Source organism: Drosophila guanche, unplaced genomic scaffold, assembly GCF_900245975.1.
Source record: "Drosophila guanche unplaced genomic scaffold, DGUA_6, whole genome shotgun sequence".
Classification (NCBI taxonomy): domain Eukaryota; kingdom Metazoa; phylum Arthropoda; class Insecta; order Diptera; family Drosophilidae; genus Drosophila; species Drosophila guanche.
In genome coordinates this window covers 21,227-79,824 of record NW_022995747.1, presented here as the reverse complement: position 1 = coordinate 79,824, position 58,598 = coordinate 21,227, and the positions used below count along the sequence as shown (strand labels likewise).

The 58,598-nt window shown below is 44.7% G+C and overlaps 5 protein-coding genes, 2 non-coding genes and 1 pseudogene across 7 annotated transcripts; 4 read left to right on the top strand and 4 right to left on the bottom strand.

Annotated features, from left to right (window-relative positions):
* Positions 1–21,583: 21,583 nt before the first annotated feature.
* Positions 21,584–22,544, bottom strand: LOC117582966. Its single transcript, XM_034271082.1, has 6 exons — positions 22,275–22,544; positions 22,110–22,217; positions 21,994–22,053; positions 21,891–21,923; positions 21,745–21,831; positions 21,584–21,673 (listed from the first exon to the last, which is right to left on the bottom strand). Exons 1-6 carry the CDS (start codon positions 22,509–22,511, stop codon positions 21,653–21,655), a joined length of 546 nt encoding a protein of 181 aa, XP_034126973.1. The 5' UTR covers positions 22,512–22,544; the 3' UTR covers positions 21,584–21,652.
* Positions 22,545–23,950: 1,406 nt separating this feature from the next.
* LOC117582972 lies at positions 23,951–24,607 on the bottom strand. Its single transcript, XM_034271092.1, has 2 exons — positions 24,428–24,607; positions 23,951–24,375 (listed from the first exon to the last, which is right to left on the bottom strand). The coding sequence occupies exons 1-2, from the start codon at positions 24,581–24,583 to the stop codon at positions 24,049–24,051; spliced, it is 483 nt and encodes a 160-aa protein (XP_034126983.1). The 5' UTR covers positions 24,584–24,607; the 3' UTR covers positions 23,951–24,048.
* A 149-nt stretch (positions 24,608–24,756) lies between these two features.
* LOC117582973 lies at positions 24,757–25,240 on the bottom strand. The gene is made up of 2 exons (XM_034271093.1): positions 25,023–25,240; positions 24,757–24,975 (listed from the first exon to the last, which is right to left on the bottom strand). Exons 1-2 carry the CDS (start codon positions 25,227–25,229, stop codon positions 24,838–24,840), a joined length of 345 nt encoding a protein of 114 aa, XP_034126984.1. The 5' UTR covers positions 25,230–25,240; the 3' UTR covers positions 24,757–24,837.
* A 1,284-nt stretch (positions 25,241–26,524) lies between these two features.
* Positions 26,525–26,604, top strand: Trnal-uag. Its single transcript has one exon. It is a non-coding gene; the product is annotated as a tRNA-Leu (tRNA).
* Positions 26,605–26,916: 312 nt separating this feature from the next.
* On the top strand, positions 26,917–26,996 carry Trnal-uag. The gene has a single exon. It is a non-coding gene; the product is annotated as a tRNA-Leu (tRNA).
* Positions 26,997–28,360: 1,364 nt separating this feature from the next.
* Positions 28,361–31,008, top strand: LOC117583393 (serine protease 7). The gene is made up of 3 exons (XM_034271677.1): positions 28,361–28,472; positions 28,834–29,449; positions 30,280–31,008. The coding sequence occupies exons 1-3, from the start codon at positions 28,412–28,414 to the stop codon at positions 30,872–30,874; spliced, it is 1,272 nt and encodes a 423-aa protein (XP_034127568.1). The 5' UTR covers positions 28,361–28,411; the 3' UTR covers positions 30,875–31,008.
* A 533-nt stretch (positions 31,009–31,541) lies between these two features.
* On the top strand, positions 31,542–33,592 carry LOC117583392 (phenoloxidase-activating factor 1). Its single transcript, XM_034271676.1, has 4 exons — positions 31,542–32,380; positions 32,439–32,535; positions 32,598–32,896; positions 32,969–33,592. Exons 1-4 carry the CDS (start codon positions 31,882–31,884, stop codon positions 33,352–33,354), a joined length of 1,281 nt encoding a protein of 426 aa, XP_034127567.1. The 5' UTR covers positions 31,542–31,881; the 3' UTR covers positions 33,355–33,592.
* Positions 33,593–56,975: 23,383 nt separating this feature from the next.
* On the bottom strand, positions 56,976–58,524 carry LOC117583125 (annotated as a pseudogene).
* Between the last annotated feature and the right edge of the window lie 74 nt (positions 58,525–58,598).

Here is a 58,598-nt window from a genome sequence, read left to right as displayed (position 1 = left end):
AGCCGAACACTCACACCAAACATGTTTCATGTTGCTAATAAGAGTTGCGTCGGTCACAAATGTTGCTGTGCGCAAAAATGTTTGCACGGCAACACTGAGTGTTGCTATAGGGGTAAAAACGGGTATGGACAACAGGCAAACTGGTCCCACCTTAATTTTCTCAATTTTAGCCGTTAAAAATAAAAATCAGAAAGATCATCCCTAAAAAATAAAATATTAATAAGAAACAGTATTTATATAAATAAGGTTAATGAGACAGCACAGGGGCATGCCCACACATAGCATGCAGCACAATCGAACATGTTTGAAAAGAGCAAATTTTGGTTGGCTGCATTTCACTTTCCACCGCCCCGAAAATGCTTGTTTTTCATTTGAGGAAAATGTGAATGTTTTTGGCGCTAAAGAGTTTTTGGGGGTTGATTGATTCCTAGGAGAATCTCACTTTCAATGCGGCTCGACCGCCTGTTTCCCCTCCAACATGTTCGATTGAGTGCAAAAACCGGCAAAGAAAGTAAACATGGACAGGGTTGTCGAGAGGCCCAAGTCGGAGCGCTCTCACTTTTGCTTTCCATCGTTAATCTGCTAATTCGGTGTGGAATGAGAACGAATCCGCTCAAATAACTGTTCCAGCTCTCAAATCTACGTATATATGTGTCTCTTTTCATACAATTTGTATATAGTCCCTGCATATAGACGCACACAGATGAGCAAAAACATACACACTTGTGCACGCTCGCACAATGGCCAACGAGTGTCGACAATAAAAGCGGCATTAAAAAATACACAAACAACAGCAGAGACAAAACGCAGAGCCGAAGAACCGGCTACCTCGAAGCGCGATCGCCCTGCAAGCTCGTGTTCTGATAGTGTTTTCAATTATGATGGGGGGTTGAAGTAGGGTACCTCGAATTCGCAAGGCTTTTCGCTTTGGCTTTTTTTGTATCTTCAACTGCCTTTATGTACTGCCCTCGTCCGCTCTCACCCTCTCTACATATTCTTATATAAAAATTCGAGATGCGCGTGCTGCGAAAAAAATGAAAATTCCAAGAGAAATCGAAGAAGCGGCAAACTAAGGACACGTGTGGTATTTAAAGAGGGGGACAGTGTTCCAGCTGGATCCTGAAGGATTTCTTATAGGATCGGCAAGGATCTCGATGGTTCTGGTTCTGGTTTTGGTGCAAAGTCAACTGGTGGCAGTGACTGCCTTGGGGGCAAGATCTCGTCGTTTGATCCGCTACCTGCGGGAGAAAAAAACAGAGGGGCTGGATATAATAACTAAGAGTGGAGTCAGTCAGGTAGGCAGATCGAAGCCATTGCGTAATACGTGCGCCTGTCCTGAGCGTGAGTGTGTGTGAGAGAGAATTGTTTTTTGTTCTAGCTGAAAGGATCGTGTTCAAAGAAGAGAATGAAAGAGAGCTTACAAAACATGAACTAGTTTGTTGTTGCTTAATTCTCAAGGATGCTCGAGAAGCCCTCTCCTCACCGCTCCCCGATCTGACCTAATTTTAATGACCAAAGAGGGAAGAAGAGGCAGGAGAAAAGACCGATGTAGTGTAGACTTTATTATGCGCAAGGTGTGTGCGTGTGTGGAGAATCGTCAGGGCTATAATTCTTCGGTGACACGAATCCCATCTTGCAAATTTTGCGTAATTAATGGAGAGCCTTCGGGGCTTATTTGGCTTAGGGTTGCCAGGTCTTGCCAAGTTTTTGCGTGTTTCTTGGCTTCCTGTTTCCAGGGTGTGAAAGCGTGTTTCTCAAAGGAACTTTGCGGTGGCCCATGAGTATCTGCAAGATACTTTCCCAATCTCACTCTATATTTGGCCTAACGATAGACAATCCCCCATCCCAGACCACAGAACAGCCAAGCCTTCACCATTCAACCATTTATTTATACTCTCTTGACTCAGTTCAGAGTCGTCTCCTGAGTCCTGAGGGTGTTTCAGGCAGATGTACATATGTACACACCACCCACCCATACCCCTACGCACACCCTATCCACACACTCAACCCAGTTCCCCTGTCCAACATTGTGAAAGCAGAAAAGCATTATTTGTAATTACTCATACTCCCGCATTTATCCAATCGGAAGCAACTTTGAAACCCAAAATAGGGTTTGAAATTTTACATGCGCTGCCATGGCAACCCCGACTCAGTCCAACCTCAAGCCAAGGCAAGTACACAGCGGGAAACATAATGTACATGGTAAATATGTACATGCATACACAGGAGAGTGGGCTGTGTGAGAGAGGGTGTCGTAATTTCGTTTCGTTGCCAAAAATAACCCAAACTCCATTTTGTCAGGCCCTTGATTGAGGGAAGAGGAGTTCTGAAGCTTCGGGTTTGGCTCAGTCCCGCAACTCATAGCCCATTCTCCATCCCGCCCCCGTGGGACTCATGTGGGTCTGATTCATGCTGCTGCCGCTTACATAAGCGAAATGAAGTCAGCATTCGCCCTATAGACATACATATTCGAATAAAGTATTTGAACGGGATTGTTATTCGCATCGAATCTGGGCGAACAGTCAATGACGACTCTGTAAAATATAGAAACAGGACGAATAGAGCTGAATATGGCCGAAATTTGGATACGATTCTCAAACGGTTCAAAGGTATTTTCCAAATTCATTTGGGAAAAAGTATTCTCCTTACTTCCAAACTAAATTCCAACTAAGAAATACAAACCTTCCTTAGCAAACATTCAGAACTTTATTTTCCTTCGAATTTCATCCCAAAGATGGATTTTGTCAAGATGCGAGGAGTATTCACACTGTTCCCTCCCACTTTGACCGTGGCCCTTTGTGTGGACCTTTCTCTTCGGCGCCAAGTGAAAGTGAGCGAGACAGCAAATGTGAGCTGAAATTTCATTTGTCCTTTGTAAGTTCGACCGACAGAGACGAGGGAAAGGACGAACGAGGAGGTGAGGTATGAATGTATGTAAGTAGGTGGTGACAGGAAGAAGGGAGGCTACGATAACGATGACGAGGCGCACGCACTTTCTGGCGAGGATTTTCGGGGGTATTTTTTATATGCTGGTACACACAATACACATACATTTGTGTTTGTACATACATTTCTACATATGAACATATGTATGTATGTATGTAGGGTTTTCCGTCGGGGGGAAATGATATTTCCACTGAGTTTTCTCATTGAATTCGTTGATAAACGGGGAAACTCCGCCCCCTTTGATGACTCTGAGGCTCAAATTCAGGTACGGTGCGAGCACGGGCAGTGCTCGACATGAAAATAGAAAATGACGGAAATAATGGTTGGAAGGAAAATTAAGTAAACGAAAGGGAAAGTTCATAAAATTACATAGGGCCTCTGCACTCAGTGGAGTTCTTGCATTCCGATTTTACTTTTTGGTTGGTACTCATAATATGGGGGTTGGTAAAACTGTCCAGACTCCCTCCTCTTTCAAAATTTGGTGTGACCAACTATGATTAGATGCTACATGTAGTATATACTATAGATATGTATGTAAATCACACACACATGTAACTTTAATGCAATTTTTGCTAACACGCTGACCTTCAACATCAATTCGCTGCCGCCGCGCTGCTGGTGGATAGCGTGAGGGAGAGTGAGAGAGAAGAAACCAGACCCTGGCAGCGAAAGAGTATGAAAAAATCAGCACCAAGCTGCAGAAGCAGCAAAAAATAACGAAAGGGAAGTCTGAAAGGAGCGACAAAGAGCTAAAAATATGCACACGCCTGCTGCACATTCTCAACACACACACACATACACTGAGCAAAAGCAAAGCCGAAGAGAGCCACCAACACATACGCACGCGAATCGTTTTATAACATGAAATTGAAATTTGCTGCATGAAAACGAAATTTGCAACATTCGACTGCATCTGCAGTCTCTGCCGGCGGCGCTGTTCAAGTGCTGCTTGCCGCGTGAGGGGTGGGAGAGGAGGTGCGCGCGCATTAGAATGGCATGCAACTCCATCGGTTTTCAAGTGCAAGTCCAAGGGCAACGACGTCATACAACTGCAGCAGAGAACGCCAGCAGAGGAGCAGGTTCTGGAAGGCAGCACAGAGAGAGAGAGAGAGAGAGAGAGCGCGCAGACCTTGAAAGCAGCTCTTCTCGTGGCTTGCAGTCGTCTGCTTTGTACATACTCTAACTTCACTCCTACACGAACACACACACACACACAACACATGCACTGCAAACTCGCATTCTCTATTTGCGACCAATTGTGTGCACATTGTTTTCTGTTTTATTGCTCTTCTACGCTTTTCTGCAGCTTCTTTCTGTTGTGTTTGCCTGGCAGGAGAGCACGAAACAAGTCATAAGAAGAGAGAGAAGAAGAAGACTGTTGAGTGGGCAGCAGCGTAGACCAGGCTCTTCTTGCACCTTCTTCTTCGGCTCTTTCTGTCTGCCCACTTTTTGACATTTCGCCCACTTTTTCCAGTTCTTCCGGTTTTTGTTTTGTCTGCTTTCCTGTTTTCGACCCATAATCCTGCCCCGTGTCCCGTGCCCTGTCCTTACTATCTTCTTGGGGCAACCACTCACGCTTATGTAATACTCGAAAACGTGTTCTGGTCTTTGGGGTCCGGCCGTTGTGTCAATATTTCTATATAAATATGTATGTATGTTCATATGTATGTATGTATGTATGTATGTACATACAAATGTACATATTCTCTCTTCTATTCATTTCTTCAGAAGACTCTTCAGTGGTGTTATTGTGGCTTGTTATTGATGTGGAAATAAAAAATTGTTTCAATGTATGTACATACATACGTATATAGAACATGTACATACATATGTATGTATGTATGTATGTACATACATATGTATGAAGTATTTTTGATTTGTTTTAATTGGAAAATTTCGCGTAAATAAAACGGAATAAATATGGAATAAAAAAAGGGAACTGCAGTGTATGTACATATGTATATGTAAATATGCATGTTGTCCCTTTTGTACTTTCTTGTAGATGGTTTAAGATATGGGCTAGGGACCGAAGATCAGACGCAGAACATGTGTAGATATTCTTGCGTTTGTGTTTTCAGCTCTTCAAATAATATTCCGTTATGTATGTACATGTATCCCCCTTACAATGAACCATAATTCAATTGATTTTCCCCTCCAAACGTTTTTGTTTTCGACTGTTTCCCGTTTTAGCAGGAACAAATGACTCATTTGTTTTCTTCTATTTTTTAACCGTACTCCTTGCCCAGCTCCCTGTCCCTTAGCCATTATCTATGCCAATGTTTTCCTGTGACCCATACTCCTTTCGGGCAGGCAGGAAGACTTGAGGGGGAGTGCGAGGCCAGCAGCAAACACGTGGTATCAAATTTTGCCCAAAAGCCGAGGGCCATAAATAAACCTCAATCGCAAGTTCGTCCGCAACCCTGGCAACATAGACACAACTCCTACTCCGACTGGAGTTCGAACCCACACCCACCCCCAGCCAAACCAAAAGCCAGTTCCAACCAGAGAGACAACAAAAGGCACTCCCAGCAACTAGCGGGAGGTCTATCAAACTCCATTCGTTCTCTCTCGTTTCCTCCCACTCGGTTGAGAACTCCCTCCCTCTTGCTAATTTGCTCCCCTTCTTTCAGGCTCCCACTCCTTCTTTCTCTGCTCAGTCACTAGCTCTCTCACTGCGCAGCCGCTGCTTGCACTCTTTTATGCGAATATCCACCACCAAAAGCGTTTGCCAACTCCGCCTCTACTGCTTCTCCTCACACTCCATGCTCCATTCCAACCTCCTCCTATGCTCTCTAACCCTCCTCTTCCTGTTGAAGTACATTTTTGCGCGTGTCGCTCTCTCGGCCTAACTCCAACATCAAATATTGTTGGTTGTGGTGTTGCGGGGGATAGAAGGCAGAACTTTCCATGTTCTTGATCGTGAATTTTCTAGGACCTTGAAAAATTGCTGTGTGGAAGAGAGGTGGAGAGCGGAATGAGAGAGGGAGAGTGATGGTTAGTGGGAGAGGGAACAATGAGAAGTTTGAGTTTGGCGCAGCATTTGGCGCATTACGTCAGTGCGTCAAAGCCAAAGGGAAACTCAAGCCCATACACTGTAAAAAACGAATTATAATTATGATAGTTAAAAGAACAGTTCACTCCCTCCACTCATGTTCCACTCTAAAAATAATTGTATGACATCATATGCTCTTATGAATGTATGTTGTACCTATGTACATATAAATATACATATATATCTATGTACCTCAGTGTAGGTAATTTTTCTACCGTGGAGTTTCTAGAACTTTGTACATATGTAAATGTGCATAAATATGTATATACATACATATGTATGTATGTTCGTGTGGTAAACCCATAAATACGAAATACATATACACAAATTCTATGCGAATATTTGTGCACATTTGCACATAAACATTTATTTTTCCTGGCTTGGTTTTTTTCGTTATTTTCCGCCTTTTGGATTTCCTTTTCAATGCGGCAGCAAACGCCTTGCATTCATTTGGATTCTCTCATTCTTCCTAATTCTTCTCTTCTTCCCCTGTCCTTATCCACCAATCATGGCATCTTCTTTCATCCTTTTTGAGTTGGAAGTTTTCTGCAAGTTTGAGAACATTCTCTTCCTTGGCCGAGGTCGCGTCTATGTGGGGGTAGCACAAAGTGGGCAGCGACGGAGATGCTGGATTGGGGCAGACGGAGGACACAAGGTGTTTTATGTTGGGCATTTCTTTTTTCCGGCCTCTCCCACAGCTTTTGCCAGGATGTTGGTTGGATGCTATGTTATGTATAAACGAGTAAACATATATACAAACATACATATACGACATAATATATGAACTTACATACATATGCACAAACAATTTTATTTTTACTGCGCAATTTTTTGATTTTGCTGCGTAGACTTCAAGTCAGAGGAGAAGCACTTTCATGTTTGTAGATACATATGTATGTATGTACATGTGTACCTAAATATGGTACGAACAATATTTATATTTTTGTGGTCGCCCGAGTGACTCATAAATGTCTGTAAGGTAGAATGCGTATGGTAAGGTGGGACCACGAAAAGGTTTTCGGTTCGCTGTTGCAAGAAGACGCTTCCACAACAAGAGTGTCTTGTCCAAATCTGTACGTAATCGGGGAACAGAAGAAAGTATGGAAAGAAAATGAAAGAAATTACTGTATTTGGATTTACAAAATAAAAGACCCTTGGAAAACCCTTTAACCGTGGAATTCCAGCACAAAAGAAAGTATACATGTACTAGCTGGGATATTTAGCTTTTACAAAACTTAACAGTTCACCTTTTGGCTCTGCAGCACTCTCACATTTTTGTTCTTCACCAGGAACCTCATACCTCTGCGGGACCCATGTTGGATGTACAATTGTACCACCTTACTCACTCTGCCGTTATAACCTTTTTAAAATTTTGTTCTGCTCCAAGCCATACACTCGGATGCTTTTCCTTTGTTTTTCCGTTGGCTGTACATATGTACATATGTACATATTTTAAAATTTGTTGTTTTGCGAATGAAAATGAAAGTTCTGTCTCCACACAAACACACGGAATAATAAACCCTAACACAGATGCGGGCAATGTGTTGAGGTATGTACATACATACATACATACATATGTACATATACATATGTATAAAGAGCTCCACAAACTGTTGGGGTTCCTCCCACCAGTGGCCTCTCCTTCCCCTTCATCAACCACCTCTTTTTGGGCCTTCGTAAATTTCATTCATTTATTTTTGGTCATTTGTTACTGCAATTTATGTCCATCTGAGTGTGCGTGTGTGTTTGTGCAGTCTGCGACATGAATATCAGGGCAGTCAGGCGTCACAGCGGTTTAGCAGGTTAATTACATGAGACCGGACCCGAACACAGATCCCCCCCACCACAGCCATTCCTCAACTGCACAAATTGCAGAAGCTTCAGTTTGGCTCAGTTTTGGCAACCTGCTCCAACTGCAACTCTACAGCTCCATTGTCATGCAATTAGGTGGCGGCAATGGGAGGGAGGACCTTTGTTGCACTTTCCACAAGCATCACGAACATCAAGCGACTGTTTGTCATTCGTTTGCGGACCGTTACATCCGCCGTGGGTCTTTTTGGCGGGACGAATGTCACAATTGGAATTGGATTAATGCGCCTCGCTGGGCCGCTTCGGGAGGGAATAAGCAAACCCATTGATGTTGATCAAATTTTGCATGTCTGTTTACCCCTTTCGGTGAGCAGGGCTCAAATGCAACTAGACCGTGACCGCCATAAGTTAGTATCTTTCGCTTTTTTCCGCCACTATTATGTTCTCGTCGGGATTGGGAGATTTTCTCACAGGATTCCAATTACCCCTTTTTCGGAATAGCCTTGAGATTGGACAGACTACGTACACATAGCTGCATGAATTGCCTGTTTATGTACGTAATGCTCCCTCAGTGACAGCCTCGCAGAAGAATCCCATAAATCAACACATCCGCTTAAGTTTCAGGAACACGCCCCAACAAAAAGCTCCGTCTATTTCATTATAAAATGAAAACCAAATTGTTGCCATTCATTTAGAGGAAGCACAAGAATGAGGTTGCTCCGCATATAAGGGGCAAGGGAAGATGTACACCCCAACCCAGAAAGACTTTGTAGAAATCGAGTCTGTCTTTCAGCATGCGTAACTACGCATTCGGATCTGACCGCGATCTGAGTGGGGGAACCCAACGAAGCCAAGCACAATTTGGGACATAAATCATTCACATGCTAAACAACAAACGAAAAATGGAACAGAAGTCAACCCAATATATAAATACTCTTTCAGAGTTCCCGAATGGCTGTTAAGAGAGATCATCCATGAGTCGCTTAACTTTGGCTATTCTTTCTCATAGAACGGAAAGCACTTTAATATATGTATCAAGCGCCACCAGATAAGGTTACAATATTGTTCAGAATCAGAGTATATGCGACGAGTCGCAGAAAACCCCCTCGTAAATTCTGGGGTAACGTCCCTGACGATCTGCACTCCGATCTGGGCATGAGAAAATGCCCTCTTACTGGAACCCTCGGAGACAGCTGCCTATTAAAACCTAGGCGATCAAAGCAGAACAGAGAAAAGAGCAGAGCGACCAGACTCTTTGGTAAATTAACAAATTAAAATGGACCGCACCAAGAGCTCAAGCTCCACACTCCATCCTATACGCACATATCGGACATTTTTGGTGCCTTGGTCCCATTTTTTGTGGGCATTTTTATATGAATTTATTAATTTTTTACGACCATAGATTTTGTGTAGCTTAAGGCAATCAAAGTGCCGCCTATCCAGCCATCCCAAATTTGCGTGCCCCAAAAATGTGACTGGAAAGAGGGGAGTGCTCACGTTGCGATCTATGTATGTATGTACGTATGTATTGGAGAGTCACACGAGAGTTTTCCCGGAATTAATTCCTTTTGATTAGTTAGGGGCAAACGAAGATTCATTAAACCAACAGAAGAGGCAATTTTGGAAGAGTATTCGGGGCTAAAAATAGAGTTAAATGAATTTGCAGAAATTTGTAGTAAGCATTCCACTCGTTCGAATTATTCCTGAAGTTATGAAATAGTTATTCTCTGTCACCTGCAAGCCCTTACCCCAAATAATTCCATTTGTTTCTATTCTATACCTACATAGTATGTTTGCATGTACATAAATATCTGTCTATCTACTTTTCTAGATCTGTTGGCAATTTTTCGCTGTTTGACCACAGAGTCAATTGGCTCCCATCAATTCGTGGCATTTGTTTGCCTACTCAATGGGTTCCCTGTAAGTGAGTTGCTCATGCGAATAGCACAAAGAAAAGACGGGACAGAAGAAGCTGAATTCATTAACTTTTCCCAAGCTGAGTGCTGCAGTTGCTTGCCCCCAAAATGCTGCAACGCAATGGCCTGGGAGTTCAAAGCTGCTGACGAGTGGTTGAACGGCCTACAATCTACGGCAGGTTGAGCGTTGAGCGAACAAGGCCTGCAGAGCCTGCCTCTGCACGGCTCAAGTGCAAACAATGGGAACTTCGTTAGCCGCTTATCACTGGCCAAACAGGGCCTGCAAGTACGGAGAGGGACCGGAGGAGGTACTGGTTCTGGTTAACAGCTGCAGAAACAAATTATCTTTTGACAAATTGTTCGATGTCAACGATGGGGGAATTGATGTGGCGCTGGATGGGAAGACTGCACACATGGGTTGGGCACGCAGGGCGGTGCAGTCAATGGCTAATCAGTTTGCAGCCGCCTCGTCCGGCTATTAGCTAATAATAGTTGTTGAAGGAAGGAAAGGAAGTGGAGTGCTGAGGCGTGGAGAGGAGAAGAGAGGAGTGGAGAGGAGAGGGGGAGTAGCAAGAGCCATAGAGGAACAGACAGAAAGACATTGCTGCAGACCCCAGAGAGGTGTTTAAACTTTTTCATGGCCAAACCCGGTAAACGTTGCAAATGCAGTTCCAACAATTGCAGCAAAGGAAGGGTGGGTCAGGGGGCAGGAGATAGCATAGCTAAAAAGCAAACGATAAGCCAAAGAGAATGAAGCGAAAAAAGCAAAGGCCAAACAAAAGGCATGAAAAGTGAAACAAATGGCAGTGTCAACGCTGCCAATTGAGTCGTTCGTTGAGTACGCGTATTCCTCTGTATGCACCATCCCAAACACCCTGCCACCCTCTCTTCCACCCCATCAAGCAGCGTTGCCTTGGACTTGGTTATGGCTCTGTTGCCGTCGTAGTCGTCGTCGTCGTCGTCGTCGTCGTCGTCGCCGCCTAGGTTTCAATGCCCCCGCAGTCAGTCTCCCTGCAGTCAAGTCATATGCAAATGCAGACTGAAACGCGGCCGAGGGCCTAGCAACACCAACCATGCAGCAGTGCAGCCATACGGCCACACATTCAAACACTTAGAAACTCACAAAAGAGGAGCCAACACGACTTCTGCACAGTACAGTGGGGCATCTGAGCAGAAAGTTTCCTATGGGTGTCGATCAGAGGGGGTTTCTGTCTTCTGTTCGATGATAGAGTGGTAAGTGTAGGGATATGGACGATTTATCTGCCATTCCGAGAGTGGCGAGTGCTCACTGTACCTCAAGTATGCACTGGGTCTTTCTTTGGGTGTGCGGATTCTAAAGTTAACCGCATGACGAATCACTTCGCATAAATTGAAGCGCTACGTTGCATGCACCACGTCTGGTTAGTCGAGTCCCAGAGGGGGGTGGATGGCAGCCAAGTGGAGGTAGGGGTAGATTTGTGGCTGTTGCTGTGGCTCCTTCGGAGAAATGTGCGTCGCCGTCGCCTCATAATTCTTTAAATGCGAGTGTATGGTCCCAGGTTGGGTATGGGTATGGTTGCGGGGGAGGGGTGTGGCGACGAAGCACAGAACTGACGCGTTGATGAAAGCCTTTGACTGCGACGCCGCAGTCGCCGTCGCTGTTGCAGTCGCAGCTCGTTAAATCCGGCGGCAGTGCCCCTACTCCTCTCCCCCCTTAAGTCTGAAGGGGGTGCCGAACCCGCAAATGCTAACAATTTATTTGCGTGCATGCTAATTACCCATACACTCATACACATATCAGTGGCTGTGTGTGTGTGTATACTCGTATGAGTTTTCTTATCCAGATAACGAAGATAATTCTACGTGAAGTTTTGTTTGTCCACTCAGGGCCTAACCTTTGTAAAGGTAATATGTATATCGGTCAAGAAGGGTTGCCAGTTGTCGGTTAAAAAAATAAGTGAAACTGGCTGTACAGTCTCTATACTCGTACTATACAGAATTCATTATCCCCAAGTCGTTAAATATAATGTACATACATGTGTACATAATTGGGGCTGTGCATAGCGAGATGTGCGAGTTAGTTGATATCTTCCCTAGACACAAGTGTATGTTCCAGCAGTCACGACTCTTCTTCATCTCTGGTGTTCCTACTGTCACTCTCTCTATCATCGACTGCTCCCATTTCGAGGTGGAATGATCAATTCCTTTTGCCACTTGTGATTCTCCAGCTCTCGAGGTGCGTTTGCCGCAGTTGCATACAAGGTCAGTTGCAAGTCTCGTGAATGGGTGTCTCGAGGCGTCACCCGCTGGCGGTGCTCATTCCGTGGGAGTTGAAGCCATAATAAGGGTTTAACTTCTGATATGGCAACAGCCACAGATACAGAGGAGTAGTTCATAAATCTATACTTTAATTGGATTAAATAATGCTCGGCTGGGCTCGGCTTGGCCCGACTCTCGGCTTGTGCTCCGATATCTACTACTCAAAGAGTGCAACACGGGGTTTGGGGGTCGTTGCCTCATTGTTGTCATAGAAGCAGCCGCCACGTCTGACAATCTCTAAGACCCCGACCCAGACCGTGGCACTATGACTGTGCGGCAGGGGGAAGCGCATGGAGCGAGACAGCTTTATTATCTAATTTGTGAGACATGTCGATGCGGATTAGGGTCACACGTATCGGAGAGCAATGCAAAGCTGACAATTGAGATTAAGGAGAGTTGCCTGGCCCAGCTGCACCTACATACACTATGTATACGTACCCGTATATACAGATCTACACACATACATACATACATACATACATATGTATACTGGTTAGATGCTAAATCGAATTTGGTCCGAAACAGACCGATACAGACCGACCAAGACAGAGGTACAAGCAGAACCAGAGGAAGCGTCGTTTTGAGTTTATCTCCGATGCATCCGGTACAGGTTTTTGCATTTGCCTCCATTTGAGGAAGGGTACTTCTTGTGGCTCTGGCTCTGGTTATGGCGTGGGCAGAGCCGCAGACAATGGTCGGGGCCTTTTTAATGAACCCTTGAACTTGACACGGCCACAAGTCAAGGCATGTTGCATTGTCTGGCCAGACATAAACAATAATTAATGTGCAGCAGTGTCAGGCCAGTGCCAAAAGGCCATGACCAAAAATGCAGACAAGGGAGCCAAGCCCAAGCCCAAGCCCAAGCCCAGGCTAAAGCTATATCCAGACCCGGCCCTTCAGAATACCATTGTAAACGATGTCCTCAGGGCCACGTCAGACAAATTTGCGGCCGTCAGCTTAGTACTTTAAATAAAAACACCTTCCAAAAGTTAACTAAAGCTAAGTTAGTTGAGTAGTTTCAAATCCATATCGGCGACTTCACGTTTGCTCACGAAAGGTGAAATAAGTTCACATAAGATCACGTAATTAAGGTAATCGTTACGTAAGGTAAGGTAACATTTAACGTAACGTTACCTACCATCATTAACGTCACTATAACAATATTGTTGCGTGCTCCCCAGGTCTCTGAAAAACGTTTTGGACAACTCAGTTGCGGCCCAACATTTGCTGGCTTACTCTGTTAGTTTGCCGCTTACTTCGAGCCAAGTGAAGTTCTGTTCGAGTCATTTTCAAGGCCAGGCCAAGTAAATGCAATTTCAAGTGCGGACCGCCAAGATTGCCAAGAGAGAGAGAGAGAAAGGGATGGGCAGGACATGGTCAGGGGCAGGAAGGCGTTCTTATTTTTATACTTTAAGGCCTCGGCGTATCTGTCGACACCAGCACAGCAACATCTACCAACAGCGAGCAACAGCGAGCAACATTCGCAATGCAACTTCGTGCACCGCGTGTAAATATTGTTGAAAGGGGTGGTAGGGCGGGCAGTGCAGAGCGGAGAAGACAACGACGACATTAGTGCTAACAATGTTTGCTCTGGCCAGGCGTCGTGCCAATGCATCTCCAACTCCCCGACTCAACGTACAGTGGCCCCAGATTGATTTTCTAGAATGCTGCGGAGATAAGCTCTGATACTCAAGGCAGCAATAAGAACCCAATTCATGCCAACGATTTACCACGTCCAAGCAAAATAATGTGATGGGCAATAGCTTTCCCATTTTAGTTTGTTTTACTTTCAATCCCAACAATTTGAGTCTTTCCGAATCAAGATATTTTTGGCTCTATATTGCTACGATCTTAAACCACTGCCGGTCGATTTTGCTGTTTACTTTGCACGCCGCCTTTGTGCTGATCCCGTGACCAGAGAGAGAGAAAGGAAGACGGAGACAGAGGGCCAGTCTTCTGGCTGTCGCTTTCAAGGTTTTTTGGGTGGGGGCCGCAGTCATCGTTGTTGCTGGAGTTGTCGTCAACGTTCGGTGGGAAGTTCCCGGCATCCCGTCATCTCGGCATGCCAACTGCACATTTCGATGTCATTGAAGATCGCAGTTGCAGTCGGCAGTCGACAGTCGGGAGGCAGCACCGACAGCATGACTGATGAATAGTTGCAGCAACTGTGATGTGGAGACTGGGACTCCTTGTGGGTCCAATTGTGTGTTAATTGGGGTGGGTGTGAATGTGAACCAGTCGGCGGCAGATGGGAGATGAGATGCAGATTCCAGTGGCGGGCAGACGACTGGCAGTCGCGGAATAAAATAATAAAAATGATCCTTATTAAATGCTCAGAACATAAATCATATTTATAGCAATTGAAAGGCGCGCTAAATGCGACGGATCCCGCTCTGAACGAACATCCTTTATCCACCGTCTCTGTTGAGCCATAAATTGTAGAACTAATTTCCGAGGCAACCCTTTGAACTGCCTCTTGGGAAGAGGGGGTACAAGGGTATAACCATCCCCCTTTGGGCCCATAGCTGAATTAGCCCACTTTTGTTGGACGATTTTTTTAGATTTCCCTCTGTTTTTATGTTATTTTTCGTGGCATTTTTAAATTGAATTTTAATTTCCTCGCAAGCCGGAGAAAAACCCTTGCAGCTAATTTAAATTGAGACACATGCAGGCGCCAATAATTAAAAGAGCCCATTTCTTTATTCTTTTTTTGTGGGTCGCCTGCAACTGTTGGCAACCATCCTCAACCTCGGGCCCATCCCAAACCAATCCCGCTGCGACCCCGTGTCCGTGATGCAGTACATTTTCCACATGAAATAACCACAAAAAGTGAAACTTTTTTCGCATTGGAAATGGGTTAAATTTAATTGCTTTTGTCATTTTGATTTGCATTTTTCTCTGTAAGCAATTTGTTGGCCATGTTCAGGGGATCTGGGGCGGGTGCCGGAAGATGGTTGGACAAAACGCTCCCTGGAGTGTCGTCCGTCAGGCGGATTCGTTGGACTTACTTCTACGGCTTCTTACCCGCAGCCAAAGTAGTGAGTTATGAAAATAAATTTATTTTTGTGTGCTTGGTGGTTTTTCTCTTTTGAGGATGATGCTAAAATATTTCTGGCTCCGTCGAATAATTAGAGAAGGGTTAAAGGTTGTGCCACTGTCAGCACTGAGGCTTGGGCCATAAGTTTGGATTTGTACGAGTTTTTTCTTTGATTTATCGAAGGTTGCCGAGTGGTTCTAGGTCCTGTGCTTATCAGCGAACGAAGACGAGCTCTGAAAATGTTCTTGAGCGGAGTCCCAACAACCATTCCATCTGGTACATACAAATGTACATACAACATACATATGTACATACTTATGTACATACTGCATAACGTATTGTATGTTCGATTCGATCCACAGCCATACAACAAATACTTTGATTCTTTATTCGCTAGAATTGCGTCTTGAGTGTATGCTTCTTTTGAGATGTTTTCGAAATTGGTTCGTAATTTATGGCGCTCGCTGACACTTGACACTTGGTGCACGGACATTGTGGCATGTGGAATGAAAGCCACATGCTTAGAAAGGCTGGCATCGGGGGATCGCGTGACAAAACATTTGTCGGGAAAGATTTATAGCAGGCAACTCGAGCAAGTGTAAATATTTGGAATAAATAATCCAAATCAGGGCCTCGAATGGAATTGCTGTCCGTCAGCCGTTGACGACCTCACACCGCCCACAGGGCAGCCAAAGCCATCATATCTGGGGCCATGGATATGGATCGACGCGTTCTCAGACTATTTTTAACACACACATACATACATACATAAAACCATGATGAGGCGATGTCGGAACGTGATTCCCGGACGATAGCCTGAGCACGATTTGCGATTAACCAGGGACGGGACCGAACCCTGCCCCTGCATCCTGGCTGAGAAGTCACTTTTTATTTTGCAGATTGCAACAATGTGGCATTAAATGGACTACCCATGGTTCCCAGTCCCAGTCGCATTGGCAGCCAACAACCGCAGTCGAAAGTTATCTGTGTAAAACAGGGCCACGATAGGGTTAAATAATTAAAAGCCCATTGTGCTGTTATGGGGATAGAATGCATAGGAATGGGGGGTTCCCTTCTAGTTGCTCTCCACATGTCGTGTCAGGCCGAGAAACCTCCTGCCTTACTTTAATTTCAGCTCCTTTCGCTGTGACACACATAGATACTCAAACACACACGTTGATGATATAGAGTCTACCTACTGACACCGACTAAAGATACAATTGTGTCTACTGGCGGACTCTTCACTACTGCCCGCTCTCCTACCCCTTATCCAACATCTCCCTCTCCCATTCACCCTTTCTGCAGAAGCGATCGTTGTGCAATCAGTGAAGCATTAAGTACGATCGCCTTCGCTGCCTTTGGCTGCTGTCCCTCTCTTTCCCCTTCCGAGCACACTTTGTATACCCTTACAGAAGGTATTACGATTATGATCACATATGTATGTACGTATGTACATATGTGCAACGCTACATAAATAAATTGTAATAAATAAAATGTATTAAATCAGAGAAACGAAACAGCGAAATCATTAGAAAAGGCCACTCCAATTAAATCAGAATGTATCACCATACATATGTACAATATTAAATATGTAAATCTCCAATTCAAAATATCGATCTGGAAGGGTATCTGTAGCCTCGGCCCACGAAGCTCGTGTGTTGTCGCGAACCATGCTTTTATGCTGTGGCACGTAATGCTGGAAACATCGGAACATTCGTTCGTTCGTTTGTTCGACTATATACATAGCCTGTTCTCTCTATATATGGACATGACACACACATGAACAAAACCCTTGTATACATGGAAGTGGAGGCTTGTGTGGGGATGGGGAATATGCATGTTGTCGCTGGAGGCTCGGGACACTAAATAAAAGCGAAACTTGTTTGCGATTTCTCAGTTTGCCTCTCTCTGTTTTTTCCTTCTTTTGGCCTGTTTTCTGGTGCTCCGGCGGTTGTCTGCTGGTTGGGGGCCTTGGATGGTTGGGATCCTGCATTTCAAACTTGAACTTGTGTGTGTGTTTGTTGGAGGTGGAAGTCCAAGGAGAGCAGCACCAAGTGAGTCTCCCTTTCCGTCTCTTTCTTATGTCAGTTTCGCTGCTGGTGCTTCTCCTTCTGCGGTTTTTCAGTCTTCTGCATCTTTTTGTTTCTTTCCTGCGGTGATGATATCATTTCTGTCATGTGTGTGCGGGGCTGTGTGTTTGTGTGTGGCAGTCAGACAGTTGCTACTTCACATTCTGTCTCCCCCCTCTCAACGACTCCACGATCCACCTATTCGCTTAATTTAATCGTTTTTTTTTTGCGGCACATTATCTCTTTATCAGTTGACAGAGAAGACCTTGAGACGCCTGCCTCGCTCGCTGCCCATTACGCTGCACTGCTCTGCTTAGAAGGGTTCGTACAGTGGCTGGACGGTGAGGGGTATGACAGGAAGCCGTCTCCCTCGCGAATTGGGTAGCAAATAAAGAAAATCCGTTTCAATTCAAAGCGCTTTCAAGGGCCAATCAAAATGGAAACACTGCATTTGCCCCGGCTCCGTCTCCTACAAAAGATAACTCGAAAAGAGGGAAACCGAAACCAAAAAAAAAACAGACACTCAATTATAATTATAATAACCCTGATGATAATGAAGCCGGCCCACTGTTAAAGCAGTTTGCATTTTTGGGGGATCTTCGAACACGAGAAACAGGTTGAGGTACACCTATGTGTGGTATGTACACACATATGTACATATGTTTGTATGCAAACTACCATTTGCACACATTTTTGGATATTTATTTGTATGCCAAAGAAAAAATAGGCAAGGGATTATCAGTGTGTGGCAGAGTGAAGAGAGTAGAGAAGGCGTACACAGCATAAAACAAAACAAAATTATAATAAATATAGTTATAAAAATCGTGTTTATGAAAACCAGCAGGAGCAGCCGCTTATCCATATGTCTTTATGACAGTCATAGTCATAGGTGTATGTAGTACATTTTCTGACATGTTTTGGATAATATGTACATATGGAGGACATAAGGACATGATGGAGAACCATCAGAACATTCTGAAGTCAGAAATCGGTCTCGACTATATTCTCTTGTGCCAAAAATATAGTACTATCAGAGGAGACCTGAGATCTGAACGGATGCAGCTGTTTATCAAAGGGTATGTATGGAAATTGATTTTTTAATTGCATTGCACATTTTTATGTTCATACATATGTACATACATATGTAGATGTTTCGTGTGCACTGCATTGACAGAAGGTTGTACCCAGCCCTCGTATTTTTTAATTAAAAATTTAAAACTCCACCTTAGGATCAGACTCATCTGATGCTCTGATGCATAAAAGAAACATTCAATTTGTCAGTAATTGCAATTGTGCCTGTCATTGGGGAATCTTTCCCAGAGTACTGGCACCTTGAAATCCTTCTCCGACATAAATCAAGAGTTGCTTTCTGTTCTTCACGTTCCACCCTACGTGGATATTGTTATTCTCACCTCTTCGCAGTGTAACTGTTTTGCCTCTTCTCTGTCAACGTCTGTTTACCCCACAATTTACATTTTTTTTTTAAATTGTTTTCTCCACTTTATTTTCATTTATTCTGTGTCATGCTCTATCATCATTAAAACGTCCAAATCGCTTCCTTTGTACCTCTATTTTTCGGCAACAATTTGCTTATCTAGATTTAACATCAACAGGCGGTAGACATGGGCACAGGGTAGGGATGGGGCTGGTGTTGGTGGCACAGATAGGGGCGGTGCCAGAAGGGGACCGGCGGCTGTTGGTGGCATGAAAATCACTTGAGCGTGTTTCCTTTTGACCAGGCCCTGTCGGTTGGGAGTTTTGGGCTTTATGTTTGCAGGTTGTGTAGTTTTCCATCCCATTCCATCCCACCTGCAGTATTTTCACACTCAGTTCATTTAATTTAATTTGTGTATATTTTTTCGGCTGCCTCAAAGAAGGAAACGCATTGTAAACTGATACCAGCTTAACAGCTTTCGGAACCCTGGATCCTGCAGAGGTGTTGCAGAGTGTTAGAGAGCGTGGTTCAGTGTGTGCCTAAGCATTAATTAATTTTAATGAAGCTGTTGCTGTGCGAGTAGTTTTCGTGGTGCGTGTGAAGTGTCGCAAATTACAGACAATAAGCCCCCAAATGTGAGACGGATGGAAATGTTTGGAGTGACAGCTGACAGCCAGCGCTGTGACGATTAATGCTGCAGTTAGACCTCTGAATTGGAGTAGCGATTCGCATCTGATTTCAATCTTGAGTCTGAATCTAAAGTTGAGGTTTTGGTTTTGGTTTTGCTCAAGTGGCTGCGTTCCAGCAGATAAGGCAGCCTTTGGCTTCGCTTTGGCCATACGACGTAATCAAAAACCAGTTTATAAAAAGGAAAAAAAAAACCTTCAGTTTAGGGATTTTTCTGCTCCTCTTTGCCACAGTCCCGTCCTGTGGCCGTGTCCGTGGATACATGTACATACAAATGTACATACTTATGCATGTATTGCTTGTTGCATGAATGTGTATGTATTTATGTACATATGTATCTAGAGACGTGTTGTTTGGTAACCCTTTTTGACACACAAACACCATTGCAGTAGTCAGCTGAATGCATGTGCGTGCCCATTGCATCTGCCGATAGTTTGATTCTAGGTTTATTTAGGGAAGATGGATGTACGAGCTCTCGATACATACTCGAAAATCAGAAAATCGTTTGCAATAACCAATTAAATTAGGCTTCTATCGAATGGAGTGTGTCATATTTGCAAAAAATCTCTGGTTTGGGTGTAAACTTCAAGGTTAAATTTACATGTACGTGTACCGTATGTATTTATGTATATAATTATGTGGAATTAAATACTGATTTCTTATGCAATGTCGGAGTGATGCGCCCTCCTATCTTTATAGAACTTCATCACCTTTTCCCTACCTTTCTTAATGTAAGTATGTATGTATGTATGTACAATTCACACACACACACAAGCACATTAACCATAAAGTATGGCATTATATGTATATGTACATATGTACATGCATACATATATAAACATATCCATACATACATAAATTGTTTATGAAATTCTCTTGACTCCTTTTGGTTCTGTTTTCAGCTTTTGTGGTTTTTGTTGTTTCGCATTATGTATTTTCGCTTGGCTTTTGCAGCTCTTTCTGTCTTCTGTTCTCCACCATTCCCGCACGATGTAGTCTGCTGCTATTGTTTATTCCGCTTTGGCTGCATTCTCACTGTCCGCATCTGTCAAGTGTCCGTCTGTCGGTTGCTCCTTAGACCTTGACCACTAACATAGAAACTGCTCGAAACCGGTTAACGAGAAAACTCGATTTGCACCACGATTTACCGCCACTGTCCTGTCCCGGAGACTCCCCAACCCAACTACCTTTCAACCATTCCCATTATCGAGTCCCATACCTGGGTACATGTACACAATGTACATTCATGCATATGAAGGTACATATGTATGTACAATATGTATGCAATACCTACACACAGGTATGACTGAATGAATCTGTGAGCAGTGGATCCATGTGTGTGATTCAATTACCGAATCACACCCACAACCAACGCCAATCCGAATGAAGGTCTTCCAGCTGTGAAACCGCCAATTAATGGCCCAAAGGCTGACTGACAGTGTCACAAATTATTAAATTGGTTTTCTATTATAATATTAACATCTAATGGTCACACGCACCGCGCTCGGTCGTGCCCCAACTTGAATAGCAGGCCGTGCATTTTAATTGCTGCGGGATTTTGTGTGCCATGAAGCTTAACCAAAGGGTTGCCGAAATTAATTACCAAAATGTTTGTTAATGCTCATAATTACAGGGGAGAAAGAGTCGTGAGTATAAACCAAGATCGGATGTGTGTCGTGATATCGAAATTTGCCGCTCAATAAAGCGACTTAATGACAGACCTACTACAGACGACTCCCGGAAATGTCTTCCGGAGCTGCAAGCAGCTCTGCCCTCATAGGCACCCCCATCATCAGCAGCACCGTTCCTGGTGACCTAATTTCAGTCTCTCGAGGACCGAAAGTAATGGGAACAAAAGCAGTATAGTTGGCATAATAATAAGTACAGGAGAGCGACTATCTAGCATTGGTAGCCAAAGGTACAGATACACCTAAATACTGTCGGCTTCCTGCAATCTGACAGTTATTGTGACTCATCATGCACTAAACTATAGACGATTTGGTGTGAAAAGCCATGGTATATGCATTGCCAATTTCAGGGAACCTTCTCCAAGTCTACACTGAATTTTTTAATAGGTTTATGTGTCAGCACTTAAGGCTCTTTGCTGTTATTATTGTGGGTAATTTGATACCTTAATGTTGCCGGGAATCACGTGATTCGAGTTTGATTCTCATTTGACCCCCTTTTCGGATTCCCTGTGGATCGACAACATCTGCATCTGGATCTTGAGGTGACCTTGTTTATGGTTCTTCAGTTTCAAAACAACCCAACTAATTGATGCTCAACTTGTTGATAAACTTCGCCCCCAAATTGGAACATAAAAGAGGCACTCACTAAGCTCACCAAGCGATTGGCTATTTATTTGGTAAATGAATTGCTCCATCAGCCGCAGCGTCTGATTCTTCAGAGGTTGGTGAGGGCATTCTATAGGGAGTGGCGGGAGGAAGTGCTCATAATATTAGCAACTGTAGATTACTGAAAAATGAACTACTTACAGCCAGATCCCCCAGACCTTCGTTCAACTTCTTGATATAAGGGGCAGCAGCATCGGCGGCAGCGGCGATCGTCTTGGCACTCACAGCCTGAAGATAAAAGATATTTAAGAATTGCGTTGGGTGAAAGTGTTCAGGGGAAAACTTACTCCTTCTTCGGCTATGATAGAAGCACCATTAGACTACGGGTAAGAAAGATGCAGAAATAGTCAGCACTCAAAGGTGGGATATTCTAAGATTATTCTCACTTACAGAAAGACTACGAGCCTGTGGTCCGCCCTTTACTTGCACGCTGAGAATGGTGATGGCATTCTAGGGAAATAAAGCGTTAGATCACCATCCAGGTTTTTTAAATACTCAAAACTTGCAGCCAAATCACCCAAGCCAGTGCCTACACCACTTAGAACGTCCCCGAGAAGGTTCGAGGCTTCGGGCTGGACATAATCTGTCTCGACGCTGATGCTGGTTATGGCATTCTACGGAGGAAAGTTGGTTAGAAGGCTTTCCAACTGGGTAAGAATCGACTGGCTTACAGCCAGATCGCCTAAACCATTGGCCATGTCGCTCAGGATATTCAGGGTTTCCGGTTGAACAAACTCGGTCTGAGAGGCTCCGACAGCATTAGCCAACTGATGCCAAGCCTTTTCTCCGGCCACAGCCACCTGTGAGGCATCTCCCATAAGGCTGCCGAAGGTAATGGTTCCCGCCGCGGCCTGGTAGGCCAACAAGGCGGTGGCCATAATTGTGAAAGCTTTGAATGTTGCTGGCATGTTGTCTAATGAAGTACTGATTGGGTTCTCGGTCAAATAATGCATTTATAGCCTGTTCTTATCACTATCACGAATGCAGAGGTACGATTATCAAAAACAAATCAGACTCAAGTAGTGGGCAATGACTCAGCCCTATCGGTCGGGCGGCTTTGATTGATGGCCAAATGGGTTATCTGACTGAAGTCGGGGCATTTCTCGACCTATCTGTGATATTATAGAGGCTTAGATTTTCCGTCTCGAGTGGGTTTCGGAATGTTTAAGGGAATGTCTGAGGGAGCAGAAAATAGCGGGTTTAAAATATAATATAAGGTAGTCAAAAAAAGGTAAACACAGCGGCTATCTCGAGAGCAAGTACTTGAATATATTTGGAATCGCAATGGAATTAATTACGCTCATTACGATATTTGACTCAATACACATATCGAAAACGATTCAAATTTAATTATTTTACAGCTAAAAAAGACTAGCAATCGAATGCGCGAGGCTGGATGCAACAGTTTCCGCAATGTCTGGCTTTTGGTTACCTGGTCAGTGCTGGCAGCGACCTTATCAGTTGCGGATATCTAAAGAAAATATAGGAGAGCTGATTGCATAAATACTATTCCGATGAACTGTTCACTAATCGTTGAAAACGCAGGAGTTGCTGAAGAATCAGAGGAAGAAGACCTATGGGAAGACTAAAATGAGATAGACCATTAATTAGCATTCTGCAGGACATGTTGAATTTGTCGTTCGGTAAACTCACAGAGGACTGGACCTCCTTTTCCAGAGAGCCGATTTCATCACTGCCAATTTGTTCCTAGCAAAAGAAAATAAATTTGTGCTTTAAATTTCCCATCCCATAGCATTCCGTTCAAAGTTAATGGCGCTGTGTGTGGCCTGCTGCTCGAAATCGGTCCCCTCGTCTCCCAATTCGTGGCCAAGCTCTGAGGCGTCCTGACCTATCTCATTTTAAGGTTCTCAAGGTTTTCTCCCTTTATATACCGAAAAGACAAATTGATATAAACTCCGATATGGATATCTGAACATTCAGCCACGGCCAGGTCGGGCCACGACTCTTACGTCTGGTCAAAGTTCTTATCTAAGGAGCTAGAGTGATCAATCCGTTTTATAACCAAACAATGCTTCTATCAATAGTTGGCCACAGACCGGGTTAATTTTTTCGAAAACAACTACAGTGTCTTAATGTTTATTGGATAACCTTATTTCATGGTATTGATCAAGCAATGACTGTGTGTTCTGGGGTATCTGGGGTTCTCACATTCTATATTATTTCCTCTCTCAAATCGACCTTGCAATTCACATTCCTAATTTGAAATTCCTCAAGGAAAGCTTTCCAGTAGCTGTGTTCCAACTATAAATACACACGTTTGAGTGGCGTAAGTCATGCAAATGCTTAATAATTGATCAGCTCATATTTGGGAATAGTATAGAATTTGTGTGTTTTATTTTGCATAGATGTGTACATATAATCGATTGATCAACTATGTTCTTATCTGTGATTAATTTTGCTTGTAAATAAGAATAATAGTAACTGTTAGATATCTTCACCTTTAAGTGGAAAAGACTCGAAAGGATTGGGCAATCCGTTTCGAAGTCTCTTCCCCCGAGTCCGCAGCATCTTTGGCTGAATGGTGGGCGAAGACTGATCCACTGTCGGCTTGGAGTTTCCACGGTTTTGAAAGTTAAAGTTTATAAAGTACGTTGGCTGCTGTCGTCGTTTGGCACTGTGTCTTTCGGAGGGATGGTCGCCCTGTGGCTTGGAATAACTAATTTGGACTATGGCGTTCTTGATGGGCTGGATTCGGAACATCTTCTTGTCAGGGCTTGGCGTAGCCCGCTCCGTAAATGGTTTTCCATGGGACTATAAAAAGTTATTGTAGGCCCAGAAAACCGTCTCTTCGGATTTGACTCACAACATTCCTCTTCAACTCGTTGTCCATTTGGACGGCTATCTTCATGTCTTTCTTCATTTTCTTTATGGAGTCCCGGAATTCAGATTTCTGTACGCTTCCCTGAATCCACAGTGGCGACAGGACAAGGTTTACGAGTACTACCAAAAGTGCCCTCATCTTCCTACTGACAAAGTAGAGCTACTGTCGGATAGGGAAAATCGTTTCGATTCAGTAAGCTACGATTTAAAGTGTGAAGATTTACCTATTTGTATTCGTTTGGGTTCCAATCAAATGCATTTCTTGATTGTAGATTGTAGTCTCTGCCAAACCCAAGTGTATAAAGAAAAGACTTGCTGAGTTCCACATTCAGGGTAAACAAATATGACGATGGTTGTGAGGTTATTACACTTGTGTTTTTCGTTGTCAAATTACTAAGAACTCCTTCGTGTCGGGTGCTTTCGTTTGGAGAACTCGAAGAAAATGGAGTACGTCTGGCCGGGCTTGCCGTTGATTTGCGTGGGCGCCCTCTTGCCTGAGGTCTCTTTCTTTATGTGTTCCCCCAGTTTCTGCTGTGTGATAGTTTAGTTTCAGGAAGTTCCGTTTGGAGAAGACTTACAAACTGATTTACGATGCTCTGGCTCTGAAACGCACTTATGCGTTGTCCGGATTCCATGTCCTTGGCCATTCGATACATGTCCGCCTCGATGCGCTTTTCCCCCTGCTGGCCCTCTGCTATCGAAGGGGCTTGGTGGAGCAGCAGAATCAGGCCGAACAGGGCCATTATTGATTCCACTGTCAAGCTCACCTGCCTTTCCTGACCCATTTGCCGCTTTAAACGGAAGACGCGCAGTCAAAAACCTAATTCACTTAATCTCCGATTCTCCTTATACTTGTTCTCGTCAATTGTCCACGCTCCAAATGGGAAAATCGATTCGTTGCAGTGTTTTAATTTCGGATCTTAAGTGCCAGAGTATATGTGTCAGTGGTAGCTGGCCACTCTCAGAAAAGTCTCCGTAGCCCTTGCCACGATTTATTGCCATTTTTATTCAGCATGCAAGCGACTCGATGGATTTTTGCATAAAACGCTTCCCAGCTTCCCAGTTACACACAACATATGTATGTACTATGTATGTATGTATGTACATGCCGTACATACATATCCTCACTCGCCTAATGTAAACAAGTTATAAAATACTCGTAAAAAGCGGAGCGAAACTATGGCCACATAAAAAGGCTATAAAATCTGTTGCTATTATTACTTGCTACCGTCCTGAATAAAAATTATAAAAGCCGGAACGAGATGAGTTCATCACTGGTCGAGACTTCGTATACTCTTGCAAGATCCGAAATGTAAATAAATATATGTTGTATATGAGTACATAATAGCAACAAGTCTAGATCTGATCCAGGAAACTCTTCTCAAATATGCATGTACATATGTTTGTATGTACCCGCTGTTAGGGTATGCTTACTATAACCAAACAAAGCGGTGACAGAAGGAACAACAACCATTTTTTACGGCGATGCGAAATGCTAAAATCGTAAACCAACAACAACGTGGGGTGCTTGCGACATCTAGATGGGCACAGGACTAGGAACAGGGGGTAGAATCAAAGGTATCCTGCCCCGCTGTAACCCCAGACCCGACTCTCATTATCGCAAAATCAAAATGCGTTTGTCAATGAATTAGAATCGCTTTGATGGCGTTGGCAGTCGTAAAGTTTTCTCCGTTTACCGCTTTTACTATCGAACTATAGCGTACATTAGGGTGCAGACAAACACAAAACAAGTATATTGTAAGGTTCTACATTGTTAATAGACAACCGCATACAAATAAATATGTTTAAAAGAGTTAAATCGCCTGCGTATTATATTTTAATATATTGAAACGCTAAGACGGAGAAACTAAAGATTAATGATACGGGAAAAAGGAATTTAAAAAGAGTTAACAGCTTGCCTGCCGTCTAAGCGCATATGCACACTACTACTGTCTACTACTTTTCCGTGAGAGCAAAGGCAACACTGCAGCATAAATCATCCCCAAAACTATGCCAGAGTACATATAACGAACGGGCCCACCGTGCCTTCATGTAGTGCTTTTGACACGAAACGGGCACAGGCAGCGTGGCCGAGCGGTCTAAGGCGCTGGTTTTAGGCACCAGTCCGAAAGGGCGTGGGTTCGAATCCCACCGCTGTCAGAATAACAAAGAACGTTTTTTTTGGTGTTATTTTTTAGTGTTCAACATTATATTTTATAATATTTCAATAAATAACAAAATTTCAAATAACGATAAATCGTGCTCCTTAAAAGAATTTTAATTCCACTCGCATTTGGAAATCTAATGGTGAATGTAATATTTATGGATAGTCACAGAATAAAATGGGTTGCGTGTACTTTGAATATAACTCTGAATAATAAAAACTTAAAAGCATTGTTCTCATTTTTGAAAAATGTTTTAGATATTTGTTAGCGCAGTCGTTAGCAACCCCCTGGCAGGTCGGCGACAGAAGGCAGCGTGGCCGAGCGGTCTAAGGCGCTGGTTTTAGGCACCAGTCCGAAAGGGCGTGGGTTCGAATCCCACCGCTGTCACAACGTCGTGAAAGTATTTTTTTCCACGCACAACGTCGTGGAAATATTTTTTCCACGAACGATATCCTCTTTGGATTCCAGCAGCATCAAAGGATGTTTTCTCTTTTACATATTCCACGCCTAATTAGAAACCGCCAACGAGTCAGACCATCAGAGTCGTGAACCCCTCTAACCCAGGTCCCGTTCCCGGCACTGACAACGTTTATCTGGCGTTGACATATCCCGTTTGCTCCGTTTTCAACATAAACCCTTTTGCGGTAACATTTTGATCCCGTTAACAACCCGCGGTGCGGACCGAAACTCAATGAAAGGGAAATGTCAGGAAATTAAAAGGGTTTGCGGTTCAAGATGCGGAGTGTTCTTTGAAATTGATGATTAGATGAAAGTATCAAATTTCGGACAAGCCCTGTGGATAGTTCTAAGCTCCCACTGACTCTTTCATACCACAAATAATGTCAGGATTGTATAGATTTGCTGCTGAGACATTAGGGCAGTGCTAGTAATGAGCTAGTCGTAACAGTAGGTTTATATATTTAGAGCTATGGAAAATTTTTTGTAATTTTTCCAAAAGACAAGCCAATCGACTCATTAGGAACTGGTTTAACAGATGACGGCGACAGAGACATCGTTAGGACGGACAGTCCAGTCTTGGTTAGACTTAACACGCCCCTAATCGGGTAAATCACACTGCGCATAGGGGGAAATGACTGAGAAGATTTCGAATTACACTCGAAATATCGCTCGAGCCAATATGTTAGTGCAAATGTATGTATGTATGGTTGTACATATGTATGTATGTATACTCAATTGCAGATGATGCATGACAAATGGGCAAATCCATAAAGGGATGCTGGTGCTAAACTATATAGAACACTTTTATTGCATGACAGGTGGATCGATGAGTGTACCATGAACATAGGTTCCGCTTTAACAACTATACTTTGATCTCTACTTCCTCTATTATCAGCGTGTGACGCGGATTGGAATTTCAGAGCTGCCGCTATTGTTCTGAGGTTTTTGCTTAGATAGAGTTCATTGCACCTTCTGTGGATGCTTTTCTGTAGCATAATTTTTCGGTAGTCTTGCTCCGCTGGAAAACCTTCAATGTCACCCAGTGGCATGCATCTCTTAGGCATTTGCAAACTATCAGTAAATACTTTAACCACAAAAAACGAGCCGGGGAGAGAGAATAGAACAGACGCTCTTCATTGATACGAAACCCGAATGCGGCCTCGGCGACGGCGTCGGCTCAAGAACCGAGCAAACGAGGCTTGAACGAAGCTTGGTCTGTCGCCGAAGCTGATGCTGTGGCTATAAAAAGGTGATGCAAAATGCAGGCATCTCACAGTTTATTTTATGGGTCAAGTGGAATCGTTCGATCACAAGCGAATAAGAGAATATAATTAATAATAAAAATGAAAGTGTTTGCGGCGGTATTTATCTGCATTCTGATTGCCAACGTTACAAGGGCCCAATGTGAGTGTCAAGTCCAGTTCGCTGGAATGCCAGTTAATGGCGATATCGCTTTACAAAATCCCCAAAATGAGTGGGAATCGCACAAGTGCGAGAGAGTGCAGTGAATAATTCTAATTAAGCCGGTTCTACCAGTTCAAAATTCGAATGCACGCGCCACGCTCAAGTGGGGTATTGCACAGAGTAAAGCGATTGGTGAGCATGATGTGCATGACTGAACCACAGAATTGGCTCCTCTTTAAAATGTCCCATGTTGCAGTTGGGCAGACGACCGCAAGAATGTCGCCGGGGGGATCGCTTCTCTGGGAGTCCCCTAAAAACAAGATGTTGATGGTAATTATTTTCTGCTTTCTTGCTCTTCTAGATGCCCGATGTGTGAACCCGAACCAGAGGGCCGGCCTTTGTGTGCACATCAACGAGTGCCAGACCCTCTACTCGGTTTTGCAACAGGCCAGCATCTCGACGCTGGAGAAGCAGTTCCTCAAGGCCTCTGCCTGTGGGATGGGCACAGACAACCGTCCCTTCGTCTGTTGCACTCAGGACACGGGCTACACGAGAAACAGGCGCGTCACAACCCCCTTTGCGGACTATGACGGATTTGGTGGGGACTGGAGAGAGGAGAGCCAAAACAACTTCGCATTTCCTAATGAAGCACGTCGCTCCTGGAACTTTGGAGGTAATGGCCAAAGATTTGACCCTAATTCGGCTCAAACACAACCGCGGGAACAGTCGATCACCGGCGATGGCTCCAGCCTCCTTCCCCAGCCCCCCATCTGCGGTGGTATTGCCATCAAGAACAGAATCTACGACGGCGAGGACACCGACCTCAACGAGTTCCCCTGGATGGTGCTCATGGAGTATCGCAGACGTGACGGTAACGGCCTCTCCACGAGCTGCGCGGGATCGCTGATCAATCAGAGATACGTTTTGACAGCAGCTCATTGCCTGACGGGCCGCATCGAAAGAGAGATTGGACCACTGTAAGTGTGCATTTGGATTTACCTTTTGAAGGGGATTCCTGCCATGAAGTTATAGTTTGCATAGGTGAATCCAGAGTTCTGTTGATTGGTTCAGAGGGGATTTCTAATTTGGACTGGTTTTTGGCGTAGGAAGTGTAAGAAATGCGTGGGACTTACACATTTTAAGTAAATTCTTATGTATGTCTGCGGATGTCGAAAGGGGGACTTCAATTATTAGAGTCTGTGGGGTTCCTAATCTTAAAGTAGGGCCATAGGGGATTTCTACCTTATAAATGCATTGTGGAGTTTCCGTATGGCCAAGTGGGAATTTCAGTATCTAACACATACCCATTGATCCGATTAATGAATGGAATGAAGCCCGACTCCATACAGAATCAAGTTCTCCTTTCCGGTATTTGTGGTACTATGACTATTCCCGTCAAATCCAGTTCCAGTTAATGGGCGAAAGTGGCTTATTCATGTTTGTTTGTGCGCTAATTCCGGGAAACAAGCTGCATTCTCCGGGTAATAATCAAGTTCAAAGGGATCCCCAGAGCTCTAATGCTTTGACTGTCGTGGGTCGACTCTTGGTTAATTTAAAGAATATTAATTAGCTCGATAGACGGCCAAAAACCAGATCCAAAGTGTTTTGCTGCCTGCTGGCTTGTTATGATTCACAATCAGCTGGAGCGATTGAGCGAAGCAGGGCGCCAAAGTGGGGTCAGGGAGGTTCTCCAACAAGACGCTACGCTCTTAATTTCGGTTGATTTTCAAGCACCAATTAGCAGACTAATTCTAGTGTTTAATGGTCTGCGTTTAAATGTTCATTCTATCTGTGTATCTCAAAACAGCTCCTCGGTTCGTTTGGGCGAGCACGACACGCGCAGTGCGGTTGACTGTCCCAGCGGTGGAGGAGGTTGTTCTCCCGAGGCCCAGCGCCTAGGCTTCGAGGAAATCCGTGTGCACGAGTCCTACAGAGAGAAGTCGCCCAACCAGATCCACGACATTGGCCTAGTCCGCCTGGAGCGCAATGTTCGCTACTCGGATAGCATTCGACCTATTTGCCTTCCCGGAGTCGTGGGTTCGGAGTCGCGGCAAGGGGGGCAGGAGTTCACGGTCGCCGGATGGGGTCGCACTCTGAAGATGGCGAGAAGTCCGGTGAAACAGAAGGTAGTCGTGAACTACGTGGAGCCGTCGCGATGTCGCCAGAGGTTTGCCCAGATCAAGATCAATGTGGAGCCGACTCAACTGTGTGCTGGCGGACGGTTCCGCCAAGACAGCTGCGACGGTGACTCCGGCGGGCCCCTTATGCGGTTCCGAGACAATGCCTGGGTCCTCGAGGGCATCGTCTCCTTCGGTTACAAGTGCGGCCTCAAGGACTGGCCGGGAGTCTATACGAGTGTCACTGCCTACGACATCTGGATTAGACAGAACGTGCGGGCTTAGAACCCTCACTGAAAAAGGGTATCCGCTAGATTAAGTTCAAAGCTCAAAATGTGATCTATTTTACTGATAGATTAATGTAGAAACTAATTTAGATTGTTTAACATATAATCAAATAAATGAAATCCTTCAACTAACAGCGCTTGCGTCGTCTCTTATGCCTTGATCACAGAGTAACCTTAAATATGCTGTTTTTTTTCCTATCAAAAGTGATTGAACTGTTCTGAAAAACCTTTGGATTTTCCAGCACAGCCGGTTGGTCCAAACAATCGCCTAACATTGACATTGGCACAGCGCTTTAATTGGCTAAACCACAAGAAAACTTCCGGTTTCATGTGCTTAAGCTGCCTTGGCTTGGACTTTGGCCAAAGTAAGAGCCAAAGAGCTTTCTGCCAAGTACTCCTCCTAAAAGTGGACAACACTTATGGGATAAAGCTTTGCAATGCCGCTTACAAACGGGAGCTCGTACTGTGGCCCGAACGAAAGTGAAACCAGCTGAAGAATTGCATAACATAACCGAGTCCAACCGGACCAGTTATCTGGCGATGCTTGACCGCTGTTCCCGTTTCAGTGCCGCCTTCCGACTGCAGTTTTGGACTCGTTTTCGTGCCAGACAGAAGCGGGGGCGACAGCAGCAGCAGCAGCAGCTGGGATACCGCTTAATGGCTCATTTGTTGACACCTGAGTTTCAGCTTTTTTTTCTTAGCTCTTCGGCTCTTCCGACTTATCGGACTCTTCAGTGGTTTCGGTTTCGGTTTCAGTTTCGGTTTCGGTTTGTGCCGCGACTACGTATGTGACTGGCACTGGTACTGGATCTGCCGCTCTGCGCATTCAAATTCAATACACCGCTGAGCGTTCACGCAAGCGTTCGGTTCGGCGGATTGGCATTGAGCGACATAGCGATTGCGATTGTAACAGTGATTGTGATTGTGATTGCGTAGAGTAAACCTCTCTCGCCGCGCGGTTTCGCAAGTCAGTCAACAATCACTCGAGCGATCGATTGACTGCCGATGCAGTGGGCAGCGCTCACGCTCTGGGCAGTGCTCGGCTGCTGCTCCACGCAGGCGGAGCGCCAGGCCTGCGACATTCCCAATGAGGCGAAGCGAGGCGTGTGCGTCCAGGTGAGCCAATGCGCGGCCTATCTGCAGGTGCGAAATGTCACAAACCTGCCAGCCGAGAAAGTGAACTTCCTGAAGAAGGTGCAGTGCGAAATGGAGCACCACGGGGAGGAAGAGGACTCCTATGAGTCGCTCGTCTGCTGCCCGGCCAATGGACAAGACTACCTCTTCCCGGTGCTGCAGTTCTCAAAGTTCGAGTATCGGCGTTTCCTGGACGTCACCGCCAGATTCAAGCGGAAGAAGCTGAAGCGGCGCATCCACACGGTGGAGCCAAGCGCGGGATTCAATCTGCTCAACGAGTGTGGCAAGCAGGTGACGAACCGCATCTACGGTGGAGAGATCGCCGAACTGGATGAGTATCCTTGGCTTGCCCTCCTGGTCTACAATTCAAGTAAGTCAGTCCATGCTCCTTCTCCGAGATCGTTGAGGCATTAACCTTTTCCCCCAAGATGACTATGGTTGCAGTGGAGCCCTAATCGACGATCGTCATATTCTGACTGCCGCCCACTGTGTCCAGGGCGAGGGTGTTCGTCAACGTCGAGGCCTGTGAGTGGTTCCATTGCACGCATCCTCAGATCAATGGCTGAGTAATCGTTTTTTCACTCCAGAAAGCATGTTCGGCTGGGGGAATTCAACGTGAAGACCGAACCGGACTGCATTGAGGAGCCCAATTATCTCAGCTGCGCGGATGCTGCCCTGGACATTGGATTCGAAAGGATTCATGTGCATCCCGAATACAAGGAGTACTCCAACTACAAATTCAACGATATAGCCATCATCCGGCTGAAGCATCCGGTGTCCTTTACGCACTTTGTCATGCCCATTTGTCTGCCAAACAAGACATCGCCTTTGCCCTTGGCAGAGGGCCAAATGTTTTCCGTCTCTGGCTGGGGTCGAACTGATCTTTGTGAGCTTTAAATATCCCCGCATAGTGTAATGGATGGATCATAATCTCATATCTCTTATCTTTTATTTTCAGTCAACAAGTATTTCATCAACATTCACAGCCCTATAAAGTTGAAGTTGCGAATTCCCTACGTCTCAAACGAGAATTGCACCAAAATCTTGGACCTATTCGGAGTGCGTCTGGGCCCCAAGCAGTTGTGTGCTGGAGGAGAGTATGCCAAGGACACGTGTGCCGGGGATTCCGGAGGGCCACTCATGTACTTTGATCGCCAGCACTCGCGGTGGGTGGCCTATGGGCTCGTCAGCTATGGATTCACGCAATGCGGCATGGCCGGAAAGCCCGCTGTCTACACAAACGTCGCCGAGTACACGGATTGGATCGCTGGCGTTCTGCTGCAGCAACACCAGCACCAGCACCAGCCGCAGCAGCAGCAGCAGCAGCAGTCACCGATCTCTTGACGTCAGATTTCGGGGGCTCCAACAATTGGCGCCTAATGACAGCCCAGATCTGTTTGTACATATTTTGCTAATTATCTAACAGATATCAACTATTTGACTAAGCGTGTGAGTTAATGAGTGTGTTAGTGCTGCTTGGAATGTGAACGCGAGTGTGAGTGTGAGTGTGTGTATCTGTGACTGTGCGCTAACAAGAGTCTGAAAAACATGTTTCTATTTAAATAAACTATTCAAAAATGTACACTCCGTTGACTCTAATTGAAGCGGAGAGGCAGGAACATTAAAGCTGCAATAGGAGATTGCCAATGACTCATCTGATGACTGCCCCTCTTGGAGACAGACTGCTCTGGGCGAGGCATCAGCTGTTTCTCCTATCTTTCAAGAGCTGGTCAAACCTGATGCCAATGCAGTTTCTTCTCCGTCTCGTCTTGATGTCGTCATTGATTGCCACACTTTGCTTTCACTCCCCTTTCGCGTGCACTCAAAAACGTAGCCGAAAAAGCTCGTAAAGCAGCGGCACCGTGATGCAATGTCCGCCAATCCAAGCCGATTCCCAGGCCAATACCGAAACCAAATCGGAATCCAAATCGATGCGGGCCATTCATCAGGCCCCCGCTCGAGCCGAAAATAGCCAACCCCAGAAACGATTCATTGATCCATTTGTATGCGATGCGCAGGTGGAGCTCTGGCTTAGCCCCCTCTGCCCCTTTGGACTTAAGAGTGTGTGCCAGTGACCAAAATCGGCCAGCCAGGGCCAAGAGGAAAGCACACGAGGGGAAGCTTCTCTGACCAGTAGCGCACTCATCTCACCCGTGTGTCATGGTAGGCGAGTGAAAGTGAACTTGACTCTTGGACGGGTTGGATTTGATTTAATGCCAGTGCCTATGCTGATGGTGATGTTGATGCGTGCGATATGCGATATGCCGCATTAATATTCATGATGTTTATCAGCCGGCGACACCACCTGGCCGAGCAGCCCACAGCGGGGCAAAGCGGCACCACCAACGAGCTTTGATTGTGCAGCTCATTATCGACTTTTGGCGATTTTAACCTTGAACCACATACACGCACCAGAGATACACCCATACGCTCATCAGCGCATAGATATGGGAATTGGCAAACATGAATGACATTGAAATGGAGGGCTCCCCTATGAAAACCGGTTTTTCATTGAAACCCGCTGCTCTCAATGAACTGGGCAGACATCACTATGTTACTTGTTTTGCGTATCCAAAGTTTATCAATGGCACGGTAAATTTTGTTGTGATGCCCCGAAATACAAATGGTATACGAAAACTTCGTATCGGCGTTGCTCTGTTGTTTCAATCTGCAGATGGAATTCCGGTAATTGCTTCCATTAGATCCGACATGGAGTGGCACATCTGCCATGCGCCACAATTAACGTGACAATCAAAATAGAGAAAAAATCGCAACCGCAGTACCATTGAATGAGCCAATGTGCAGAATAATTCGGTTATAAGCGCGCCCACCCGGCAATTATAAAGTCAATTTGAGCTTCTTTAAAGAGGGAAGAGGAACCAGAACAGCGGCAGGGCACAAAGGCACAGGAAAGATAAAAAACCTTATAATCAATTTACGGGCCGACTGCGGGCAACCCTCCGTCGACTTTGGTAATTGCATTGGACTTCGCTTTGTGGAAAGTTTGTTTTCAAATTGGGAAATTAGACGGCTCGCTAGGAAATTAGCCATATGGCCAGGCTAGACCCGAGCGAAGGGTTTGGCACTCTACTCGCAGGTAGAGCGGAACATACTGGTTCCAGAGATGTTTTGTTTTCCCTTTATGACATTGGCAATTGCATTTCCATTTATGCGCAGCTGAGGCGCGAGACCCGCTCTCTCTACTATAAAACTTTATCGACTTGTTAACTCAGCTTGGATCGTATCAATAAACGCCAACGTGCGACACAGACGTTGACATGCCATTAAACGTCACTGCCAGGACAGGACATGGCACGAATACGTACACGGACTCGTACACACATCCTTCTGCACTCTATTCCCTGCCACTCAACTCTGTCGTATTCGCAAATGCTTTGCATGAGGAGTGAGCACTTTGCACACCCTCAGTGAAGGAAAATACGGGGGACGGGGCAAGGGTAACATTTGGGCCAAATTGTTGTATAAATTCAATGAAATTAGAATGCGAAAAAGGGGAAATATATGTACATGGACATAAAAATGGGAAGCATTTGGATCGCTTTCATTAGTTAATGGATGCTCCGTGAGGGAAAGAATTACAAAAATTGCAAATTGAATTAAACGCAAAGAAAACGACTGGCTCCGAGTTGGGTACTTCTTATCACAGTAGAAGAAAGTGTCACAGCAACCACCGGATGGCTCGCTCGTCTCTGGTGTTGGTTGCGCTGATTCTTCTTGTGACATCCATTGCAAAAGAAACAGAATCCAGAAGCTACTCTTATCAACAATAAAGGACTCTGCTAATGACTTGTTCCCTTCTTTCTTGAGCGGGCGCAGCCTCTACACATATTCTGGAATTTCCATCCGTCGAGACTATACCCGCTGAGGTAAGTCTTTTGTGGAAGAATGCAGCTACTGCATTCAGGGACACCGAGAGGATTCATTCCTCGGAGGGACTCATGCATCGCAATCGCTTTCGCAGTCGATCAATGCTATCCTAATTGGATACGTACATAAAACCGCAACATTTCTCTGCATGTACAAGCAGAAACGTACTTCATTTCTTATCGGAAACTTTATTGCTTGCTTATTTTTGCAACAAATAAACATTGCTCTAATAAAAAAAACTCTCTGTACATACATCCATGCGAAAAACAAAACGTTTTCTATGTAATGTTTCCCTGAGGTTTGCACTTAAAAATAAGACGCAACTGTGCGCTCTGTTTAAAAACAATTTGAAGTATACTTTTGCGGTGGATCTTGTACTCTTCATACCCGGTACTCAGTACAACATCAGCCCCTTACTGTTTTTTTTTTCGAATTTTACATTTAATATTTTAGCCCTCGCCTAGACTACGCCTAGGACTCTCGCCATACACTACACGAAGCAGAGTGAGAGAAAATGTGCAAAAACTAAAAAAAAAACACTTTACCTCACAAATACAATATATTTACTCTTCGAATACCGGGTATAAAAACGTATAGGATATATTTGGCAATTGACTTTCATGTATATGTACATATTGTTATTCTATTGTAGATTAATAATGTTTGGGCAGTATCGCTTATGCTTCACCTGGTAAAAATATTCTCAAAACTTTCTTGCAATCGATAAAAGTTCGTAATGCCAGACGATTCGAAACTGTACTGAGCTTATCGGTGCTGAGATAAACGAGAAAAATCCACCAGGCCACGTCAAGTAGAACTTTGAATCTTTTTAATATACCAGCCATAAAATCGCTCTGTAACGGGAAAACGGGCTCGATAATCGTCCTCGTCATCTATTTATCGAGCTATAATCACGCACGTGATGTAAAAATGTGATGACTTTCTTTGGATGACGAAATTATTATTCCTAAATTTGCATACTCAGAAAACCACCCCTACGAATTTATACAAAATTCGCAACATGCTGTTGAGCAAATTAAAATACAACAAAATGATTTCAATTTATACTGGCGTTTTGCCGACGTGTTGAGTTCCTTCCGTTTATCTCGTATGACAGCAGGTACAGTGCCAGCAATTATGATATGCTTCATGAGGTTAAGATCTGCTCATTCAAACCAAACGAGCGTCAGACCACGATACGGAAAATGTTTGTGTAGGGCATTGGGTCAGGAGCCACGGGTCACGGCCTCGGGCCAAACAGGTCTCGCAATAAAAAGAATACTTAATTCCAATTACGCAAAGGGCGATGCGACACGGCACATTTGCATATGGAAAACTTAATTATAAGCATTTTGTAGCGCTTTTCCAATCCGAAACATTTCTAATTGAACTTTTCAACTGCTGAGCAAACAAATGGAGCGCCTTAGGTCCTGTCCGGGAGGTTGTGGCTAAACAAACAACGACATATGTGAGAGAATCTCCCATCCTACCAGGGGTGGGATCGCATTTGCACTGTGGACTGAGGACTGTACCAAGATGACAAATTCGTGTAATTTGGATAGGGAAATAAATAAATAAGGTGAGAGCAGCAATGTCACATGTGTGCATGTGTCCTCTAATATGCGCCTTTTGGCAACTTTCCCAGGACCTCAAGTGGCTCTCGTCGCCGTCCACGGGTTCGAGAGGTTGCAAAGTCGCTCAATTCCGACAGTTTTTGCACATTAGCACGCAGCACTCGAGATAATGCGGAACACTGGAGGAGAAAAATAGAGCTAGAATTGGAGCATTAGAAGAAGAAAAAGCACTTCAAACTGTCAGCCAGACACTTACAGGCTGTCTTCTTGCCGTTCCCCCCTCCTTGAGCAGATTTTGAAAGTCAAACACATTTTGATAGCCAGGGACAAAGCCAAAGCCAACGGCAAAGGACCAGTTAACGAGGAAGGACTGAGTGCCGCGGGCGGGGACACCAACAAAACGTTCTAAATTGGACCACATGCGGACCTCCAGACCTTTCTCCTCCCTTTCATGAAACCTTGCAACCCACCAACTATGCAAATAACATTAATTGTTTCACCAAACAAAGCGAATGAAAAACAATATTCATGGAGTGGGGTGGGAGGAAAAATGGTAAATGTTAAAAGGGAAATGGAAATGGAAATGGAAATGATACAATTCGGAATTTGAATTGAAGTAGGAAAATTATAATGTGTGTATGTAACCCTATAAAGGAGGCCAGGGGCCACCGCATGCCGTCCCGCACTCGCGGAAAGCGGAAGCGATTCATTCAAATTTGATATGGGATACGACGATACTCGTGCTTTCAGCGATATTTTCGGGTACAGTCAGTCCAGAAAGAACCAACCCCAGAAAGCCAGTGGCGTGAGGGCTGGGAGAGAAAGAGCGAATACGTCAAATACCACCCCACCACCAAGGACTTTATAATGCTCGCTACACACATTCCTGGTATATGTAGATATGTATATTTTTGGGCAACAAGGTGAAAATCCCCTATCCTCATCCTTTTTGCTAGCACTTTAAGATGCTGCCCGGACTGCTTTCATATGCTAAGCATTTGAAGTTCGAGCAGTTGAAGTTTTCTTTTAATCGCTCAAGGGAGCAACAATGGGAGCAAGCGCTTCCATTTCCCCTTACATTTTCCTTAACATTCCCAGTGACTTTTCCCTCTTCATGGCATTGTTGTGTTACAGTCCAGCGATTTGCATATGAATGAACGTAATAAGGCAGCGAAGGCAAATTAAAAGTAAGCAAAGCTTCCAAATCCATCCACATAAAAGAAGGCATACGTATTCATATGGATGCGGAAGTGGATGTGTGTGGAGGGAGTAACTGGTAATGAAACATTCCACGAGTGCGGAATTAATAGGAATGATTTGTCTTTTGTTGTTGGCTATGTGAAATGCCTTGAGAAGGATTCTCTAAATTGCATTCGACTGTTTAATTGAGCGGAAGGAGGTGGGCCAGAAGAGCACGCAGCCAAGGAGGTGAGTAGGAAAAGCATTCAAACATCCAAAGAATAACTAGAGGACATTGTAATTGAACTATTTGTAATCACAAAGTTACCGAAACGGAACTGCTTGATGCACCATTATAAGCTCTCGGCTTTAAGAACAAGGGAACTTTTACTAATCAAGTTCTTCAAGTTCCTCACTCCCACTGCCTTGATTGACTCCAATTATCGGTTTGCGAGATCCAGGTCCAATGCCATATCACTCTCCATGCACGAAGAGCAAAGCAGGAAATTACTTAAATCGAAATTACGTCGCATTAGCCTCTAATCAAAGCACAGACTGAAGTCCGGGCTTTAGTCCAGTTCCTGCTCAATTCCCGACACGACATCGACATTGAAATTTAATCAACTTGGGTTTTCCGGCCAACTACTCATCGATGTTGATTTTTTTATTATGCTAAGCGTACAAATGAGCTCGAAGTGACCAAGGGTCGTCCGTCCGCAGGGGGGCGTTCGATGGCCACGCACGAAGTTCATTGATTAACGATTTTCACAATGGCTAAGATGGCAAAGTTCCCCCTGGGAGCACAGGGACATACACGCATGCCTTGGACGTGGGACAGGAAGTAGTCGGGGGAGAACATAATCAAAAAATTAAAATCTCTTTATGTTTTTATGCTCGCTGATTGAATGGTTCCATTGTTGTTATTGCTCGGACAGTTTGATGTTCCATTGATGGACTCTGGACTCTAGCTGAAGAGCTAGCTAGCCACCCTTCGTTATCCGCCATTCGCTGTTCAGTATCCGTTTTCCTTAGGGTCAGCTTCAGTCGAGTGTAATGGATATATGCGATATGCAGGACCAGTAACAGGGCCAAGGACCAGTGAAACACTATCCTTTTTGTGCGGCCAGCCGCGGGGCATACAGAAGCGAAAAGAGCGAAAGTCGATTGAGTCCGTAAACCGCGGCACATGAGTCGGGGAAAATGGAAATTGTTGCTCCTTTGTGTGGCTTCACTTTCACATGTGGAAAGTCCCTTGCCTCCTTCCACCGTGCCATTTAATTAAGATTCGGTTCAGGGTGCTTCCTCCTAATCTCTAATCAGGTTATTAGCTTTCCACCGCTTTCCCTTTGAGGTGGAAATTCCTCTTTGATTCTCGTTCCAGCGCTAATTGAGAGTATGAGAGCCAGGGAGATGGGAGACTTCACACCTAACGCCCCTCAAGGACGGGTCTGACAGCCTTGAAGTCTTTGAAGTGGACAAGCTCCAGCGCAGGAACAATAGAGAGGAACCCGAGTCATGAAACTTTCCAATGCTCAACAACTGTAAAGCGGCAGAACTCAAAGACCAGGGAGTGGTCGCTTCGACAGCTGCTCGCCTGCTCGTCGGGAGGAACTCATTAAGGGCCTTAAGGTATCACTTGAAGAGTCCAATAAGCTGACCATGGGCCAAGAAAATGACGTACCAATGTGATGACAATCATCGAGAATGATGACTAAGCATTGCCAACCCTCGGGGCAAGGGCAAGTCGTTACCTCCGCCCTCCCTAAGTGTCGTCTGCCTTTTCCACCATTTTTATTGCAATTTGCGAAAATTTACTGAATGTGAAAGTGAAAGGAACAGCGGCGATATTTGATTACGAAATGTTGTCCGGAATCCGGACTAAGCTCTGGGGCTGGGTGAAAGTTGGGAAACTATTCACGAGTCAATAATGATAAACATAAACCAACAGATTGCCAGCACGATGATATGGTTTGGAGGAATACTGACATTTGAGGCTCACTCTCTTTCTCCCTCTCTGGTTGCAGGGACGGACGGAGACGACCCCCAGTCGACTGTGGCAGGCATTAATTGCGAAAATTAAATTTATTTCTTTCATTAATACATGGAAAAAACCAGGCGAGAGAGTAGATGTCAAGTAATCAAGTACATCCTGTGCATGAGTCCTGAATGCAGAGTGAATAAGGGAGAAATGTTACATTTGAATGACAGCCGAGGTTTGACATTTGCAGTGCATGTCATTCTGCTTATTAAAAGCATAAATAAGTATAAGTGGATGATAGAGGGATGCTTGATAGAGGGGAAACGTTTTGGTGAGTGGTTGAGTCCACCCTCGAGACTATATCCTGGCAAAGGCTTGACCAGAGAAGCACTAGAAGACCAGGTACTGCGCTCATAAAACTCCAATCAATTTGTAACAAAGAAAATGTCTCAGAATCTGCTGCCTCTCCACATGACGCAAAAGGAGGCAAACAATGCCGCTCCTTGTACGGGACAATTTGCGCCGGACAATGGCCACAAATCAACGTGGAAACTGTGCAAAACTTCGATATGTACCGACAGATAAACAGTTTTTCTTACGGCTTCCTCTGGGTTCGCCTAGTATGTTCCACTTTTCAACAGCTCCTGTCGTTAATCAATTAACTTTACCCCGGTTCCTTAACTCGGAAAGGCCGCCTCACTTAGAGGCGGCCACCCACTGGTTGGGTGGGTGATTCATGCTTGACCACTTCAATATGTCAAACGAATCGAACTCATAACCCCCCCACAAAACCAACAGACGAAGCCACAACCAGACACAAAAGATGTTGTCCGAGCAAATATTGAAAAGTGAAAAGTTTATATGCTGCCAATATGTGACTACTGGTGGTCCTTTCAGCTTTGATTTATGCCCAACATTTCGATAATTTATGGCTGCGTGTCTAGGGGAGGACAAAGTAGATGGTATAGTCGACTGGTTGATACTCAGGATGTGTGGTCTCTCTGATTTAGCCATGAGATCGTAGCAATAGCTGGGACATTAACTTAGTTTTGTTAAGCATAGTCGCCTGAACATGCAAATATGTCAATTAATATCTTATAAAGTCTTAAGTATTCATCAAAAGTGTGCTCACACTTAAACGTCACAACTTTCTTCTAACCTGCGCATACACCTTCTATTCCGTAGTTTTGCCGAGGGTAAGGGTCTACTCAAGTGCTTGCTGGTTATGTTTTTGATAGATTTCTTTGTGTTATTCTTTGCTGCGGAAATTGCATTGATTGAAAGTTGTAATTTGTTGAAACCTTTTGAGTGTTTGAGTCTCGGGAGGTAAGACTTGTCCCCCTTCCACCAGTGTCCTGCTCTGCCAATTAGAAAAAGTTTCCATCTCGCCCTTGATTAACCCAGAAAATGGGCAAGTCAGTCGAACACACATAGCTATTGCGATTCCTTGCTTGATTAATTCGAGATCCCAGTAATCAACTTTTCGGCCAGAGCTTAGATCCTTGAGATGTCCTTAGAGTCGTTTTGCGGTTGCACGCTTCCCTTCTTCATCTCCGACGGAGCCCGTCCGTAGACCCTTCTGCGGTTAGACCACACTCATGTGCCCCATAATCTCGTTTCGCTGACCAAAATGACCGACATCCCCAGGGGGTGGGGTTAGGATTCAGACATGGAAAGGGCGTTCTGGCGTTATGTAATCCAATGCTCTCTCGTTTTCATTTATTACTCGTACAGCTGCACCCTTACCCTCAGCCTCCACCGCCGCCTTACCCTTCCGTCGTCATGGAAGACTAAAGCCCGGAGGCCGAGTCTCGGGCTGATTGAGCTTGAGTGATGGCAACAGTTGGCATGATTGAATGCTGTCTTCGGCCCCGGGAGGGAACCAATCTGCTGGACATATGAATTATTGCCTTGGCAATGACGAATTCTTGGCAAATTAGGCAAATAATTCAAAGTAATTAAGAGCAGTTCACAGTTCACAGTCCACGGCATTAGTCACAGCACCTTAAAATTCCATCAACCCTTCGTTGCGAGCCCTCGAAATGGTCACGCAAAGTGCCCATTGGAGAGGCCATTTCCATAATGCCAGTCCGATGAGCACTTGGCACTCCATAATAATGAAATTATGAGTGCTTATGACCATCCAGGGATATCAAATGGCGCACCCAACATCTTTCCCAATCCCTTCAATTGCCACAACTACTTTGGTGGCAGCTTTCACTCACTGACACAGATGGTGTCCCCTATCCGCTTTTCTTGGTTGGAAAACTGCTGCTCCTTTGTCGGTCGTCGGGTCAGACGCTAGCCATTAGTCTGTTGGCTCGTCCACACAACAAGGAATCCATTTCCGATATTGGGTGATAAAATTTTATGAATGTAATTTGCAGCGATTTGTTGCGTCGTCTCTGACTGGTCTCGAAACGTCCCTTGCTGGGGTTGTACCGGATAGTGGAAGGGTTGGGCGGGTGCCTGCGTGTGTCATTGCCAAATTGTTATTGACAACATGATGGGAGACTCGTAAATACTTATCTAAATATCCGAATATTTACGAATATCTTCGAATGTAATGTGTAATGTGGCAGCAGGGTCAGACGCTTGCATTTTCGCTAAATTATTAAAAGCATTTGCGTAACGACATTCCAACGGGTTGAAAGCCAAGTAGAGTTTGCCTTTTACGCTACGTTTTCAAATGCAAAGATGTTGATTTTTTAACGCAATTATGACTTAGGAATAGTCGCAATAAAAGCAGCGTGGGCGTGGCTTGATGTGCTACTGAGGCACCGACAATTAAATAAACTTTTGTTTACTTTCCAATATTCTGCAATTCTTGCTGCCTTGTGCTGATTTAGAAAAGACGATTTAATTGAAGAGTTGTTATCTTTAACAATTTACTGCAGCTGCATGTTGACGTGCTAATCGCAATGACCTGACGCGGGGGCGTAAAGCTAGCAGCGCCATTACTGCTCCGCTCGAAATTATATATTTTTTTTAGCAATGTGTGTTTGTTGGTGTAGTCTGACATTTGAGAAGGAGATAGAGCAAAGTGAGCATTATTGCTGAGAAGCATAGCATTCTAGCATTCATATGCTAGAAATGATATGTATATCATCTGTGAAATTTGTCTTTGCTTTGTGTGTGTTGAGGATGATGTGGAGAACGCGGATGAGAACCCTGATGAACTCGCTCGAGTTATCCTTAGAGATAATATTTCATAATTATCCATATTATATGCTACCGAGAGCTTTATGCCACGCCCCCAATCCAAACCATTTCGAGCAATGTCGTGCATGATAAATGACGTCACCTTGAGTTGAAACTCTGCTTAGCATAGAAAGCACATAAAATCATGAACAGGCCGCATAAATAACCACATTAAAAAATCGAGAACAATGCGGGTGGAGTGTGGTATCACAAAAGTGTGGAAAAGTGGGGGAAAATAGTGAAAATGTGCAAATTAGACGCGCCCGTGGAGAGCTGGCGAAGATTTTATGGGCCATTTTAAAATGGAAACTGTTCCAAGATGGGATAGCTGCCTCCCTCCGTACTCCTCTGAGACTGAGAATCCTCCCACTCATATCCCATCTCATCTGGCACGCATGTGTCGTGATATATGAGCGCAAATTCCTGATAAATGTGCAGGATTTGAAGGGTTTTGCGCAAATTACAATAAACGAGAAGGTGCTGGAGACAGACTTGGCCTAGATGAGGTCCTGCATCGAGTGCTCCCATGTGCGCATAATATTCTCCTGGTCACGAAAATCAAAGTAAAAAATTTCGCAATTTGATTTATTGGCTGACTTAGCGAGGCCAATCTGAACGGAATGGATCAGAGAACGTGCCCCAGTGAATGTTTTCGCAACTGAAATTGATTTACTCTGATTTCGGATTTTGCATTTTAAATTAAGGGTAGCGGAGCACTGCTGCTGTTGCTGGTGCTAGAACAGGGTCTGGGACAATGGGATCGATGTCAATTGGTGACGTCTTTTTGGCGCTTTTGTTTTGCTGTCGCTGCCAATTTATTTTCAATATATCCGTGTGTGTACGGGATAGAGTGTTTGTCGAGCACTAAGCAGCCATAAATCCCATTGCATTATGCGACCCAGAATGACAAAACACTCCAGACATAGACCCCTCAATGCGTTTGGCCAGGGGATACACAGGGCAGAGCACGCGGCATGCACGCAATTTTAAATGGATTTATTGATACGCTCCAGTGCCACAACGACTGCAACAAAGGGAGAGGTTGGTTGCATGTTTGCAAACATGTTATGGCAGCAGCAGCCAAATGTGTGGCTATTTCTCAATTGTCACAAACTGAGACACCACCAGCGGCGGTTGGCGAATTAACCCATCAATAGGTCGGCGGACAGGAACAGGGAAACAGATTTCGATCCCGAACCTATCCTCTATGGTCCGCTGCCTGGGAAACACAGCTTTCCGCTTTTCAGTTGATTATGCGCATCATTTGCGAATTTTGATTTTACTGGAGAGGCAGATACTGGTGCAGGGGATAGATGAAATTGAATTTTGATTAGTTGGCAACACGCGTCTGAAGGGGGAAGGGCTGCAAGCACAAGAGTCCTTTGTAATTTTGATTGATATCAATTATTTTTCAGCGATGGCGGTAAGTCAGGAGCTGCGGTTGCCTCTGCAACATTTTTTACAACCATTCTGTCTTTTTCCCGAGCCAACATTTGACGTCGGAGACCAATTTTATGCTAATTTCTGGGTAATTGAAATTCATTTTAAGTCTTCTTTAATTTTTAACTTGTGTCACTTGCAGCGGTAAATCGCCTGAAAGCAGTAATGGGGAAATAGTGATTATGTTGGGTAAATGTGTTTTTAATTGTAGAATCATAATGAAGTTTTTTAGGCGTATTTTTTTAAATTAATTTATTTTCTTCATTTATCGTACAGATAAACAATATGTACAGGGACAAATTTTTAAACCAATCTTATGGAAAAGACTTTATATTTATTTAGCCTTCACAGCAATTTTCCATCTTACCCCTCTCTATCTGGGATGAACAAGGCCGACACACATGAATATGCACTATACGATGTGGGAAATCCCAATCTAAAGTCGACCCTCTTATTTTCATATGCATAGACTCATAAATGGCCGAGCAGCGGCCGAACACTCGCAAATTTAATGGACCTCAACCTCAGCCGGAGGAGCAAATTTTGAAAGGACAATCACAAAGGAACACCAACAACAACAACAGTAATAAATAATAAATAATATTTCTCATAAATAATTGCTTCCCCTGTGCCTCGCGTTCACTACCCTCTTTCTTGTTGGCTTGAGGACGATGGAAAATAAAAATATGTTAACTAATCACCGTAGGAAAGGATTTTTATTGGTTTTCATTTCCGCACATAATCGACTTATCCCACAAACTTGGATCAGATCGGGGCTTTCAAGGAGCTGGCAGGACCAGAATCCAGGCGCAGTCAAGGGGAAAAACCGAAGGCGGATATGTGGAACGTTAGCCTGGAGATAGAGGGAAGAGGAGGATGTGGCAGGGATGCCACATATTCGAGGTGATATATGTCACTTTGCGAAATGTTGCCGTAGAAAAACGTCATTTCCTCCCATGGGTTGCGGAAATGAGCAGCCAGAAGGGTGGGACCATAAACAATCCTCCAGATTGAGTCTCCCAAAACTTTTGACACAAGCAAATCAAGTGAAAGTCGAGGCAATAAAAACTACGGGGGGTGTAGTTCCTTTCTCTATATTTATGGTTATTGAGGCGACGCGTCCGACAATTTCTCCAGCTCGGCAATTACAGCGGCTTAATGACTCGAGGATTCCTTCGATCCGAGGCATGCCTCTCGTCGAGTGGCCGAAATGAAAAAGAAGCTGGCCAAAAGGGCAGCCGCCCAGGCAACGCCGGCGACGGATGTCACTCGCAGCGCCTTCAGATATCCTGCTCGGAGGTGTCCTCCGTGTAATTAGATGCCTGAGGAGATATGCGACGTATGCCACATCCAAGATAAAAACACCGCGGTGGTCCTGTGAATCTAAATCTCAGTTCGAATCCAGCTTTGACTCTGAATGGCACTCGTCAGTGGCCTGTGAGGTGGAACAAGTAACCAACAGAAAAAAAAGCACAAAAGGAGACTCCGCAGGACACTGCAGCAGCCACTTGAGCTTTATCATTTGCCGCACACCATGACGACCACTCCTGTCGCCCGAGTCGACGAATCCACATCCACAGCTAATTGTAAATTCAAAATTCTTTCCTTCGCCTTAATGCTCTGAAATTTGACTAACGCGCGCAGTCCAGAGAAATTTATTGCGTTCCCTTTTTGATAATGACATAATATTTTACGCTTCGACAGAGTGAGAAGGGGGACTGGCATTGGGCATTGGCATCCGCGTCCGCGTCCGCGTCCGCTGGACAGGGGCAGGGGGAGGCCACTTGAGCATCACGGGGTTTTTATTTAAATTTCAATTCTGTGTGTCGTTGGCTACACATTTCCATTAATTTTAAGTGCTCGCCGCTCTCTCCCGCTACCATGGACTTTGCTCCGCTCTAGACTGGTTCATTGTTCGTTCCGCTGCCACTGTGGGATCTGTGACTATGAGGTGAGGCGACTGTATCCGTATCTGTATCTGCATCTGCATAATGTTATTGTTATTGACTTTTGCGCGCCGCTCAATCATAATCATTACCAATTGCTCAAGGGGGGGTTTGCTTCTGGCGTGGTGCTCACCTGCGCATGTCCTTATCGCAGGGTGCCATTTGCATAATGGCAGAGTCTGTGGCGCATGTCACAACCAGCAGTGGACACGCTGCCAATCTATTCAGCAATCCAATTGAATTTCTACACGATAACCAACTTTCTTTTTCTCTGACGGATGCCATTCCTCCGGCAGGACCATCCATTCCGCTGATTTGTCTGTACGGACCTAGATAAACCGCTTGAAAAATCAAAGATTTGCACAACAAATACAATTTGGCAACATGTTTGCTCAGCGACTTAAGAGCCCGCAACCAGGAACCGGAGGAACCACAACATGAGGTTATTGGGAGTTGGATTGTCGGGCTGGGGAATGGGTATTCTACAGGCCTAAAGTGGATTGCTTGACGGCCACGTGATATGAAAACGCAATCTTCAAAGGTAAGGCCAATAGACAAACAGAATGAAATGCGCAAAATTGTGACCTTAATTTGCAAAAGTAAATAAAAAGTAAAGGAAGCTATGGAGGATGGAGGATGGAGGATGGAGAAACCTGAAAGGATTTTCAAATCTAATTTCCAATTTTGATGATAGAAACCGCCAAAGCGAACAATCACGACAAGGGGAACTGCTCCGTCCAACGGAACCCCTTTTTTTCTTCATCGCAGGGAAATTTACATGCTACGGCCACGCACAAACCGACACACATGCATATTATTTGCAAATTAGGCCTGATGGTGGAAGGGGGTGCGGGTACACTTCACATGCGAAATGGAACCAATAAACCGTGAAGCACGCAGCCGACAGTCGCCCGTCGCCCGTCGCCGGTCGCCAAACACCATCCACGGCTGAATGGGCCTGATTTTTGTCCTGATTCCACTGCCGCCTCATCTGCTGCTCCTTCTATTGATCCTGCTGGTGCTTGTCCTCTTCCTGGGTTTGGTCCTTGTACTGGTCGACGCTGGATGTCATATTGAGAGTCGCTGGCCGGAGGGCAGGATGAATGGATGGATGCTCCCTGTCTTTGCTGTCCTTTCCCAGCCATTGTTTGCTTTAAAGTTTGCAAAAGTTGTGTGTTTGTACCCTGTACTCTTTTGGTTCTTTAGTATATTTGCCTTTACATTTTTCAGCTAATATGTCAAGGACGACGTACAATAGTTATATGCTGAACTTGTCAGGGACCGTAATCATTATAAGCTATTTTTTTTTTAAATAGTATGATTATATTGTTATTTAAGTTTTTAGGATATGCATTATTCATAATAATTATTGATATTTATATTATATACATATATGTACAAAAAACATGATGTACGGTTCCTGAAAAATATGTGTAGACCCAGGGGCAATGGCTATTTTATAGTCGGTATAGTTGAGTGATGCTTTCATTTACTTTTTTGCGGTCCTTTGCCGGTATCTGCGGCAACCGAACGGCGTTTCATTAAAGGGTTCGCCTCTGGGGCTGTGGCTCCCGGACTGACATTGGCCCTGTTTGACATGTGTGGCACATGATTTGAGCAATTTCTGCTTCGATTGCCCTGAATGGAATGGAAATGACGAAAGAGCCGCCCCGTCCCGTACGCTATTTGCATGCTGAAGGTAACGAAGAGGCCTAGTCTCGTTTTGCAGGCACACTCTGCCACTCCCACTGCCATTCCACAAAGTGTCCCCGCACAAGTCGGATGCTTTGAGTACAACTGTACCTGACGGAGCAGGCTTCCTTGGGCAATCATCGGTCGGGAGCTCCTCTGACTTTCACTCCTCGCTGCCATGCTGGGACGCTCTGACAAGCGGCAATAAAAATTATTAATGAATTATGTTAACAGAGGAATGAATAATCTCAATTTGGATCCAATAAAAAAGAAACCAAAACTTGATCCCCTTTGTGGTCGGTATTCGGGGTAGAGGGTGCGGATGCAGCTGGGGTCGATCGCGTGTCGGCCAAAACAAATCATTAATCATCGAAATGTTGCAATTTTTGATGTTAAAATTAATTTTGTAGAAAAGTACCAAACGCCTTTGGGACTAAGAGCGCGGCTGGGGTAGTGGAAGGACTCTGTTCCATTGCCTCGGGGAGCAAAACAACATTAAAAACTACTAAACAGGCGACCCGGGCGGCAGAGACAACTCCCCCCAATGGGGAGGATGTAGTGGGATGAGGTCTTGGCCTCTCAAGCCTGTGGCTGACACATGCGGAGTCTCGTTTTTTATTTCCCCGTCCTTCCGAGGCGGGGGTTAAGAACAGAAAAAAACTTTCACACATTGTTGGGAGGATGTGTAGCGAAAGCGCCGCGGGATATTTTTTCAGCTTCTCCACCCACCCACCGCACCCACTCGACGGCGTGAAAACGCACACATTACGAGGAGGATGGGAATCAGTGCATAGAAGCTGAGGGTGTGGGTGTGGTATAAGGGCTGGGAGCTGGGAACTCTTTGTTGTACTGTGAAAAACGATTTGCGACGATTTGTGTCATGTGTGTAGGTTTGGGCGATGACGAAGCCGCCACCAGGACAGGGATCAGGTCGAGTTCAGGGAGAGTTTCTTGTCATCGTCGATATCATTGATACTTTGTCAGACGTGTAAATTACATGGCGCATTCCACATGCCGAATTCCTTACTTTCCCATTTGATTTTCACATGCAAATTTTCCCAAAAACGAGACGACGACAACGACATCATCATCATTATTCAAAGGACTTGGCATGGCAAGGAAATCCCAAAGGGTTCGAGCAGACGCGTGTTTGCGAAAACTCCAGGCGGGAGGGAGTGCGGCAAACTACTTTAAATTTCAACCAATTTCAAATGACTTCTTGTCACACATGTGCGGATTACACCGAGCGGTGGGTATTGTGGATGCGGGCGGGGCGGACTGCATCGTTAGTGCAAATCGCATCATCAGATCGACCAACGACGGTGTCGCGACGTCTATCGTCGCGTGTTTTGATTGATGTTGGAACCTTGTAAGTCCCAAAACGAATCCCAATCCAGCTCTCCATCCGGCGGTTTGACTGAGGAACCCTTTCCCGTCGATTTGGTTGTGAAGGCTGCTTTGCATCCGCGTTCATATTTCGTAATTTTTCATCAGGAATATCCTCGCATTATGCTCTCTCCTTCGACGCGGTGATTTATGAGGGGTGGGAAGTGCTCTGACAGCTGTGACTTGTTTATAAGGGTTAAGCTGTTTCAATTTCACTCAGTTATTAGGTTAGATAAAGATGATAATGATAAGGTTGTGACAGTGCTGCCAATCTCCGATGCTGCTCAAACTGTGATCCCACTTGGCAGGGGCACAGTGGGTCAAGGTATGGGGGCGGGTGGGCCAGGACAACTGTTTAACTTGTGTGCAGTGAAATACGCAACAAAACAAAGGACAGATATTGTCCACTCATGCGAAAAAATTGGACATTGCCTCCTGGACCCGCTTCCTGACCAGTCGTTTGTCAAATCTGACAGCTCTCATGGAGCTGCTATCAACTCTGGCTGGCCTCAGACTAGAGAATGCCGCCAGCTGGGCAACCTGTTTGATGTTGCATGCTCATGTGACAAATGTTGCACGCGCACCAGCTCTAAAGTATTCCCCACACACAGACGCAGAATGACTTTCAATTAGACAAACACCAAGGGGCAGATACGCCAGCAATGAAGGACAAAAACTGGTCAAGTGGTCAACGGGCTGTTAATTGGCTGACGCGTGCAAGCAAGGGTTAAAGAGTGACCACCAGGCGGGCATAACCAGAACCGGAGCTCCAGGGCCCGTTGCCAAGGATGATGACGATGATGATGCCGCCAAACTTCCAAACGCATTTTCCGCTCGTTAAGTTTTGTAGCAAGTTTTCATTTAAACATAATAAAGGGCGTAAAATGGCTTTGCCGGTCATTCTGGGACTTTGCCAGCGCTGGCCAATCAAAGTATTCATGAGTGAGGGTAGCGCTCAGAGAAGGTAAATTCGTATTGCAGTCATCTATCTGGGAAAAGAACTCCCACTCCCAACTTATTCGATGCGAATCATTGCGAACATAAGTGCAAATCAAATTTTGCTCAACTTGCCATTTTTCAAGCTGTCACTAGCACTCACTGCCACCATCTCCATCCACTCCCCCGCACACTGCCACACACTGTGGCCCACTCTGGTGGCACAATGAAGAGACAAACAAACATATTGACAGCTCGTTGCCATTTAGCGAAATGTTTAAATAAAAATTTGCATTCATTTGGCAAGGAAGAACCGCTGGCTTCACCGCCAACCCTCAGCAGATGCCGCTGGCGCCAATCAGCGACACGTCAAACGGAAACTTCGCTCAACATATGTTCCAGTCAACTTCCTTGCAAATTTATAAAAATTGCAAATGTCGCGACAACAACAATAGGGGAAAGTGTCCTGGCGTGACTGAGATGTCATCAGCATCACTCAGCATCGTGGCATCGTCATCAGCATCAAAATGTAGAGCCAGCGATTGTAAAAATTAATGATGTTTTCTCGCTAAATAGTTGGGCTGGGAACCGAGGCACATGTGTGACTGAGTGACTCCCTGAAGGACTCCCTGCCTTTCGCCTGACTTCTCATATCCGTTTGCAATTTTTCAGCCTTGTGGAACAGTTGTTTTCTTTGGGGTTTCTCTCCTTTTTGGCGTTGGCGCGTAAAGTGACACGACTTTGCTTTCTTTTTCCCTGATTTTCTGAATCGTTATGCTAATGTTTCTTGGCCCGAAAAAAAGAGTTTTGATTAATGATGTCAAACAAGAACCACCACAGTTGCTTTACCGATACGGGACTGTTATTAAAAATATTATAAAACCAACCATCTAAGGGGGAAACCTATCCACTTACAGAAATTATGGCTTGGGATGATATCAAGGGAAGGTCCTTCTCACAAGCTTTCATAACGTTACTTTACTCTTTCAATATTTCATCAATGCTGAGAGGTACACACAAAAGTCCAAGTCGAAAGAGCAAACAGTCAGCCGTCAGGAAATTTCACTCCTTAATCAAAAAATCAAACAATTGACATTCAATATGGTCTAATTTTTTACGCTGCCATTAAACAAATTATCGGGAAAATGCGGGATGCTCTCGAGAGAAAGGCCAAAACCAAAAAGAGACCGCTCAGACCGTGCTCCCCAGAGTCCCAGAGGACCGCAACGACAACATATCAATAAACCAAACACAACGGGCAGAACAAACAGAACGAGATGAAATGAGATGAGGATGGAGTGTGGAAAGTGGAGAGCAAAGAAAGCTGAGACCTTGATTGGTAATTGAAAATTTCGAATGAAACTCTATACATAGCACACGGTATTGGGTAATTGGGGTCGTCACAGCGAGCACAACTGTACCCCTACTTATGAGTGGTACGAAGACTGTCCTGGGGGTTCCTGGGGACGACAGGACAATAATCGTGCTAAATTTGGTGTAAAATGAGGCAGAAACGATGGCAAAAGTCCGACTGTTTCTCTGCTGGCCGCATAATTAAGTGCACTCAAAAGGTGTCGGCACAATACACTCCCAAGACTACGGCCTGGACAGGACAAGAGCTCACTCACATTTACATAATGCACAAGGAGAAGGACAGCCAGAGGATTTATGTGTGGCACTTGAGTGCCAAAAATTAATTCAAATGAAATGCGCTGGGAACAAACAAATGAACAGATCTGGGACAATTCCAGAACTTAATCCTTAGACCTATTGTATCCCTGTCTTCCTGTGCCCCCCCCCCCCCCCCTCTCCCCACTTCTGTTTTCTCTGTGCTTCCCTCATCGACTAGTTCCATGCAACTCCGGCACCTTGGAGTCGCTTTTGCCTTTGCTTGTGATTCGCGCTAATCACAAAAAGTGTCAGCGACCAGGAGAACTTGGTGTTTGCCTCATTTCCGCTTTTAATCACCCCTGGAGCTGGACCAGAAATGGAACCAGGGAACCAGGGAAGGGACAACGACCGGGGCCCCTTTGTTCGACAGATGAGAGCGAGAGATGACAGAAATCAGAGCAAAACTAATTTCCCGTTAATGAGGGTCGCTGGCCCTGTTGCTGTTACCGCTGGTCTCCTTTCTTGGCCTTCTTTCGTCCTCTTTTTCTATCGCCTTGATTGAGATTTTTTCCCACTCACACATGTGCCTCATTAATAATTTTTTCGCCACTCGCTGCCGTCTCCGAAGCTGCCCGAGATCGAGATTAATTTACGCCTCGCCAGGATTTGACGTGTGCCCGTCAGATGGAAATGCCTCTTTTCACTCTCTTTCCGAGCGAACATGGTCGGCGGATTCTTTTATCTTTGTTTTATTGCTCGTCGTGGAAAGGGCAGGGACAGGGACAGGGGTTTGGTGATGATGACGGTGATGGTGGAGGAGGAGCTGCTGAGGCGTCAAATTGTTATTAATTGAAAGTCAAAAGTTTTTTGTGTGTGCGATGCCAGTTTTAATTGGATTGCTCGCTTATCGCAATGAGAATTAATTAATGGAAAATGGGAAATATATTAATAAGAATGTGGTTGAAAACTTCTTTCAGGATGAAACATGGTATTGAAACAGCTGATGTATGTACATATGTACGTATTAGGGGTTCTATATCCATTCCAGTTTTCACCTCAGGATTATTCATGACTTTGATTTTGAATGCCTAATAAGTTATGCAATCTAGATATGCTTTACTCACTCTCATATGTATATGCATATGTATTTGGGAAATCATTTTCTGCTTCGGATTGCCAGAGTGTTTAATCGCACAAGTTTCTCTGGCAGACATTCAATCAGAGCTTCAACATCCTCCATTCCTCATGTTCATATTTATAAGTGGAATTCCTCAGCCTATGCTCTGGTCTGCTTATTGGGAGGCATTCGACTGGAAGCTGAGAACTATTCCAAGGATTTTATTGCCCCTGGGCGAGGGTTATGCGCTGCCAGGACCTCATCTCAATAGCTGAGTATAATGCAACATATGTGTACGCAGAATAATAAAAAATGCCTACACTGGGGACTCGCTGTCGATATAGTCGACAACGTCGGCGAGCCAAGCAATTTCATTTCGTTTGCCCTGAAAAGGCACCCAAAAGCGCTCCCATTGTTGTTTGTCTGTTTATTAAATTGTTGCTCCGCATCCCCGACAGGGATGAGGGGAATTTTGGATATAGAGGGGTAAAAGGTTGATGGGGCGGGGCCACCTTTGTTAATCGTCAAGCTGGCAATAAATCTTCTACGTGGCATTTTCGACGGGAATCGGAATCGGAATTGGGTTTGAAATGTAATTCCCGACTTGACATTTTTCATGCTTACATGAATCCTCCGCACAGATACTCACTCACATACTCATTCCTTTGTAGTAGACAAAAGAGAAAGGAAGAAGGGGTAAGATATACAAGCATACATATATTAAACTCTCGTTGATTGTTTTGCCAAATATAATTGTATGACAAGATATGTATGTGGCATGCAAAGAGCAGAGGCTTTTTCTGAGTTTCCAAAATACGTACGTATGTAAGTACATAAATACATACATATGTGTGTATCTACATACTCGTACGATGATGCGGATGAGTGTCGGTGATAAAATGGAGTCCACTAAAGTGGAGTATCCAACTAGCACGACATCGTTAACTGTTGGGAAATACTATAAAATTAGACCTTTCTGGTTTAGTATAATATAATATAATAAAATATAATATATAATCGCACAGATTATGGAATTTTAAATATGATAAATTGTCAAACAAATGAAATTGTTGCGTTGCACACTAGTCAGAAAACATTAAAAAATAATTTTTAAAAAATTAAAAAAAAAAAAGATTTAAAAAAAAAATTGTTTATATAAATATTAAACTGAAAATGTTTAAAAAAATAGCTTTATTATTTAAGAAGAAGAATTATTTTAGATTGGCTGTTTTGCACAGTGTGCGTTGAAGCCAAAGGAAAACCGCATTGCTTGTCAAGGAGGGAATGCGGTAAATCTCACCCAACTGCGACTGACACCCGTGGCAGCCCACATTAATATTCCAAAGTCCCCCCGGCCAATACTTTAAAAGATATTCCCCCAACTTGACATTGAGGGTAGGCGAATTGAATTTAAATTTGCTGATTATGCTCGAGTAGTGCGAATAATGGTTATATTGAGCCATAAAAGAAATTAAGTCAAACATTATTCTTGGCTGAGTACTCTGCTTTCGCCCCCACTCTCTCTTCCTTCTGTGGGTAATATTTTAAAACAACTTTCACCACCTTTTGAGACCGGGTCGAGCGGCTCATGCTCAAATATTATTGATACATCGGCGGTCTCTCAATGGTTTGTGAACGATTTCTAAAGAGTCGCTACCGCTGCATTGCTGGAGGCGGAGCGAAGCTGTGCCCGCGGGGGGCCACACGTCCAGAAATATTCGTACTTATTCCCCTGGCTGAAGCTGCGACGCACATTACACTTTTTTCGACATACTCTCGAGTGCTGTTCGAGGGGCTTACGGATGATTTTCTTGGATTTGCTTTATGAAATTTCCCAATTTTACAATTTTTACAATCTGCGCGACGGGCGGGCGTAAGGAGGAAATTACTCCAAGATGAGCGATTTTTGTATGTAATTTCAAAATGATTATTACTTTGAGAGGCGGAGGGCATGGGCGATGGTGGTGTGAAGAGGGGGACAGAAACACAGGGCAGAAGGGGGAGGGAAGAAATCAATGCATAAATTACAAAATACAGCCGGCAGACAAAAGCTGATCTTTATTGTTATTCAAATCATTTGGCAGCTGCTCCTGCTCCTGTCTTGCGCTGCTCCTCCTCCTGGTCCTGCTTGTCATTTGAAGTTGAGTTTTGAGGCGGCGCTGATGATAATGATTGAGTGGCACATGATGCTGCTCCGCTTCGCGTCTACAATCTACTCCGTGTCGGACTAAGCTGCCAATAATTCGGAGCATGTGCTCTAGCTTTTAGCGCCTTTGAGCCTGAGGCTTCCAAGCTGTCGATTTCCCAAGCGACTCTGCCTAATCCGCTGGAGATGTCATGTAATTAGGCCGCGTCTTCTTTGCGACACTGAAGCTGTCTTTAAATTAAACTCGGATGCGGTTCCGCTTTCGTTTTGGTTTGGGAGTGGAATTCTTTTCCCCCACCCGTCATGAATTTCAAGAGCACCTCAGATACTCATTAACTTGTTCTCATTGTTTTCCTCTTCTCCATAATATATTTTCACAGGAGGCACTGATAATGTAATGTAAACTTTGCGGTCACGTGCAGCGACCCCCGTTCATGTAAGTAAATCAAAGAAAATTACCAACAGAACACATAACATACCACACACATGGGCCAAGGGCACTCCCAGAACCCATCTCAAATTCAAGTTTCTCCTCCGCCCTGAAAAAGGTTCACAAGTGTTTTGACATTTAAACGCGTTTTGTGATCCAAATGACCACCAACAAGAGGCGGTGGGCAAATGACATGAGGTCTATTGCCCAGGGGAGCCCTTACACTTGTGCTGTGCACTGCGAATGCTTTGAAAATCCCAGGACAACTGTGAGAACCAACCCTGGGAAACTGTAATCAACTTCGAGTTGCCAAACTGTGGGACTCACATATAGATTTCGGGATGTAGGATAGTATGATTTCTAGTTTGATCTACGGCTATAACTCATGCTAATAAATAGGTTCCTAAATATGTTTACATTCTAAAAGGTTCAAAAGGGTTTTCATCCTCTGGCTGTCGCTGCTGCATTGGCGGCGGCCTGTTGTGCAATTCCCACAACCTGAATGGTGGCATTTCGGTGTGCTGGCCAACGCGTTCCTAAATAGAATAATACGAGCATCCGTAGAGATTCTAATGAATTATTGACCTGCGTCTTACCTCACAAGTCTTTTTCATAGTTTCTCCAGCCAGCCGGCTTCCGATTGTCCCACGCTGATGGCCAGGTTCAGAGCAACAAAGATGAAGATCTCGTTGAATTCATGATGAGAATCTTGGAGTGTTTTTGTGATTGTAGACAGCAAATGCTGCTGATGTGGCTATTTTTGTATGCGTTGGGTGACTGCTGATTTGCCTGAAACGACTGTTCCGGGGAATTTCTCTGCTAGACAAGAAAGACAACGACCAGATTCGATGGATACTTACTGTGAATCCCCGATCAGAACAGAAAATATCATAGCGTGGTGTTTGGCCAGATGCTGATACGAGCTTTATTGGATTGATACTCGTACACCGGGAAGAGCGGGAATTCACACAGAGACCTCACACACAACTGTACGTGGTCTATGCGAGGAGATGTCCCTGGCTCGGGCGTGCCGGGCGGACCTTTGTTCACATATCAACCACCACAAATGTAACTTTAATTTCAACCATAAAAAACCAACAACAACAACTGCAAGAAAAAATTATGAGGGGGCAGACAATAGACTCGAAGCAAAGACAACAAATGAATTAAATCAGTAGGGGAGGCTCAAACACAACACAACACACTCACACAAACACAAACACAGCAAGTCAGATATGGAGAGGGTAGGATGATATGCGCCTTGTCAGGATATGCCACTAATTTCCTTAACAAGTAAAAACGCTTTATTCATCTTGGGCCTTGACTTTGCCTTACACTCTTATGCCACATAACAGACTCTGCTACTGCTGCTTCTGATGCTCCTTTCCGGTCCTGTTGCCGCACAAAATGTAAATAAAATCGCTCGAATTAACCGCTGAGTGACAGCTACAAGTGGCAGGAGACTTGCCACAAGGAGGAGACACAAAAGGAGTGGGATAGCGAAACAGAGTTCTGTGTCATAACTGCCACTGCTTGTCCTTAGACAAGTTGCTTAAGTCCACAGCAGCGTAAGTAAGTGGGTAAATACCGCAACTGGTTCCTGGATATACTCAAGCCTAAGAGCGATCCCAAAAGCCCAGTGAACTTCAGTTGTAAAACAAAACTTGGAGACTATTCTCGACTTGAGCTTAACAAATTAATGGGAAAGATCGAATACATAGCAGAAGGAAGAACGAAAAACAAAAAATGCTTACCTACATGTACGTTAAGGAAGCATCACTGATGACGAAGACATTGACTTAGGCGTTGGTTATCATCCTCCACTTATTCGTCATAAAGATGATTGTCAGGCTACCTGGAGACAATGGACGGCTATGTAAATGTTTGAATATCTTGCCCGTGCTTAACTGAAAGGGAAGCAATTTGCAGTAGGGGGAACTTTTTGCCTCAGTCGCGACTGGGAATCACCAGAGCGGGCCCAGGGCACCATAACTGATATTGATAAAGCAGAGACGCGCTGATAAAAAAAAGCCACAAGTGAGAGCGCATTAATGAACTGCACGT

What these genes read in the sequence shown, in the direction of transcription:
- LOC117582966 (XM_034271082.1), bottom strand. Translation starts at nt 22,511, where the DNA reads ATGCCAGCAACATTCAAAGCTTTCACAATTATGGCCACCGCCTTGTTG. An exon ending in CACAGGCTCGTAGTCTTTCT is followed by an intron (nt 21,924 to 21,993) that starts GTAAGTGAGAAT and finishes TCTTACCCGTAG; the next exon opens with TCTAATGGTGCTTCTATCAT. An exon ending in CTATCATAGCCGAAGAAGGA is followed by an intron (nt 21,832 to 21,890) that starts GTAAGTTTTCCC and finishes TTTTATCTTCAG; the next exon opens with GCTGTGAGTGCCAAGACGAT.
- LOC117582972 (XM_034271092.1), bottom strand. Translation starts at nt 24,583, where the DNA reads ATGAGGGCACTTTTGGTAGTACTCGTAAACCTTGTCCTGTCGCCACTG. An exon ending in ACGAGTTGAAGAGGAATGTT is followed by an intron (nt 24,376 to 24,427) that starts GTGAGTCAAATC and finishes AACTTTTTATAG; the next exon opens with TCCCATGGAAAACCATTTAC.
- LOC117582973 (XM_034271093.1), bottom strand. Translation starts at nt 25,229, where the DNA reads ATGGGTCAGGAAAGGCAGGTGAGCTTGACAGTGGAATCAATAATGGCC. An exon ending in AGAGCATCGTAAATCAGTTT is followed by an intron (nt 24,976 to 25,022) that starts GTAAGTCTTCTC and finishes ACTATCACACAG; the next exon opens with CAGAAACTGGGGGAACACAT.
- LOC117583393 (XM_034271677.1), top strand. Translation starts at nt 28,412, where the DNA reads ATGAAAGTGTTTGCGGCGGTATTTATCTGCATTCTGATTGCCAACGTT. An exon ending in CAACGTTACAAGGGCCCAAT is followed by an intron (nt 28,473 to 28,833) that starts GTGAGTGTCAAG and finishes TTGCTCTTCTAG; the next exon opens with ATGCCCGATGTGTGAACCCG. An exon ending in GAAAGAGAGATTGGACCACT is followed by an intron (nt 29,450 to 30,279) that starts GTAAGTGTGCAT and finishes ATCTCAAAACAG; the next exon opens with CTCCTCGGTTCGTTTGGGCG.
- LOC117583392 (XM_034271676.1), top strand. Translation starts at nt 31,882, where the DNA reads ATGCAGTGGGCAGCGCTCACGCTCTGGGCAGTGCTCGGCTGCTGCTCC. An exon ending in CCTCCTGGTCTACAATTCAA is followed by an intron (nt 32,381 to 32,438) that starts GTAAGTCAGTCC and finishes TTTTCCCCCAAG; the next exon opens with ATGACTATGGTTGCAGTGGA. An exon ending in GTTCGTCAACGTCGAGGCCT is followed by an intron (nt 32,536 to 32,597) that starts GTGAGTGGTTCC and finishes TTTTCACTCCAG; the next exon opens with AAAGCATGTTCGGCTGGGGG.